Source organism: Lissotriton vulgaris, unplaced genomic scaffold (genome assembly GCF_964263255.1).
Source record: "Lissotriton vulgaris unplaced genomic scaffold, aLisVul1.2 SCAFFOLD_5314, whole genome shotgun sequence".
NCBI classification, from domain to species: domain Eukaryota; kingdom Metazoa; phylum Chordata; class Amphibia; order Caudata; family Salamandridae; genus Lissotriton; species Lissotriton vulgaris.
Genome location: NW_028253096.1, coordinates 53,383 through 125,471, shown reverse-complemented (window position 1 = coordinate 125,471; position 72,089 = coordinate 53,383). Strand labels below are relative to the sequence as shown.

At 46.3% G+C, this 72,089-nt stretch overlaps 1 protein-coding gene across 1 annotated transcript; it reads left to right on the top strand.

Moving 5' to 3' along the window:
- Positions 1 to 17,409: 17,409 nt before the first annotated feature.
- LOC147661166 (uncharacterized) lies at positions 17,410 to 54,868 on the top strand. The gene is made up of 4 exons (XM_086951269.1): positions 17,410 to 19,234; positions 25,790 to 25,839; positions 27,292 to 27,343; positions 51,684 to 54,868. The coding sequence occupies exons 1-4, from the start codon at positions 17,428 to 17,430 to the stop codon at positions 52,496 to 52,498; spliced, it is 2,724 nt and encodes a 907-aa protein (XP_086807395.1). The 5' UTR covers positions 17,410 to 17,427; the 3' UTR covers positions 52,499 to 54,868.
- The last annotated feature ends 17,221 nt before the right edge of the window (positions 54,869 to 72,089 follow it).

Sequence of the window (72,089 nt, the reverse complement as noted above, 5' to 3'; positions counted from 1 at the left end):
CCCGTGGTGCTTTGCGTTTGGTTCTCTCTGATGCTTCTCTTTCGGTTTCCCGGGGTGCTTCTCTTTCGGTTTCCCGGGGTGCTTCTCTTTCGGTTTCCCGGGGTGCTTCTCTTTCATTTCCACTGGGTGCTTCTCTTTCAGTTCCACTGGGTGCTTCTCTTTCAGTTCCCTTGGGTGCTTCTCTTTCGGTTCCCCTAGGTGCTTCTCTTTCAGTTTTCCTGGGTGCTTCTCTTTCGGTTCCCCTGGGTGCTTCTTTCTCGGGTCCCCTTGTCGTGTAGTTCCTGTAAACCTATATAGGGGTCTGCATGTTTAGGCAACATACTGCAGGATTGGTGTCAGACTGATTCTAGAAACCCCCACCGTGTATGTTAGCCTGTGTACCAGCTAGCTCACAGTGCCAATAGAAACTCCTCTTACTAAGGAGAGAATAGTTCTTGGAAACTATCGAACATGACAACCCTGATCCCTCAGGACCTTGGAAACAGTGTACTACTTTTTGCTCAGTCACTCGTGCTCACTCAGTCTCAGAGAGATACACAGAATAAACGGTATGGACGTTTTCCAATAAGCATTTATTGAACAGTCGTTATTCTACTGTAAAATAGGTGTGCTCAAACAACCACTAGACAGTAACAGATATAAATGATTAGAAGTACTATGAAAGTAAGGGGATGGTATATTTCTACCATTTTGCTATAACCATTAATACAGGCACGTATATAAAATGCATGACAATAAAATGCATACTCCTACGATGCCTCCCTAACTAGATGTACCTAAATGTACCTATCATGTATGTAGGTGTTAAACCAAGAATTCCTGTAGGATAAAGTCAGCCCCATTACCTGAAGTGAGAGACTGTGGGACCCCTTCTTGATCTCGAGCTGTACACCCCGCAAAGGATGTTAGACCACTGCAAGTTGGGGTATCTGCATGCAGGAACCTCAGCTTCTCGTGTCATTGTGTCGGCAGGGAAAGATGTTTATTTACCCAAAGCTCTCCCCGGGGGTTCTGCCTTGATGTTCCACTTGTCGGACTTAGGATGACGTCGGGAATGAACTTTATACATAGTTATTAGACAGGAGATGGTAGTCCTTCTGAGTTTCCAAGAATCCTCATGCATATTGTATGAGGCTTTTACCAGGGAAAATCCTGCGTTCTGTGTATTTATTTTAATTTTATTTTTGTTATTTGTAGAGTGCGGCACTCATCCCTCGGGATATCAAGGTGCTGGAACCAAATTAGCTAGTAATTCTGCGGGCCGTTGCTTAAAATTTAGGGAATAGGCGTGTTTTTAATTTTTTTCCAAACTGGAGGTAGTTAGAGGTGTGTCGCAGGTCTTGGGGGAGCTCATTCCACTTCTTAGCTGCTAAATAGGAGAACGAACGTCCTCCTGTCCTTACTCTGTAGATGCGTCTTGTTCTGGCAAGGGCTGATTGGAGCGATCGCAAGTTTCTTGTGGGAACATAGAATTCGATCTTCTCCTGAAGTAGTAGAGGGCCTGTTTTATAAAGAGCTTTGTGAGTATGGCTAAGAAGTTTGACTACTGCTCTTTGGCGCATCGGTAACCAATGCAATTTCTTCAGGCAGGTTGTGGCAGTCAAACTTCCCCATATTGCAGACGAGTTTTGCTGCTGCATTCTGCAGCACATGTAGTCGTGTAAATAGGTGCTCATTCATGCCTACAAATAGGGCGTTGCCATAGTCCATCAGGCTGACCAGCAAGGCTTGCGTTACCGATCGTCTGCAGCCTAATGGTATCCATGGGAAAAGTCTAGCTAGAAGTTTTAGGATAGCAAAACCTTTGCCACAAAGGGATCGCACATGTTCCTTCATGGTCAGGGCATCGTCCATGATGATGCCCAGGTTTTTTGCATGTTGTTTTGGAATGGGTGCATTGCTTAGAGTGGGAGGCCTCCAAGTGGCGTCCCATACCAGTTTGGCGCCGCCAAACAGTAGGATTTCAGATTTTCCTGCATTCAATTTCAAGCAATGTGTGTGCATCCATTGGGCCATTTTGGAGAGACAGTTGTGCAATATTGATTTAATAATATGGGGTTTTTCATCCAGGGCTACCATCAGTTGGTGTCATCCGCATAGGAGCAAATACCAATGCCCCACTTCCTACCAATTTTAGCTAGCGAAGAAATGTAGGCATTGAATAGGGTGGGACTTAGTGATGCCCCCTGTGGGACACCACAGCCGATGGAGCTAGGTTTGGAATGGAATTGACCGAGATGCACTGACTGTGTTTGGTTACTTAAGAATGAGTGAAGCCAGTTCAGGGCATTAGAATGGATACCTTTTTCGTAGAGGATATTCAACAGGTTACTATGGGAGACCGCGTTGAACGCTGCCGACAGGTCCAACAGTATCAGAGCAACTGCCTAACCCTGGTCAGTGCATGATCTGATACTGTCCGACACTGCCAACAGCGTTGCCTCTGTGCTGTTGTTAGCTCTGAATCCTGTCTGAGAGGAATCAAGGAGATGATTTGTTTCCAAGTACTTGGTCAGCTGCCCATTTACCAATTTCTCTAAGACCTTCGAGAGGTAGGGGAGCTGAGAGATTGGACGGTAATTTTCAGGATTGAGAGCATCCGTTCCTGCTTTTTTTAAGAGGGGGATCACTGAGGCATGTTTCCATAGCTCGGGAAAGATGGCGGTTCTTAGGGATTTGTTAAAAAGCTGGGTAATCAGTGGGCAGAGAGTGGGGGCAATCTGCGTGAAAATGAAGCGGGGACCGGGATCCAACGGGGATCCGGATTTTACTGTGCTCATTGCCTTCAATACCTCGTCGGCTGTGAAGGGGGTAAAACTACCCAGGGTTGATGTGGCTTCCGAGTATGGAATTGAGAAGACCGTGTTAATTGCATTAGTTTTACTATGGGAGCTGTGGGGGCTGAAAATGGTGTAGATCTTTCTTATTTGTTCCGTAAAGAAGACACTGATTCTGTCACAGGCCTCGACTGAGGGGGTTAGGCTTTGGGTCATACTAGACGGCTTGTTGAGTTCCTTCACAATTTTAAAAAGTTCTTTGGCTGAGTTACAGCTCTTATTGATGCGCTGGAAATAGTAGGATTTTTTTGTTATCCTTATGGTAAGGTTGTAGGATCTAAGTTTAAACTTGGATTTTAGTTTGTTTGCTTCATTTTTGGACAGCCTCCACTGTTGTTCAAGTTTCTGACATTCCCTCTTAAGGCTTTTTAGTTGTGGAGTATACCATTTTTCAGTATGGGGCCGTTTCTGGGATTTCCGAATGGGGACCAAATTATCCAGCGTTCGATAAATCTCAGTTTCAAGGATGGCTGCGTCTGAACATACTGTGGTATCATCTGAGATCTCTAGATTAGTGCCTGAGAAATGTGTTTCAAAGGTGGATTCATTGACTAGCCTCCAGGTTCGACTAGAAGTTTGATGATTTTCCCTGGATTTGGTAATCTTAACAGGTAGGCCTAGCGTAAAGACTATGAGCGAATGATCTGTCCAGAGTAGTGGCTTGATCTCATGAATGACTGTGGCATCGTTATTGGAGAAGAGTAGGTCAAGTGTATGACCAGCTCTATGGGTCAGTCCTTCTATCCACTGTTTAACACCTTGGCTGCTTGAGGTATTTATCTCCTGTGCTGGACCATAATAGAAACGGTGGGGTCATGACGAGCTGAGCTCGTCATGAGCACCGAAGGGGTTAAAATTGAGAATCCGCATGTCGCTCTCCAGTTGAGAGACAGCTAGATTGTCTTTTTTCTCATAATGTATATTAAAATCTCCAATTACCAGGTAGTTTTTGTGTTTTAGACAGGTTTGAAGAAGTTGAGTGAGTAGTTTAGTGCTAAGTTTGACTTGATGGCCTGGGGAGCGATAGATTACTGTTCCTGCTAAAATATTGAGACCTTCGTGGAGTAATTGGAAGGGGAGAATTTGAAGTTCGTTGTAAGGGGTTGCTTGCACCAGAAGGCAAGTTAAGTAGTCCTTAAATATTATGGCAACTCCCCCACCCCTGCTCCCGAATCGGTCTTGTTTAATAATTTTATAGTTACTGGGTAATGCATTGGCCAGATCTGGAGAGTTAGTATCATTCAGCCATGTTTCGGTTATGAAGACCAGTTCTGGCTTCTTATCATTTAATAGGTCCCATATGTCGATGGCATGCTTAGAGAGGGATCTAGCATAGAAATATAAACAGAGGAGTTTCGGGTGATCGCGGCTATCCCAGCTGTCTGACTGATATTGACCCATGCTTGACCATTTACAGGCGCGGCAGGAAATTGGGCCATGTGAAAGTCCGGGGCAGGCCAAAAAACACTGTGCAGAATTGTTGCATGGTTTGGGTGCATAGGCCAGCAGCTCATTCCGTGTGTAGCTGATGGTAGTGTGTAAGGATAGAGTGCCACCGGCAGGGGTTGTGGCCCCTGGCCCCGGCCTGCCGCGACGGGCGCAGACAGGCTTGCCTTAGGCGCGCCTTCAGCGCGCCAGCGGCTCGCCCACTGCGCGTCCGTTGGCACATTGGGTTAAGTAGCGGGAAGCGCGGGCTCCTGGCTCCGCCCTCCCGCTCAGACAAAATGCACACAGATTGGTCTGCCTACTTCTTGTTAGCTCTCCACTCAATCGGCACTCAGCCGTGGTGGACCGGAGCTCAGGAGTAGGCAGCCAAAGAAACACGATAGGAGGGAGCAGCCTAGCTCACCGCCTTCCTTTTCCTTATTTTAAAAGTACTGTGCAAAATAGGCAAGTTAAAAATACAGCAGCCAAAGAGACACGGTAGGAGGGAGCAGCCTAACTCGCTGCCTTCCTTACCTCTATTAAAAATATTGTGCAAGATAAGCAAAGTTAAAAATACAACCGAGTGATGTGCTAGATAGGCAACATTAAAATAACAGGATAAGCGTTCAGCAGCAGCAGCTTACTAGTGGTATGCTGCGCGTCCGCCAACTCACTGGATTAAGTAGTGGGAAGCGCGGGCTCCTGGCTCCGCCCTCCCGCTCAGACGAAATGCACACCGATTGGTCTGCCTACTTCCTGTTAGCTCTCCACTCAATCGGCACTCAGCCGTGGGGTCTTCCCGTCCCTCTACGGGGCGGGGCGTGCTTCGACCTACGAGTGACGCGGGAGCACTTATATTTTTGACAATAGGCTATGTGATGTGATGAGGATAGTGATATGTGTTAGGGAGTGTAGGGACCTATTTACGTGAATGGTGGTGTAAAAAAAGGTAAAAATTTCCCTGGCTAGTCGAAAAAACTAACTTTAATGGCTTCGCAAGCTGGGAACATTAAAAAGGGGGTTAGTAAGTAGAATTACAAGTGTAGTCTACTTAGTCGACATGACATGTTTCATAGGCAGACCCCCTCCTGCCTACTCATCAGGACCTCTGTTGATCTCTACAAAAAAACTCAATTCTAAACTAAATGTTAAATGCCTATGGTCCTAAAACTTCACAGCAAAAATCGGCATGTGCGTTGCAAGCATTTTACCCAAGACAAGCCCGTCTGCTCCCAGGCACACCTGGCCGCCTCCGCTGGGACCAGGAATCAGGTAGTATACTCAGTATTTCTCATCTTCAGTATACGATCTATTGTCTTTCAGGTACACAGATTTTAGTATGTCCCTCATGCTTACCTCGACTTCAGAAGGAAATGGCATGTATGCTAGCCACACTTATAGAGTAATCTGGTACTCAACAGCCCTCACTCCGGACCAACAAACAATAATCCTCTTCTACATCCTCAGATTGAGGAGTCGTTAAAAGGGGCTTTACTAAACCCACCCTCCCTAGGCAAAAATAAGGTGGGCATACTCAAATTATTAGAACCTCCTAAGCTGGATATACTGTTCTTAACTGAAACCTGGTTGTCAGAGGAATCTACTCCAGATCTCCAGAAGCCATACCCAAAGATAACCCAAGGAGGAAGAGCTCAGAGAAAGGAGATGGGATAGCAGCAATTATTCACTAGTGGATTCACACTTATCTTTTACAAATTACTCAAACTGAAAGTGTAGCTCTGCTTCCCTATCCAGTTTTGGAAATCATTACCTGAACTCAGCCCCTAAAGATAATGAATTTGCTGAGTTAATGATGAATTTACACCAGCACATTACCAACTCAGGTCACATAAAATGAAATCCCTTAGATCTGATCTGGCTGTATAATTTGACTTGACTGAATATAATCATCCCTTCTTGTATATGGTCCAATCAATATTTGATCAATGTTTGTATTCCGGTAGATTTTTCTAACTTGATCCACAAGCAGGGAATTAAAACCATATGCAAATGGCGAAAAGTTAATACAGAGCCATTGTTATCAACACTTTCAAACACCTCCCCCCCTCTTACCATAAATTGAAGACATTCTCTCCAAAGAAATATAATTCACTCTGTGGCTCAGACAGGCTAGTAACCCACACCCCAGAGAATCCAACGGCGTGTTATAACCCGCACCAATCAGTGCCCTGGTACAAGCCAGAGTTAAAGGAGGTGAAACCTGCATTACGTTGACACTGGCGGGAAAGGGATGATGAAGAGAGCAAAATCCAATTTAAAACGGAACTTGCAGGATATAAAGGAAAAACCTTTCATGCAAAGCCATTTTGCTAGACGAATAAATCTTTGGAGCACATAATAAACAGAATTTTTTTGATATCCTGAATCATTTGTCATCACCAAATATAATCAGAACTACCCTGTTTCCTACTGAGGAATTGTCTGATAATCTAAATACTTTTTTAGTAACGAAAAAGTTGATTAAAGATAGTATACATTACAGCAGAAGTAATTCTGAAGTTGAGTCTGAAAATAACTCTACTCTCCTTATCCTTTTTTGAAGAAATAAACAAGCTCCATGAATTTATGTTCAAGGTCAAATCCGGGTCACCAACTGACCCTTGCCGTCCAATAGTCATGGAATCTCGGACCTCATCAATCAATCAATCAATCAGCATTTATAAAGCGTACCCCAAGGGTATCTGGGCGCTGAGGGTGCTGTGTCTCCGTCGAAAAGCCAGGTCTTGAGCAATCCTCTGCAGACCGTTTTCAACAATTCAGTAGCTCGAGCGATCGTTCCAACTGCATTTTAAAATGCTGTAATGCTTGTGTTAGTGAAAGAGTAGGGAGATTACCCCAATATACTCAAGAATTATAGGCTAATATTTCAACTCCTTTGACCTGAAAAAAACATACAATCTCATGTTGCTTTAGAGGACCATGATCACTTTCAATCACAAACTTTTTCCACCCCCTCCGAGTCAGTCATCCTATTTGTGTTTGATACCTTAAGATGGGATGATACTCTAGGACAGATCTCTGCTCTAGTGCTTTAAAATTTTGTGGTCACCTTTTGAGAAGGTCTACCATCGCATGTTGGTCGACCATTTAGAAGAAGCTGGCTCTCAGGACTCTGCCCTGGAATGAATTAATTCCTTCCTACTGATTGTTGTTAGGGTACACCAGAGATTATCATTCTTCCCGCACCTCTGTCATTTGAGTTGAGCTATTGGTGAAAGAACTGTCCTCAAGACGTTACAGGTTTTACAACTACACCGACTCTCAGTTGTTAATTTGTGTTGGCAGAATGTCCGTCTCACAACTCCAGTTCCAAAATATGATGCAATTTGATAATTACTTGACGAGGTTGAATCAACTGAAGCTGAATATTACCAAAACTGAGATTTTAAGTCTAAAGAATAAGACCAATCTTTGGAACCAACTTTACTCTCCAACAAAAATGAGATTGTTACCGGAGCCTAAACCCACAGCTAAAGGCCTCGAGTGATAATCAATAGCATACTTAGCAAGAACCAGCAGACTGGAGCAGTAGGATCTAAATGCAGGTTTGTGCTGAAACTGCTTCAGAAACTAGCCCCCCTACTCGCACTTTATGCAAGAAAAGCAATAGCGGTGGCCGCAGTCCTATCTAGATCGCATTATGCCAACCGAGTATATGTAAGGATACCCAATAACACCATTCATAGATTACAAGTAATTCACAGCAACGCAGCTTGTTTACTAGATCATCTTCTGAGGTGGACACACGCCACACCTATATTGAAATAACAAATCTCCTCTAAGACCCTCTGCCTCAGCCCTAAAGGTTTGAGAGGTCTAGCCCCTCACTTCATTGCAAACCAGGTGGAAATCCATACACCCATACAAAACCAGAGATCAGCTCACTTGAAATTTACTGTCTATTCCGAAATTACAGAAGGCCAGATCAGGTGGACGCAGCTTTGTGGTACAAGCACCTTCCATAGGGATCTCTCTCTCGGCTAAATCAATTTTGAATCTAACTTCAAGTTTTTTCCCAGATATCTGACAATCTACAAGCCTACTTATACAACATCCTTCCTGGTCCGATTTGTTGTCTCCTCTTTTGTGTATTTCTGATTTAGTGCTAAGAAACCTCAGATTGAACATGCTCTCTACATATGCAATGACATATCCATTTTGTAGATTCTGTAGAGGTTTGGCATGTTGGGGCTTGCTTCAGTCACTGAAACGAATATTGCAAAAGAGGGGTGTACAGTGCAAGTGAGGATGATAGCACAGTCTTGTCTGCTGGGGTATTTTAAACCTTCAATTGCTGCAATTCTGTTTTTTTGTTGACACAGTGTGCGGTTTGAGCAGAGCAAGGACCAGACACACGGCCTGATTTCGATCTTGGCGGTACCTCCCGCAGTCCCTCTGTGGCGGTGGTTTTAAGTACTCCGTCAAGTTGATGGTGTCCCGCCCGCTGTATTTAGATGTGTGCAGTTTGAACCGCCGCCTACATCGACAGACTGTTTTCCGTCACGGAAGTGGTAAGGGAAGAGTTGTGGTGCAGCAGCCAGGGCGGCCGACTCCGGAACACGAGGGCTCACGGTTCGATCCCCGGCTCTGGCGGCAGGTTAGCCCAGCACCTTGTGACTCTGGGCAAAAGCTTGCCTAGTCTCCCCGGTGGCCCCCAGCACCGGGACACCTCTCCGGAGGTTGCTGTGCGCTTTACAAATGCTGATATTTTCATTTCAGTTCACCTCCTCCGATGCAGTGGTCTTGTCTGCTGGCTGACAGTAATCTGTCGCAGTCAGGCCTGATCTTTTGACTGGGTGTGAGTGTTTGATTGATTCAGATGCTCCGTCCATCACCGCCCCCTTTTGTACCGCTTTTGGCTGCCATAAGTGTGGCAGGGTATGCTCAGACGTGAGCCCCTTGCTCACTTTGCCACTGGATTCAAGCAAGCCGGTCTGAAGACAGCTGGAATGCCAGAAACCGGTCCTCGGAAGCTTGTTTCCGGTCCAGGGAAGACATGGCTTGGCAGTTCGGGCTGGACTGTACCCATGAGGCACAGGGTCAGACTGATTTGCATATAGCCATGCCTGAACTGGGGTGGCAGAGTGGGCTAAAGAACAGTGATGGATTAAACCCAGATCTTTTGACTGGGTGTGAGTGTTTGATTGATTCAGATGCTCCGTTCATCACCACCCCCTTTTGTACCGCTTTTGGCTGCCATAAGTGTGGCAGGGTATGCTCAGACGTGAGTCCCTTGCTCACTTTGCCACTGGATTCAAGCAAGCCGGGCTGAAGACGGCTGGAATGCCAGAAACCGGTCCTCGGAAGCTTGTTTCCGGTCCAGGGAAGACATGGCTTGGCAGTTCGGGCTGGACTGTTCCCATGAGGCACAGGGTCTGACTGATTTGCATATAGCCATGTCTTAACTGGGGTGGCAGAGTGGGCTAAAGAACGGTGATGGATTAAACCCAGATCTTTTGACTGGGTGTGAGTGTTTGATTGATTCAGATGCTCCGTCCATCACCACCCCGTTTTGTACCGCTTTTGGCCGCCATAAGTGTGGCAGGGTATGTTCAGACGTGAGTCCCTTGCTCACTTTGCCACTGGATTCAAGCAAGCCGGGCTGAAGACGGCTGGAATGCCAGAAACCGGTCCTCGGAAGCTTGTTTCCGGTCCAGGGAAGACATGGCTTGGCAGTTCGGGCTGGACTGTTCCCATGAGGCACAGGGGCAGACTGATTTGCATATAGCCATGTCTTAACTGGGGTGGCAGAGTGGGCTAAAGAACGGTGATGGATTAAACCCAGATCTTTTGACTGGGTGTGAGTGTTTGATTGATTCAGATGCTCCGTCCATCACCACCCCCTTTTGTACCGCTTTTGGCTGCCATAAGTGTGGCAGGGTATGCTCAGACGTGAGTCCCTTGCTCACTTTGCCACTGGATTCAAGCAAGCCGGGATGAAGACGACTGGAATGCCAGGAACCGGTCCTCGGAAGCTTCTTTCCGGTCCAGGGAAGACATGGCTTGGCAGTTCGGGCTGGACTGTTCCCATGAGGCACAGGGACAGACTGATTTGCATATAGCCATGACTTAACCCCTTCAAGGCTAATGACGAGCTGGGCTTGTCATGGCGTAGCCTCCTCGCACGCTGATGACGAGCCCAGCTCGTCACGTAAAGTGAGATTTAAAAAATCTCAGCGCAGGAGCGGAATTCCGCTAGCGCATGAGGTTAACTGGGGTGGAAGAGTGGGCTAAAGAACGGGGATGGATTAAACCCAGATCTTTTGACTGGGTGTGAGTGTTTGATTGATTTAGATGCTCCGTCCATCACCACCCCCTTTGTACCGCTTTTGGCCGCCATTAAGTGTGGCAGGGTATGCTCAGACGTGAGTCCCTTGCTCACTTTGCCACTGGATTCAAGCAAGCCGGGCTGAAGACGGCTGGAATGCCAGAAACCGGTCCTCAGAAGCTTGTTTCGGTCCAGGGAAGACATGGCTTGGCAGTTCGGTCTGGACTGTTCCCATGAGGCACAGGGTCAGACTGATTTGCATATAGCCATGTCTTAACTAGGGTGGCAGAGTGGGCTAAAGAACGGTGATGGATTAAACCCAGATCTTTTGACTGGGTGTGAGTGTTTGATTGATTCAGATGCTCCGTACATCACCACCCCCTTTTATACCGCTTTTGGCCGCCATAAGTGTGGCAGGGTATGCTCAGACGTGAGTCCCTTGCTCGCTTTGCCACTGGATTCAAGCAAGCCGGGCTGAAGACGGCTGGAATGCCAGAAACCGGTCCTCGAAGCTTGTTTCCGGTCCAGGGACCGGTCCTCGGAAGCTTGTTTCCGGTCCAGGGAAGACATGGCTTGGCAGTTCGGGCTGGACTGTTCCCATGAGGCACAGGGTCAGACTGATCTGCATATAGCCATGTCTTAACTGGGGTGGCAGAGTGGGCTAAAGAACGGTGATGGATTAAACCCAGATCTTTTGACTGGGTGTGAGTGTTTGATTGATTCAGATGCTCCATCCATCACCACCCCCTTTTGTACCCCTGCGGTATTGCGGCAAGCCTATTTAGATGTCCCTGTTGTGCTGGTGTTGTCCTAGCAGTGGTTTGCTGATGGAGTAAGTTCCTGGTGGATTGTTGACTTGTAAGTACTACTTATTAATGTGTCAATACACATTTTTGTTGTGACCTTCTAAATATATATGTAGGGAATGTGTCATGCCCCTTTTTGTTACTTATTACATGCCACATAAACAACATTCTCACACTGTATAATCCACACCCACGAGCACCACAAGTGCAACACCTACAACCACCACAACAATATTTTGTTTTTAAGTGTAAAAAGACCTTGTTAAGTTTAAAAGAAACATTGCTGCATTACACATTAGAATAAATTGAATGTAAGTGTGAGGCAACAATACATGAGGCTACAGCAATTGTTAACACACTAAGACAATTGTGAAAGTAGCTTGCCTCAGATCCTGGCGACAATGGAGTTGTTTGGCGTTCTTGTACAGTCGAAGCAGCAAAGGGGGACATGGACGAAGGGGTTAAAGACAGAAATAGAAACCAGTAAAAACAAGCATTTACAATGCAACGGTTTCGCCCTTGGAAAAGTTTGAGCTATTGGCATTGTGAATGACAAACTTTTTATTTATGTGTTGGTTTTGAAAACAGATAAATAAATGGCATTGTCATTTACAATGGCAATAGCTTAATCTCTCGCAAATGCGATTTCAACGTTCCAAGCACATCAGCCAGCGTAGTGAGGCCAAGCTGTGATTGAAGTCTGTCCCGGGAAATATGGACCCCTCAGGACTAAAGGCCTGCAATATTAACTGGACTCTTCCCAGGAGCGACTCGGAAAATAGTTGTTCTTGTTGAAAGAGATAACAACTACACCACTAATACTCTGAAAAGTGGTCACCATGGAGAGAAAGCAGACAGAAAAAGTGGTAAACAGAGATTAAGCACCGCACCGAGTCTTGTCCAAAGACACCGCTTGTTTTTTTCCTTTCATTTTTAAAAAAAAAGTGAATTTATTATCCATGCTTTCTTTTACAAAGTAGAAAAAAGAGCGATGCAAGAAGGGTCTGGAGAAATTTGGAGCAAATATACTGGCATCTGACCAATAATATATTGTATACATAAAACTGTCAGCTAGCCAGAGATATTTCCTCAAGCCTTATGAAGCATACTCGACTTTCTTTGGAAATCAAGGACCTGCCTGCAAATGAACAACTGGTCTGGCAACACTGATCAACCAAACCAGACCACCTTCCAAGTAGATAAACGCTTTTGGGTGAGGCACAGAGAACAGAAAATGGGAAACTGCTTGAGGACATAAGGCTGGTCCAGACCCTATACTCTTAAATGAGCTGTGTGACAGAGATGCTGCGGATTCCTTCTAAGTCGCAAAAATCCAGATGATTGTTATAGATGTGAATATTAGCTCCTGAAAGGCTACGTAGACGATGATGTAAACTCATAAACCATTAAATGAAAATGCTGTCAGGCTCTCTAACCCCTCCTTCATGCTGATATGAGATATTAACAGAATATACATATTTAGTTCTGTAATATTTCTCTATTGCAAGTAAAAGTGAGCAGTAGAAATAGAAAGCTTGTGGAAAGGTTAATATAGAAAAAAGGGATATGGGGATATGAAAATCAGTAAATAGGACAAAGTGATATAAATGTGACTTTAGAAATAGATGAAAGAGAGAGGGCGAAAGAAAGGGGTAGTGTGCTGGGGAGCATACATTTAGGAGTAGCAAAAGATAATGAGTTTGAGGAAATTAGAGACAAGAAATAGATGTAATAGTGATATAAAGAACAGAGGGAGTGTTGCAAAGGATTAATAGGAAAAGTGATGGAAGATAAACAGACGAGAGGGTGCAGGGAAAAGTGCAAAGGAGTGAGTGGCAGAAAGAGGGATCTAACAAGAAAGACAGGAAGAGGATTTGTGAAGAGGCTGATAGCCGGAGTGGGATGTGAGGACTGCAGTACGCCTTTGCCCTTGATGAATGAAGCTTACTTACTTGAGTTTTACATTTAAAATATACATTTATTTTCTCTTATTGATTTTGAATAAATTCTCCTGACGGAAACAAGGAAGTGGATCTATTATTCTGCAAGTAGATGGTATAAATAAGACATAGATCAAGGGCAAGTTCTAATCTCCAAGCGCTACTCAGGTCCACCAACAGCAGGCAAACAGAAACTGCAAATGTCACACAATTAACATCACGTTGACTCGTGGCAACACTGTCAAACACACACATGAAGCTACACACCCATTCGTCACACATGCAACCATACACACACATTGCTGCATGTTAACTCTCACACATACACATACAGCAAACACCAGCAATCTCATGCCCACCTGCATTAAACTATCAATCACACACACATGGTCACACGTCCATTCATTAGACACCTGTCCCTCACACACAGTCACATATTCACTCTCAGACATACAGATTTCCATATAGGGTGACCTAAAGTCGTCTATGGAGGCATGGTACTTTCAGATGGATACATTTTAGGGAAATGAGTGTAACTCGATTCGTATGTTAGTTATTCCTGTCACTTTTTCTGAAGGAATCCATACTTTTTTGCACACTGTAAACCATTTATTTTAACATACCGAACTTGTCTTTCCTTAATGTACGAGGCCCATAATTTCCCACCCATACACTTTGTATTAGTCAGCGACTGCCAGGCAGGGTGTCCCCTCGTGCGATGCGCTCGCCGCAGGCCTTGCAGACGGAGATCGAAAAGCCTTTAAAGTCTGGGTAATAAAAAAGGTCAACACTTAAAGGAAAACCATAAAAGCACGCATGTCAGAGCATAAAAATAGAAATTTGGGAAACGAGAGCAGGTCATGGGATGAACAGGAGCGAAATGCAGCTGGAGGAGAGCAAGGGAAGGAGGGACGAAAGGAGGATGAGAGGGTGAAAGGAGAAGGAGGAGAGGGTGAAAGAAGGAGGGGAAGAGAGGGTGAAAGGAGGAGTGGAAGAGAGGGTGAAAGGAAGAAGGAAGGTGGGACGAAAGGAAGAGGGGAGGGACGAAAGGAGGAGAGGGCTAAAGGAAGAGAGAAGGAGCGGGCAAAAGGAGGAGGGAAAGTGGGCGAAAGGAGGGGAGGAGAGGGCGCAAGAAAGAGGGTGAAAGGAGGAGGGGAAGAGGGCGAAAGGAAGAGGGGCGGGGAGGGACGAAAGGAGGAGGAGAGGGCAAAAGGAAGAGGGAAAATGAGGACGAAAGGAAGAGGGAAAGTAGAAGGATAGGTGCAGGCCTGTTTGACATCTGAGCTGCCAAAATCCAGATGTAGAAATGACCCGTCCAAGGGCTTACGTCAGAGGGCAGCTAGGATTTGAATTTACGAAGTGCCTTTCCAGTACCTAGGGTCTGACACATGCCTCTAGCCTGCTTCTGCTTAGAAGCGGGTAGCAGATTGGTTGTATTGGAGGTGAAGGGGGGGCGGGTGAGGCCCCCGTGTGTACACTGTACACGGAAAGCAGTAAAGCGCCGGCAGGGTGTCCCCTCGTGCGATGCGCTCGCCGCAGGCCTTGCAGACGGAGATCCAAAAGCCTTTAAAGTCTGGGTAATAAAAAAGGTCAACACTTAAAGGAAAACCATTAAAGCACGCATGTCAGAGCATAAAAATAGAAATTTGGGAAACGAGAGCAGGACAGGAGCGAAATGCAGCTGGAGGAGAGCAAGGGAAGGAGGGACGAAAGGAGGAGGAGAGGGTGAAAGGAGAAGGAGGAGAGGGTGAAAGGAGGAGGGGAAGAGAGGGTGAAAGGAGGAGTGGAAGAGAGGGTGAAAGGAAGAAGGAAGGTGGGACGAAATGAAGAGGGGAGGAGAGGACGAAAGGAAGAGGGGAGGGACGAAAGGAGGAGAGGGCCAAAGGAAGAGAGAAGGAGCGGGCAAAAGGAGGAGGGAAAGTGGGCGAAAGGAGGGGAGGAGAGGGCGCAAGAAAGAGGGTGAAAGGAGGAGGGGAAGAGGGCGAAAGGAAGAGGGGCGGGGAGGGACGAAAGGAGGAGGAGAGGGCAAAAGGAAGAGGGAAAATGAGGACGAAAGGAAGAGGGAAAGAGGGCGAAAGGAGGAGGGTGAAAGGAGGAGGGGAGGAGAGGGCAAAAGGAGGAGGGAAGGAGAGGAAAAGAGAAGAGGGCGAAAGGAGGGGGAGGGTGAGAGGAAGCGAGAGGAGAGGAGAAGAAGGGACACAGCGTCCAGCAGCGGGGTGTGTTTAGTCCGAGCAGAGAAGACCCTGGATTGTCCCGAAGCTTATTCTCCGCTTCCACAACCAGCCTGAGGAGTTTGCTGGGTACAGTTGGCGGTTTGATGTGGCACCGTCAGGGAGAAGCTGGCACTGGCGGGCAGTGTGGAAAGAGTGGGGCTGGCAGGCAGAGGCACTCTGAGGAAGGAGAGCCGCTGAGGGCAGAGGGAGAAGCCCGCAGCGCTTTGTTTGTGAAATAACAAGTGCTGGGGACTAAAGCGCTGCTCAGACACCTGTGTTTGGCGCTATAAAATGTCAGCCTGTCGAATACCAAGGGTGCGGAGCCTTAAATCCACCGCTGCCCTCTTTAATTCGCTGCCAGTCACTCCCTGCCCCCTTATCTCAGTTTTACAGGTTCCTGCTTTCTCCGTTTATGGCGGGGTTTCCGTCTTTCTCTTCTCCCGTCTTTCTGTTTTGTGTTCTTTTCCTTCTCTTGCTCTCGGAAAAAGTCTAATGAGGAGAATTAATTGTTGGTGCCCACACAGGCTCAAATTAAGCACTAGAAGCATGTACCAGTGATCAGTGCTTTAAGTGGCACCAGCGGACAGTGTAAGAAGCATCTACTAGTGAACAAGCGCATAACTACCGAGCGGGGGGGAGGAGGGGGAGGCTTCCTCCGTTGGCGGTGGGGGGGGACAGCGGGAGGGGGGTCGGGAAGGCTTCCTCCGTTGGCGGTGGAGGGGGGGGGGGCGGGAGCGGGATGTAAACAAAAGCAGACAGAAAAAATACATGAAGAGCGAAAACGTGCGGGAGCGGGATGTAAATTCCTCCGTTACCTTCTTCATGTTCTGTGCCATGTCATCGTATCTCTCGGCCTGTTCTGCCAGTTTGGCTTTCTGCACCAGCTCGTTTTTAGCCATGACTGCACTAGCTAAGTAAGACAAGCACTCACCTGGGCTCGTGGTCGGCATGAAATGACACAAAAACAACCCCCCTCCACAGAGGAAAACATTAGATTTTGCTGGTGCATTCGTACTTCGTACGCATTGCCGAGGCAAAACCTAACAAGTCAGGTCCCGGGCCGCGCTGTGATTGGCTGACGTCACGGGGGTGTCCTGGCCGGCAGCCAATCACAGCGCGGCCCGGGAATGACGTCAAGGGGGTGTCCCGGGCCGGCAGCCAATCGCAGCGCGGCCCGGGACAAAGGGTCGGGGTTTAAAAAAGCACCAGAAACGCCCCCGAATCGCGTTTTCAAGAGAAAGCGCGATTGACAGCCTCTGTCTCCCAATGGCTAGTCTCCATTTATGGAGCTAGCCAATTGGAAACAGAGGCGGTCCGAACATCCCTACTGTAGACAATAGTTTTCAATCTGGGAGGGGCTTTGCCCCTCGCCAGGTCGAAACCTAAAAAGGTACATGTATACCTCATTTCCTTCGATTCCGCCAACTCATAGTAGGATGGATTCCCCCACAGTTGTCTTGATGGAAAGCCACATCTTAATCGTCCAGTCAGCAGCCGCTTCTGCCTATGACGCTGTTGACGCAGTTGAAAATTCCTTACTGAGTCGGCCTGACTCTGGCCTTTTATCATCTATAGGCCTGCCAACATCTAAATAGAGCAGGTGAACCGCCAAGTAGGCAGGCAGTGAATCCGTCTAATAAGTGACTGCGAGACCATTACCACCAAGATTTTTATCAGGCCCATAGTGTTGGAAACGCATTTCAAATCAGTGCCTTTTTTAATACATGAACTATGTTATGGATTTCGTTAAATTTTAATGATTTAATTTTTTTCTGGTTTTAGAAATTCGCAATTTTCTCTGATCACAACGGGCTTGGTGAGACAGGAAGGAGTATTTTGACCTAACTGTCCTGTGATAACGTGTTATCTTTTCTGTTTTCCTGCCCTCTGCAGACACTTGAAAATCAAAATACTGTTATGGGGAGAAGACGGGCTCCAGCAAATAAAGTGACAGCGCAGTGTTCACGTGAATCCGTAAGAGCCACAGTCCCATCTTTACCTCTTCATGACGTCTCAGCTTCAAGATCCCGAAATGATGCTCAGAGAAACCAGGAGCTGGAACCGCCTTTGGAGAACCTGCCGCACATTATCCTTCTATCCCTGCTGGAGGAGTTGGAAGCCAAACTGGATAACTTGCTGAACACTGTGGAGGACGTACCTTCTAGAGTCGCTGGCCTTATTAAGAAAATCTGGATAGAAAAGGATCAAGGTTCCCTACAAAATGGTGGAGTGTCTGTGGAGATGGTCTGTCCGGCGAGCATTAGAGATTGTGCTGTTAGCCGGTCTCCTGCGACACCTCAACTGGACAGGCCAGGTGGACCAAGCTTGTTTCTTCAGCCGGTGTTCTCTCACGGGCATGCACCAAAGCACAACTGTATGCTCTCTTCTCCGACCGATGTTCAAGTGCGTCCAGAGGAGCCAAGCCTTTGTTTACAGCCAATGTTTCCAGATCGACGTCACCCACAGCAGGACCAGTGCTTGCAACCTGGGTTTCCAGATGGAAATGTACTACAGCAGGGTTGTACTGTATCCAGGTGCCCTCAGACAGATCCTCCAGGCAGATTACTAGGAGCAAAGCTGTATCTTCAGCCGGAATTTGTTGAGTGCCAGACACCACAGCAATGCCACAGCATACAATCAGCGTTCCAAGAGGAGAGGGAACCAGATGTGCACCTGAAGCAAGAACCATCCCCATTGTCTGCTAATAGCTGGGACCAGCAACAGAACATCTGCCCACACCCGCTATTTCCTGATGGACAGGAACCACAGAAAAACCACTGTATACAACCCACGTCACCAGATGGGAAGGAACCTGATGATCCCTTAGAGGAAGAATTGATGTGTTTTGATTGCCGAGATCCCCAGGAGAACCGCAGCCTACAACCTGTGTCACCTGATGGGATGTCATCAGACGAACACATAGAGTTTGTGCTATTGTCCTTTGATGAGTTGGGGTCACAACAAACCCAGTGCCTCCAGCAACACCTATGCTTGCAGCAGGAACTTTCTTATGCACAGGATCCAAATGTGAATTACGAGCTAGAATCTATGCGCCCTGAAGCACAGGAACCAGATCAAAATGACAATCTAGAACCGGCCTGTACTGATGCACACGGTTCAGATCAGAATTACAAGCTAAGATCACTGCACACTGCGGCACAGGACCGAGAGCTAGAGTTAGTGCTTCCTGAAGCACAGGAACCAGATCAGAACTACACGGTGGGACCACTGCACCCTGAGGAGCAGGATTCAAATCAGAACTACAAGCTAGAAACTCACTGTACTGATGCACAGGGCTCAAATCAGAACAACAAGCTAGAACCACTGCACACTGCGGCACAGGATCAAGAGCTGGAATCAAAGCGTCCTGAAGCACATGAACCAGATGAGAGCTACACAGTGGAACCACTGCACCAAGAGGAGCAGAATTCAAATCAGAACTACAAGCTAGAAACTCTCTGTACTGATGCACAGGGTTCAGATCAGAACAACAAGCTAGAACCACTGCACCATGAGGAGCAGGATTCAGATCAGAACTACAAGCTACTGCACCCTGAATCACAGCATCAACATCAGAACTGCAAGCCAGAACTGCTCTGTCCTGATGAGTGGGGTCGGTCTGTGCCTCCATCCTTCCTAGGACTGGATATAAATACTGCAGATGAAGACTCAATGGAGAGAGGAAATGCAAAATCACATTTATTGTCGTCCAAAGCCACCCCAGGTATGTGTTTCGCTATAAATGGACACGTGGAGTGCACACTAACACATGTAACCTCTTTAGAATGCATATGGGCAGATTTTAGAAAGTCTCCGAGGGGATAATTTTGGTTTGGATGGAAGCCCCTGAGCGATACTGACCCCCAGAGTACGAGTACACTGGGTGCATATGTGTCCCTGCATTCTCCTCCTCTGTTTCCACGCAGGACTGCATCCTTCCTGTGCAGAAACAGGCCTGGTTATGGTACTCTGCATGAGTAGGCCTTTAGCTCTCATCCTTCCTTATTCGTCCCCATTCCAGGCTGAGGAACTGGAAATAGCGCTGTTCATGGGAGGAATTACTGGGCGGAATCACACTCAATAGTCTGATGCATGTGATGTGGTGTTCATTGAGAATAGCAGACATGCGCAGTTTAGAGAGGGAACTGTTTCCTGTTACACAGTTACAGTGGGTAAGACGCAGACGACTCCAGTTCCTGATATAAAAATCCAAGTATGTATTCAGCCTCAACAGCAGGGATGACCAGGGATGTTCTTGCCACTGCGGTGTTCTACAGGAGTACACACCACCCCATGATAGACAGATACACAAAGTGATTGGTTATGTGTCACTTGTGAGTTCACCCTCCCGACTTCTAGCTCAGTCTCAAGTGTGTTGTGAAAGTTTTTAAGGAAGATAAAAGTAGCCATGATCTCCCTACAGCAGCATCCTGCCTTTAGCAAACTCTTTACTATGAAAATGTCATCACATCATCACACGTAACATGCTGAGTTATGGTTTGCACACCCGTAGTGTGAGTTACGGATTGTGGTTCTAACCATAACTTACAAATTTCAGGAGTTTATTCGGTTTTGAGTCTTAACCAAAAATACATTTTATCCTTCTTTTTAAGGTAATTTCTGATGTGTTTTTTAAAGACCCATTACGGTTTTATAACAAAGTAACTATAACTTCACAGTAACGTTTTTCAGGTAAAATATATTAGGGATAAAGTACCCCCTGCTATACATTCTAAGGATATTGCAAGTCGACGAGGAATTCCATAACCGTAGAGAGGAACCATGCTGAAGGCAGACTTCCTTTATAAGGTTATAGGGCTCCAAGGTGACTGGCAATACTCTCATAATGTGCGCCAGGTGGTACTTTATCCCATATAATACATGTTCACCCCATCACCTTTCCCACAAATCACTTAAAACCTTGGTGTGTAGCTGTTTCATATGAAAGGGCAAACATGTTTGCAACATGAATATTAAAAATAAAATCTCCAGTGCAAAATTAAACACACCATAAACCTGTTAAATATTTGTTGCACACAAATATTAGAAACAGTTCAATACAAGTCATAAAAAAAAAAAGCTGCAGTAGCTCGGAATGTGTAGAAACATGGAGGAAGGGTCTAGCTTTCCTCTAAGAAGTTAAATAAATAAATATATTCTCTCTGCTTGTCACAGTAAGCTCGTAAAATAGAGCAGAAGAAACAAAAGCGACGTTACGTTTGTTCCTTTAAACAGCTGCTCCAATTATGCTCTGTGACCTGACCTGAAATATAAATATATGATCATATAATTACTTTGGCACAGTTTATTGACTCTGCACACAGCTATTTGGGTGTGGCTTGGCTAGTTTCATGCATGTCTTTAAAGTGAACTGTCAAAAAAGTACAGAAAAAAGGTTGAATGAAATTACAACTGTTACTAATGATATTGCCTTTGATTCATTTATTATAAATCCATTCAGTTATTTTTGTGAAATGTAGCGTTTTGAAAGTGTTTTTGTGAACTTCAAATTAAGCCACTAGTCAATTAAGATAGAGAAAGCTGGATCTTTAGCCCATGAATGGTCAGTGAATCTGGACTTGCGGACCCAATTGTAAAAATATATTGGATCCGATTGGATGAGGGAGCTTTTTCTTCTGTCGTCCATTTCGGATACATAAACCCAAATTTAGGCCTGTAGACCTGAAGCTCCCTGATTGGCTGGCTACAACTCAAATCATTACATGATGAAGGAACTTGTTCCCCCGCAACCTGTCAAAAAGAATAAAGAAGCCAGAAGGAGCTGAGGTACCATCCTGGCACGGGGGTAGCCCGATGGTGAAGTGTAAAAACAAGTTGCTGATTTTGACATGGGGCTGGGTTCCACATCTTGGCCCCTGAGGTCTGCAAACCGCGGGCTACTGACTGAAAACTACAGCAATTGGTCTTGTCCTCCGGTGGACATTTCTGATGTTTGGAGACCTGTTGCTTGGTCTGAAACCCTATCAATGTCCAATAAGGATGCACAAGTTTGCAAGGGTCCACTAACCGCAAGAGAGTGTCCACAAACCCTTAAAAATGTTGAAAAAGTTAAAATAAGGCCGACCCTGCAAAAACCCACTGAAAACAAGCATTGCTAAGCCAATTGGTCTCTCCAATCACAGAACTATTTGCTTGGGCAATAAATGTTAGCCATTATGTACACCAGTGTGGCTGCTACTTCGCAAGGCTAACATTTAGTTGATTGGGGTGGGGTAGGTTGGGGAAGAGTGGAGTGGAGTGGAGTGGAGTGGATTGAGGTAGATTGGGGTCGAATGTCGTAGACTGGAGTGGAGTAGATTGGGGTAGAGTATATTGGGATAGATTGGAGTGGAGTGGAGTTGGGTAGACTGGGGTATATTGGAGCAGAGTTGGGTGGATTTAAGTGGAGTGTGGTAGATTGTGGTGGAATGGGGTAGATCCGGGGAGGTGGGGTTGATTGGGTTAGATTGAGTGGAGTGGGGTAGAGTGGAGTAGATTGGAATGGGGTGGGTTATAGTGCAGTGGGGTAGATTCAAGTGGGGTGGGGTAGATTGGGGTATATTAGAGTAGAGGGGATAGAGTGGACTGGGGTATGTGGTGTGGAGTGTAAGGGCGATGGGTGTTGTGTCATGGAGTGTTTTGTCATGGAGTGAGTCACGCAGATTGAAGCAGTGTGGAGTCGAGTGACATGCCGTAGAGTGTCTTAAAAGGGAGTGGTGTAGAATGGAGTGGCATGGCATAGATTGAAGTGGAGTGGTGTGGAGTTGAGGAGCGTTGTGTTGAGTATACATGGTGTGGTAGCGCACTGCTATTATAGACAACACATTTTCAGTTGCAAAGACCATTACATTTGCACTGAAATACAGTTTTACTGCACATAAACGATAATGTGGGTAAATGTCATCACCTAGTGTGTTGATGTGTTTTTATGCTGCTCAAAATTTTTCTCCTTACTTCAGAATTACAAAACAATATGCTTCATTAGTACTAATTCTGATATATTCTGAAACATCACCTCAGTTAATATTTTAGGTCTCGTCTGGCCTTAGCAGTGCGCATACGCTGCTCTCGCAATGACGAGGACCTTCTGGAATCGATACGAATTCCAAAATATCCTTACATTCTAAGAAGTGTAAAGCCCTCCAATACTGTCGGGTCGAGTTTGTGCTAAATAAAATCTGCAAAAAAAAACGCTCGCTTCAACGAAGTCTGAGCACATTTCTATTTCCGGGGACTTTGTGAGGAAAGAGAAGTACCAGTGTTTCCTCAGTACTCCTAGTCAGAACGCTACCCTAGGTTCTGCCCATCCTCTAATGTGGCACCTCTGCTGTAAATACTCATCCGGAATGTAAACAAGCATCGCCATTTTGGTTTTCCATCTCTGTGGCCCAACTTCCACGTCTTACCTGCTTGACATTCGAGTAGTTGTGAGGAGGCTGGTACTCTCAGATGCAGTTCAATAATCCACGCGTGCCTGCGGCCAGGCGGACGTTGACTCCACCGACCCGACTTCTGTTTTCAGCAGGTGCACCAGAGAAATGAAGAATGCAGGCTTTCTTTTCCAAGAAAGCTTTGGAAGGCAAGATACAGAACCTGCAATTGTTATCACTTGCTCCTCCCCCTGTACCCCCCAACTATTGAGCTAGCTGGAGGATCTGTGTTTAGTTTCACATTGCGCTGAGCTCTGCAGGGGCCCAGCCCAGCCCTGGAATGGAGTTTCGGGTAGCACTGCGTCTGCCTGCATTAGTGTACTGGGGTTCCGAGATACCACCTTTTTTTGGTGACAACTGACAACTGCTAATAACGCCCCCCCCTACACATCCTGACGCACTCTCACCTAGCTCTTTAAAAAGCAGTCTTCTTCACAGCTAGTCAGCCGATCAACAGTGCAGCTTGAGGTTATAATCGATTGTATTGATGGGGTCGATCGATTGAAAAATGATTTACTACATGCAGTCTTCTGGTGGTCCTTGTGTTCGTGACGTGGCCTGCTTGTCCAAGGGTGCTTTTTGCATCCAGTGTGTGCACCTGTAGGCACACCCTCATCTGTACGCTTGCACAACATGACGTTGTGTTTATCACACATTCGTCTTATTACTGGTATTTGACAGCCGACGTTCATGGATGTCCAACTCAATGGTCATCATTTTATCACCTAGAAAGGATAACAAGCATTGAAAATGCGATAGGTCTTGCCTTTTATTAAGTTAAAGCCATTTGCTTGCTATACAGTACAATTAGCAAAGCAAATGGCTTTAACTTAATCAAAGGCGAGACCTATTGCATTTTCAATGCGTGTAAGGTCTTGTCGAGACAGCGCTGTCTCTTCGAGACATGTCATATATACTTTGTGGGCTTACAGCCCGCCCATTGCTATTCATTTGTTTCTTCGGCTGTCCTTTAAAAAGCCTTACTTCCGAGTGGGTAATCTTTCCTATTCGTCCCTACTTTTCTTGGGATGTTCCCTTCCACAGAGTACCGCCCCATTATGTGTAGTCTCACACGTGTCCCAGCAACTGCTTTAGGAACTTCTTTTTCTTTGTCTAATAGCATTTCCCATGAGTTCTCGTCTTTTCACTCGCTCCAAGCTTGTCTGTAAACTTGTTCTTATCTCATCACATTTGCTTTTCATTCAAAGACCGAGATCGAGTGTCAAACACTGGTTTCTTGACGGCTTCTGTTCTTTCTCTGTCTTCAAAGTGAGAGAACCTGTTCCCCCACCCCCTCACTCATTGCTGCTTGCCACGTTTGCTATTTATTGAAGCAAATCGCTTCATTTTCTTGCTTTTCACTATGTCCCTATTGCATAATGGTAGCAGCCATTTCAACTAAAGTGCTCATGTGTGGGGCTGCCGACCAGAAGCTTCACTGTTGGATGCAAGGTGAGGCATTTGCACCTAAGGACATGGAAGGACATCTTGGGTGAGGGGATGGGGGGGGACATTGGCAGGTACAGAGGGCCGTATCATTGAAGCCTTTTTCGGCAGTGCTCATTAGCAGCATCATGATCTGCCCCTGCTGCCTATGTACAACTTTGCCAGCTCTTCCCAGCGCTAAGACCCGGGAGCAATGTAAGATCATATCGTGCCTAAGTGAGAGTGCTGGAAGACCCCTCATCTGGTGCCTGCTGTGAAGCAGGCATTTGAGGACTTTAAAGTTACCTTCACGCCCTACAAGACCAACACACTCCATGCTGCCTGCACAGTGGCCATATTGAAGCACAAAACTATCAGGACATCACAGGCATTTATACCCATAAACAGGAAAGGTGGCAAGTCTAGAGGCTGATTTGGAAATCATTTCTAATAGGGTGCAGGATATTTTCTTTTCAACTGATTCTGTGGAGCTCTGCTAAAAAACATTGGCAAAGGTAGTAGGTTCCTAAATTGGGACCTATTGGCTTTGCCATTGCTTATTTTTTGTTATATGATTGGAAAAAAATCTTACACCCTGTCCTCTTACATGGTTCCTCATCAGGATTATCACATAAATCCTCACACTTTGAAATCATAGAAAGAAAAGTAAACACCAAGAGCTTGACATTTGACATCTGTCTGTAAATGCACAGCAAATGTGGCAAGATAAGAACAAGATTTAAAGGCCTGTTTACAGAAAACGAGTTTGTGAAAGAATACAGTGAACAATGTTTGGGTAGTGGGAGGGACGAATGTGAGTTACAGACCCCAAAGCCAATCGTAAGTAATGGGTGGAATGCATCCCAAGGAAATTTTCTGAATGTCCCCAAGATGTCTTTAGCGCTGTCTGGTAGTCTTCGATCTAAAAAACAAATGTTACAGTGAAGTTATGATTAGGATTACTTTTAACATCTTAATTTATGTTAAAAAATAACATTTGAAACCCACTTAATAAACCATAGTGTCTCTCTCCCTCTCCCCCTCTCTCCCTCTCCCCTGCTCTCCTCTTTCTCTCTCTCCCTCTCTCCCTCCTTCCTTCCTATGCAGTTTTGATTATGGTTGAGTCAGAGTTTCTATAAAAAATCTTTTTTTTAAAAAAAGCAATTATTTATTTTCCTGATAACTTTAGAATCTTTGACTAATCTGCATAAACTTTTCAACAAGATGTTTTTATGGATTCTCTTTACTATACTGTAGAAGGGAGGGGCAGATATATGGACACGGAGGCTGGGTGGATTTACTAATTGTGAGACTTTAGGTTATCAGCATGAAAGCAATATATGACTGCTGTGTCACGTTGTTTATCCTGAGTGGTCAATGGGTATCGTCCTTCCTGATGCACTGTGTCTGTTTCTCCTTTTTAGGTTCTTCCAGGAGGTGGTCGACGCCGGTACCCTCGACGAAAGAAAGTGTGGTAAGTATCCACTAACTGTACTAAATATGTTCACTCTTCACCAACACCCATGAGAAAGAACCTTACGAGGTGAGGTTCTTTTCTTAGTAATGAAGGTAGGAAGAAGGTACACGTGGGCTCTCCCCCACTATAGCCAAAGGACTCCCCTTCTTGGTGTATATGGCCCAACGGGAGGTCTTCCCTTTGTGGAAAACATTCCTTATATATAGGCCTTCGCTTTGGAAGATAAGGGAACCACTACTAGAAAACGTAGGGAAAGGTGGCACTGCCACTGTCCACCCATGTGTTGTGTAGTTCCTATAAACCTATATAGGATCTGCGCGTTTAGACAACATAGACTGTGATTGGTGTCCAGACTGATTCCAGACACCCCCACCGGGTATGATCGCCTGTATACCAGCTAGCTCACAGTGCCACTGTAAACTCCTCTTTCCAAAGAGAGAATAGTTCTTGGCAACTATCGAACATGACAACTCTGTCCCATCGGGGATTGTGGAAACAGTACAGTACTTTTTGCTCAGTCACTCGTGCTCACTTTGTCTCAGAGAAATACACAGAATAAACAGTGGGGTTGTTTTTCAATAAGCCTTTATTGACCCAGCATCATTCTAGTGTAAAATAGGTGTGCTGAAACAACCATAAGACAGAAACAGATATAAATGATTATAAACACCAACAGAGTAAAAGGATGGTAGATTCCCACCATCGTGCTAAAACAAGGAATACAGGCAGGTATACAAATACATGACAGTAATAATGTGTACTCCTACAATGCAACCCTAACTAGATATACCTAAGTGTACCTAGCATGTATGTAGTCGTAGACTAGAGACACTGTCCACCTGTGTGATTAAAACAAAAAAGAAAGGTGCACACACCATGTCCTTAAATGCAAACATACTGATGCTGGACGAAAGCAAATGTATTTCAGGAGCAAACACAGGTACCCTCACTGTCTGTTAAACAGTGCAATAAACATGAATATAGTGCTGTAAACAGTAAAAGGCCTCGTCCTTAAATGCCCGCATTATCCAACCTCCCCTCCTTCCCCAGTCTCACCTCCCCCCCCCCCCAAATCACTCACTGCAATGCCAAAACTCTTCTGAGTTGTGAAAAGCAAATCCACGCTCTCCAGCGGCATCCACAACTCCTTGCACCACCTCTCTGGAGTGTCTTCAGGGCTGCCGACGTTGCTCTTCTGGGCTCCCGATTCGCCCTCTCTGGTCTATTGTGATTCATGCTCCACTCTCCTCTGATCCTCCTGGCTCTCCTCTCCTCGTGCTGTTCTTGCTTCCGCGTTCTCCTGCTGCTTCTTAGTCTCGTCCTTTACTCTGCCTTTTTACCTTGGTGACTCCACCCTCCTGAGAAGGAGAGAAGTCCTTCTCCAATACCAAGGGTTTGTGGTGCCGCCTCCACCCTTCCTGATAGTCTTTCTTTTGTTTTTCCTTACAGGTCGTTCCGCTACACGGGAAACTGAAGGATCGGCCTCCAAGACGCTCCGACGGTAGGTCAAGGGGGAGGAGGGTGGAAGGGGTCGGGTGGGGGTCAATTCTCCACATCTACCAAATGTGTTTATTTAATTTGGTGGATTCATATAGTACAGTCTTGGCCCAAGGGCATTGAAGCACTTTTGTAGGTATCATAAAATTACAGAAAAGCAACAAAGAAAAGAGATGAATCCACGGATCATATTTGCGGGGACAGTTCAAATGTAGATAAATTGGAAAACTGGATGCAGAAAAGTGATCATAGCTTTATCTATAGAGTCTCTCAAATAGGAGGATTTTGAGTTCCTTTTTAACTGTGGCAAGACATGTGGTTGTGGGAGGGAGTTCCAGATCCTTGTAGCGCTGGCAGAAAAGGTGAGCTTTATAAAGTGTTCCTTCCTGAATGTCGCTTGTTCCAGCAGGAGGACTTTACAATTTCTTGATTCTTGTTGAGATCCAGAGATTTTTAGTTTTTAAATAAAGGAGGAGGGTGTGAAGTTTTGGAGGGCTTAGTGGGTCATGCATTCAGTGTTACATTGGTCTGATGCTTCAATTGGAAGCCATTGTAGGATGCGAAGTATAGAAGAAATGTGATAAAAAAAATTGTGGCCTGTCACAAAGTGGAAAACTGTATGAAGCATTTCTCTCTGTGATGCTAATTTGCTCCGGGATACCAGACAGGAGAGAGTTCCTATAGTCGAGTCTGGAAAGTACTAGCGCATGGACTACTAAGTTGGCGTCAGGCACTCTTGAGCGTAGACTTGCTTCGGAAGGTAAATGTGGATGAAACCCAGCGATTTAGCATTCTCTGAAATGGCCAGTTTGAAGTTCAGTCAAGATAAGGAATCAAGACACCCCTGGGCATGGAGGTTGGATTTTGTTTTGGTCAGATTACAAATAAAATCATCTTTCTGGATTCGTTTAGGTGGTGCTTGGAGATTCTCTCTTGAATCCTTTCAGTAGTGTTGCAGAGTAGGAGGATGTCACTCATTCAAGATATTTACTGGTAGATCTGGGTATCATCTGGATAGGTGTGATAAAGAATTCCAGAGTTACTCGGAGTCTCTCCACGTGGTTTGAGATAAAGCTGGAACAAGATTGGCCATAGGATTGAAGCCCATGTAACCCCTTGTTTTAGGTCTGTATTTGTTCTAGAATCAGCGCTCCCCATTTTAACTATTTGCTGTTGGTTAAACAAATACAAATCGAATCATTTTAGAACTGTTCCATCAGTTCCCATCCCTTCCTTCAGGATGTTCATCAGAGCACGGTGGTTGATTGTATCGAAGGCCGCCGGGTGGTCCAGAAGCACAAGTAGGCTGCAAATACTCGAGTCTAAGAAGCAGAGAGTGTCATCCACAATTTACAGCGTGGCTGTGCCTGTGCTATAGCCTTGTCTGAAGCCAGATTTAAATGAATCAAGAAGGATGTTTATTGCATGCGGAGGTATAGCTGTAAAGCCAAAGACAATACTAACATCTTCCCCAAGAAGTGTTGAGATTGGGTGGTAGTGGTTCGCATCATGGTCATCAGTGAGCTTCTTAAGGATGGGGGAGACCTAGCTAATTTACAAACATTTGGGAAAAATAACTTGCTCCGGTGAGTGATTCTCCAGAGAGGTCCAGTGCAGTAGTCCAGTGCAGTAGCAGCCGCCTGGGCATTTCCTTGTCCAAGGTCTCAGCAGATGCATGAGAGAGGAGGTTGGAAGGATTGACCTTAGTTAGACTTTCAAGTAGCTCCACCTCGGAGACTGTGGCCAAAGGCAACCAGCTCCATTGGGGTTTGTGGTTCAGTACTCCGTAATCAGGGTTGTCAGATCTTTGAGGAAGGGAAAGGTCAATAGAGTCCACTTTCTCCCCATATAAGTGTGGACAATCTTCACATGGGCGTGTTATGGCTGTGTTATTTAGGACTGGCTGTTGGATTGTTTAATGATTGAAAAGATATTTAGGATAATTTTTGAAAGTGTTAAGCAGAGATCCGGTGTAGCTAGATTTTGCTTTGAAGGTGTTCGATTTGTAGTTTCTGGCAGGCCTGTGGCTAACTAGATGAGAAAGAGAGTGTGCTTGTAGTTTTTCTCAAGATGTCTCAAGCGCTTTCTTTAGGCACATGGATCCTTTTGTTCCTCAGTGGAGCATATTCATTAATCAGACTTTCCACGCACTTCTTGTACTTGTTGGTTGTGGCATTATTGTCGCCTGGGAGTGAGGCGCTATAAGGTTACTGTTAGCTTTGTTTTAACAAGGGAGCTGTAAGAAATTGGGGTACTGGTTGAGGGGAGTGAACCCCTACTCAAGCAGCGACTACAGTCCATGTCAGGGTTAAGTCACAAGCAAACCCCAAATTGAACTGTGCTCACCCTCTGATAGGTTTGCACAAGCAGTCAGGCTCAAATTAGAGGCAGTGTGTAAAGTATTTATGCAGCACTTCCAACTGTAATAAAGTGAAACACAGCTCAAGACAAATCCCACACCAAGAATAACATACAATTAAATAAATACTTTAAGACCAAACTGACAAAAGTAGAACTGGAGATATTAAATGTTAAAGATGTATGTGAAAATAGAGCCACAAAGTGCCAACAGTGATTCTGGTCATGCTGCTCTGGGACAAAGTTTCAAATGCAGGCTAACTGTGAAGGAGCGCTGGCAGAATGCAGGGACCAGGTTAGGCCCGCTAAACAAGAGTACCATAATTCCTGGCTGCGAAGCATTGCGAAAGCCCGCATCGAAGATGCGTCATGCAGCCGAGGTGATGCGAGGTCCTGGTGGGGAGATGTATCGTGCAGCTGTGGTTCTGGGAGGCTGTGAGACAGGAATGGAGGTCCAGTGTCGTGTCTGACTGCCGTCAACGTGGAGCCTGCGATGCGAAGTCCTGCTTCGAGGGTGCATCACATACTGGCTGGGCCCGAAGAAGTTGCGGCCTGATGTCAAATATTTATACCTGCGGCCCACTTTGTAGGAGAGGTTTCTAGAGGCTTCCACCACTCTTGGGTGCAGGCATCCCTTTCCCTCCTGTCCTAAACCCAGCTTATCTGGGTTCACAAAGGACCCGTGAAAACCCCTTTTTGACAGTGCTAAGGCAGAGATTTTGTGACGTGCAACTATGGTAAGTGACAGCTCCTCCCCCTCGTTAAGTCAGAGTGGTCCATCCTGCCAGCACCTAGCTTCCCTTTGTCTCAGTGTCTGGGGGTCAATACACAAAGACCAACTGACAGCTACACTTGTTCATGGGACCCAGCATCAGGATGCAAGCAAATGATTAGGACAAGAAAATTACCACTTTCTAAAAGTAGTATTTTCAGAATTGTGACAAAAAAATCAAACTTTACCGTTAAAGAGGGCTTTTAATTGCAATTCTTTAGAGAACAAAGTAATCTGTTTACCCACTCCCAACTGAAAAGTATCACTTATTAAATGTACTAGGGCAATTTCAATGTCTGACTGCTACCATGTCTGGGGTATGTCTCTACTTGAACATGTAGCCTGACACGTGTCATGCAGCTGATGACCCTAGTGGCATGATGGGAGTCAGTCTTTGATTTTGGCTTAGGCCTGGCATTGGAAACTCTGCCTCTCTAATGAAACTGGTAGAGAAAGTGAGGTTTATAATATGTTGCCAAATGTATTACCCTCTATCCGATTCCATATAAGTCTCTGCAAAGGTACACTGAAAGAAGGCTGTAGATAGTGAGGTGTGCGCTTTAAACTGAAAGCGTGCTCTGTTCAGTTTGAATGTCTGACTCCTACCATATCTCGGGTATTTTTCTACTTGTACATGTAGCCTGAAACGTGTACTGCAGCTAATGACCCTAACTCGAAAACTATGCAGTCTGTCATACCCCTACACAAATCTTGTCAGAGCTATTTAGCCTTCACTCCCAGAACACAAATCTCTTGGAAGCACTTAAACACACAGCTTCAATCCCCGCTGCCCTGTATAATGAGCAGAAAGTGACCCATGAAGTTTCTTCTACACACATTTACAGAGCAAGTGGTGTGAATCAAAAGTAGTCTAGTACCTATACCCTACTTTACATATGTCCTCTTACCCATCAGACAAACACAAGTAGATGATGGACGGAACTCCAAAACATTTCAGACACTCACCTCAGTCACAGATCTGGGTTCAAAGCATCATTGGTCTTTAGCTCACTTCGCCACCCCACTTCAGACCCAGATATAAGGAAATCAGTCTTGACCCTGTGTCTCATGGACACAGTTCAGCCCGAACTACCGAGCCAGGACTTCCCAGTACCAGAAACAAGCAGCTTGGGACTGGTTTCGGGGTAACACCCCTCTTCAGCCAGGCTGGCTTGAATCCAGTGGCAAAGTGAGCAAGGGATCCACGTCTGGGCATACCCTTCCAACTTAGGGCGAACAAAGCAAACACAAGGAGATGATGGACGGAATGCTGAAACGTTTGACACTCACCCCCATTCACAGATCTGGTTTGAATCCATCATCATTCTTTAGCTCACTACGCCACCTCAGTTCAGACCCAGCAGTATTCAAATAAGTCTTGACCCTTTGCCTCATGGGAACAGTCCAGCCTGAACTTCTAGGCCACGTCTTCACTGGACCGGAAACAAGCATCCTGGAACCGGTTTCCAGGAAAGAATACCATCCTCCACATGAACAATCACTAATGGCAATTTGTTGTTTCTTTGTAGACTGCAAAAGGCAGCACACATAGAAACAGCAAAAACAAGAAGAAATGAATCACTTCTCCTTATTGCACCTATTTAACACCTGTGGTCGTGGGGCGTCCGCGTGCCGGTAAATCAGGCAAGGAGGCCGGAGATAGTGTGCTATAGTTAAGGTAGTTTATTCGCAGTACAACAGTCATGTAAGGTGAATGCAGGGGACTCCTGATGTTCGGATCCGGCGTCTCTGGGATGTAGCTCTCCTCGGATGGTCCTTGCCGGGTAGTAGGTCGTCGTGGGGCGTGGAGAGACCTCGGAGGGCAAGAAGAGAGAAAGGGACCGTTAGTCCGAACCGCGATTTGGCAAGTATGCCACTACCAACACCGGGAGGTGAAAGGGCGGAGCGGAAGCTGGTGAGGGAAGGAGGGAACGGGGAAGAGGGACGATAGGCAAGGATAAAGATAGTGAATCAGCAAGGGTGTTCAGGACGTGATGGGGGGGATCGGGCTGTGCACGGTGATAATGCTTTACAATAAGTTACAGTGCTTACTTTAAGTGATTAGTGCCTACAAGGATAGAGATTATTTACACTATGTACAGAGAGCACCTAGCGCGCTCCAGGGGCGGTTAAAGGTACTCACGCGGTCTGCCGTAGCTCTCCAGGTGAGCTACGGCCGCTCTTCAGCTTCCTCCTTAAGGGTTCCACCACTCCTCCGACCACTCGTCTGCTTCGGTTGGCTCCTCTCCTCTGTCTCCAGCCTGAGTATCCTGCCACGATTCTCCGACCCTGCTTCCAATATCCGGGATGCTTTTCACTGGTTCTGACGCTCTTTCCGTCGCGGGACTTCCGGGTTCCCAGCGTAGTGCTTCCGGTATTTGCAGGTCCGTGATTGGCTCCTGTATTGAAGAGAGAGGCGGGGAACTGTGGGTCAATGTTATTTTTCCGGCTCGGGGGCGGACCCGAGGGATTGGCTGGCCAGAGTTCGTGTGGACGTCCCCGGGATGAGGTAAAGACCCAGGGGGAAAGAATCCTGGGGGGGGGAAGACGCCGGGACTCCGTCACATTCCCTTCCCCTAGCTGTCCTTCTTGTATGGGCAGGAGAGGGCGAGAGGGGGTACCGGGACAGAAAATCAGCGTTTCCTTGTTCCGACCCTTTTCGATGTTGGGTACGGAAGTGAAAGGGCTGGAGAGAAAGGAACCAGCGGAGGACCCGGTCGTTGTGTCCTTTGTTCCGGGCCATCCACTCCAAGGGGGCATGGTCGGTATAGATTGTGAAGTCACGGCCCTCCAGGTAATATCTTAAGGTTTCGATAGCCCACTTGATGGCAAGGGCCTCTTTCTCAACCACAGCATAGTTAAGTTCCCTGGGGAACAGTTTTCGGCTAAGATAAAGAATGGGTTTCTCATTCCCTTGCTCGTCCTTTTGTGACAGAACAGCCCCTAATCCTTGGTCGGAGGCGTCTGTCTGAAGAATGAAGGGCCGGGTGTAGTCAGGGCTCACCAGAACAGGCCTGGAGGTTAGGGCTCCCTTCAGGTCAGAGAACGCCTGCCACATGAGGGGGTTAGGATGTTTCAGGGCGTGCTCGGTGTGGGTAGCCTTTTTAAGAAGATCTGTAAGAGGGGCAGCTCTCTGAGAGAAGTTGGGCACGAACCTCCTGTAATAACCGAGGAGCCCGAGAAATGCACGGAGATCCTTTTTCGTTCTCGGAAAGGGAAGGTTCTCTATGGCTTCGGTTTTGGATTTCTGGGGTCTGATCATACCTTCGCCCAACAGGAACCCCAGGTACTGGACGGTTTGGGCAGCCAGGGTGGTTTTGGCGGGGTTAATGGAAAAGCCAAAGGAGCCCAAGGAAGAGACAACGTCATGTAAGTGGACCAGGTGTTGTTCCCAGCTGTCGCTGTATATGACGATGTCATTGAGATAGGCTCCTGCATACTCCATGTGTGGCCGCAGGACCTGGTTCATCGCACGCTGGAAGGTGGCTGGGGCCCCGTGGAGTCCAAAAGGCATGACAATGAATTGGAACAGCCCCTCCGGGGTGGAGAAGGCTGTCTTTTTCTTATCTTGGTCTCGGAGGGGAATCTGCCAATAACCCTTGCAGAGGTCGAGGGTGGAGATAAATTTGTCTTTCCCTATCCGTTCGACCATTTCGTCGACTCTCGGCAAGGGGTATGTGTCGAATCTGGATACTTTGTTCACTTCGCGGAAGTCTATACAGAACCTGACAGACCCGTCAGGTTTCGGCACCAGAACTATCGGGGAGTTCCACTCACTGATCGATGGTTCGATGATTCCCATTTTTAACATGTCCTCGATTTCTCTTCTTATGACAGCCCTTCGTGCTTCAGGGACACGGTAAGGACGCAACCGTACCACTTTCCCTGGTTCAGTGTCTATTGCGTGTTTGGTGACGGTGGTTCTTCCGGGGTATGAAGAGAACACATTCTGTACGGGGGACAGGGCTTTGTGGAGTGCATGGATTTGCCCCGGGGTCAGGGCAGGGTCTAGACAGGGAGCAAAGGAAAAGGGAACCGGGAGACTGTGTCCCACCAGGACAGGACGGGGTCCCTCCCATTTCTTCAGATGGTTCACGTGGTAGATCTGGGCCGTGTCTTTAGTGGGGTCGAGCTCGATCTCATAAGTGACCGGGGTCACCTGCCGCAGGACGGTGTAGGGTCCTTGCCACTGTCCCAGGAGTTTGTGATCGGAAGAGGGCATCATTAGGAGGACCAGGTCTCCAACAGAAAACGTCCTATTCCTGGTGCCCTTATCGTACTGCCTTTTCTGATTGTCTTGGGCTTTTTCCATGTTTTGTTTGACTATGTCTCGGATCTGGGCTAGATGGGTCTTTAAGTTGTTGACATACTCAGGTAAAGGGTGTGTGCGGTCCGGGTCAGCCTCCCAGGCTTCCTGTGCCATCTCCAGCAGGGTACGAGGGGGTCTTCCATACAGCAACTCGTATGAGGAGTAGCCAGTACTGCTCTGGGGTTTACACCGGATGGCAAAAAGGGCTAGCGGGAGGAGCTCCTCCCACCGCTTAGCCTCCAGTCCCAACATCTTCTTTAGGGTCTGCTTTAAGGTGGCATTGTAGCGTTCGACTAAGCCATCCGTTTGGGGGTGGTAGGCTGAGGTCCTGATTTGTTGATCCCTAGCCTGGAGCAGACCTGCTTCATCAGGGCGGAAACGAAGGGGGTGCCTTGATCCGTAAGGATCTCACGGGGGAAGCCTACACGGGAAAATAGAGTGATAAGCGCCTTTGCGATGTTTTGGGCTGTGGGCTGGCGTAGCGGAAAGGCTTCCGGGAAGCGCGTGGCATAGTCCACGATGACAAGAGCATATCGGCAACCGCTTCGGGAGGGCAAGAGGGGCCCTATAATGTCCATTCCCACCCGGCTGAACGGTATGTCGATGAGAGGCAAGGAACACAGGGGTACCCTAGGAGGTCTGTACCGACTGTTCTTTTGACAAATAGCGCACTCACGGCAATAGGTTTTTATGTGCTGATGAATCCCCGGCCAGTAAAAACGGTCAAGGACCGTTTGGCTAGTCTTTTCATCCCCGAAATGTCCACCCAATAGGTGACTGTGGGCCAGGAAAAGGACTTTGTCTCTGAAGGGGCTAGGAATCAACAATTGAGGAGGTTGTTGTGGGCCCCCCTTTCTGTACAGCAAACCCCTTTTCTTAAAGAAATATGGACCTACTTGTGTAGGGTCTTTGTTTTCTAGGGCCCTTCCCCAGGCTTCCTGTAGGAGCGGATCCTCCTGTTGAGCCCCGCGGAACTCCTGGTCCGTCTGCCATGGGTGTTCCTCCACCTCAACTGGATACGCAGAGGCGTATGACATCTTCTCCTGTCTTTTCTGTCTCTTGCTTTTGTGGGGTTTCGGTTCCGCAGGGGTTCCGGTCGGTGTCTGAGGGTAGGGGGCCTCCGTCCACCACTGGGCCAGGGAGTCCGTTGTGTCCTGGAGTAACGTTGGTAGACCTGGGTAATCGCTCCCCAGGATTGCCTGTTCCGGTAAAGCTGGTATGAGTCCAACCGTGAGGTCGGTTCCTGTATCACCGGGATGCTGCACCCGAACCCGCGTGGTGGGGTAACGTTTCGTGTCGCCGTGCACGCACTGGATGGCCACTGCTCCTGTTGGGGTCTTCTGGTGGAGACCAAAGTCCTGTGGACGGAGGACGCTTTGTCGGCACCCGGAGTCTGCGAGGGCCAGAACCTCTTGTCCGTCTAAGTCCACGGGACAATGAAACGGAGGGGGAGCAGCCCCGGGGTTGTTGCAGACGTAATTCCGTACCATTCCGATTTCCATTGGTACCTCCTTTTGGGGACACATGCGGGCTATGTGTCCGTAGTTCCCACAATGATAGCATTGTGGTCCAGGGTTGGGAGGACGGTATAGGATCGGGGAGGGCAAGAGAGGAGCCGGTTCCTGTCTTCGGGGTTGCGGAGGCCTGGGGAATCGGTTGGTGTTGGAGGGGTGTGGCCTGTGGGTGGTTTCATCCTTACCACGTTGTAGGTCTTGAGCCCGTCCATACGCACAGGCGATTTCCACAGCCGTCTCCAGGGTGAGCCGGGTATGTTGCCGTACCCATCTCTGCGTGGCGGGATGAAGGGAGTTTAGGAACTGTTCAAGACAGATCTTTTCAATGATGTCCTCTTTTGTGGAAGCCTCCGGTTTGAGCCACCGGTTGACAAGATCCCTGATCCGGAAGGACAGAGCTCGAGGATTTTCTTGGGGTCCTTCCTTGGTCTGCCTGAGCTTCATCCTATACGTATCATCGTCTACGCCCAGACGTTCAAGGATGCACTTCTTTATGTCAGGATACGGGGTGGTGCCTTGGATGTTGGCCTGCTGGTATGCGGCCTGTAGGTCTCCTGTACGCAGGGGACCCAGATACTGGCCCCATCGATCCACAGGCCAGTTCGCTGCTTGGGACAGTCTCTCAAAATTGGTAAAGAAATAATCGGGGTCTTCACCGGGGACATATTTCTGTAACACCACGGAAGGGAGAGAGGTCATGGGTCTGGGTTGTCCCAGGACATCAGTCAATTTCCCCAATGCTTGTTCCTGCACTGTTCCATGTCCTTTCAGGACGTCATGGAGCTGACTCCTGTCGTCTTCGGCAGTTTTCAAGAATTGTTCCATGAGTTTACCCAGCTGCTCCTGGGATTCAGCCATCCTTTTCATAACGGCCTCCATGCTACCGGCTAATCCCACTTCTGACACCAGATGTGGTCGTGGGGCGTCCGCGGGCCGGTAAATCAGGCAAGGAGGCCGGAGATAGTGTGCTATAGTTAAGGTAGTTTATTCGCAGTACAACAGTCATGTAAGGTGAATACAGGGGACTCCTGATGTTCGGATCCGGCGTCTCTGGGATGTAGCTCTCCTCGGATGGTCCTTGCCGGGTAGTAGGTCGTCGTGGGGCGTGGAGAGACCTCGGAGGGCAAGAAGAGAGAAAGGGACCGTTAGTCCGAACCGCGATTTGGCAAGTATGCCACTACCAACACCGGGAGGTGAAAGGGCGGAGCGGAAGCTGGTGAGGGAAGGAGGGAACGGGGAAGAGGGACGATAGGCAAGGATAAAGATAGTGAATCAGCAAGGGTGTTCAGGACGTGATGGGGGGGATCGGGCCGTGCACGGTGATAATGCTTTACAATAAGTTACAGTGCTTACTTTAAGTGATTAGTGCCTACAAGGATAGAGATTATTTACACTATGTACAGAGAGCACCTAGCGCGCTCCAGGGGCGGTTAAAGGTACTCACGCGGTCTGCCGTAGCTCTCCAGGTGAGCTAATGCCGCTCTTCAGCTTCCTCCTTAAGGGTTCCACCACTCCTCCGACCACTCGTCTGCTTCGGTTGGCTCCTCTCCTCTGTCTCCAGCTCCAGCCTGAGTATCCTGCCACGATTCTCCGACCCTGCTTCCACTGTTCGGGTTGCTTTTCACCGGTTCCGACGCTATCTCCGAGGCGGGACTTCCGGGTTCACGGCGTAGTGCTTCCGGTGCTTGCAGGTCCGTGATTGGCTCCTGTATTGAAGAGAGAGGCGGGGAACTGTGGGTCAATGTTATTTTTCCGGCTTGGGGCGGACCCGAGGGATTGGCCGGCCAGAGTTCGTGTGGACGTCCCCGGGAGGAGGTAAAGGCACAGGGGGAAAGAATCCTGGAGGGGGGGACGCCGGGACTCCGTCACAACACCAAAGGTCTCATTTATGAGATTTTGACATAGGGCAGCACCACAAGGAATCTTGCTGGGCTGCCGTACATTAAAACAAAAGAGCAGGAATACACTATATCTAGGAGATACTGTGCATTCCTGGTCGACATAGGGCTGCGCCTCAGGGAATCTTGCTGGACTGCCCCGCGTCCTCGACAAAGGACTGCACCGCAGGGAATCTTGCTGAGCTTCCCTGCGTCAAAACAAAAGAACACGGTGCATTCCTGGTTGACATATCGCTGCGCCGCAGGGAATCTTGAAGGCTGCACTGCGACAAAACAAAAGAGCAGGAATAGACTATATCTATGAGATACGTTGCATTCCTGGTGACAAAGGGCTGCAACATAAGGAATTGTAATGGGCTGAGTCAAAACAAAAGAACAGTAATAAACTATGCCTGTGAGATACAGTGCATTCCTGGTCGACCTAGGGTTGCACCACAGGGAATCTTGCTGGGCTGCCCCACGTCGTCGACATAGGGCTGCACCGCAAGAAATCTTGATGGCCTGCCATGCGTCAAAACAAAAGAACAAGAATACACTATATCTATGATAAAAGGTGCACCACCTAAAACCGTCTTCCCCTCTCCTCTTGTTAGCTTTCTTTCGGTTGCCCCTTCAACTCCACCTTCACATGACTTTTATCTTTCCATAGCACTTTGACCACTCAGTGCTTCCTATCACCCATCTTCTCGCATCTCTCCCTCTCACAGTTGTTTTAAGTGTCATTTTTGCCACATATCCTACTCTCCCGAGTCTTCCACGTGTTTTCATTTTTCCACCTACTTCTTCCTGCTATATCCTGACTCTTTTCTCACCATTCTGTCTTCTGAGCTGTCCCTGCTACCCTCATACCCCGGCCTTTCTTACTGCCTTTGCCACATCCCTACTGTACATCTGGCTTCAAATGCTCATGCCTGTTTTTAATTATATGTCCAGCTGTTGTTGAGGTGTAAACACGATGATATTGAGAGGGCATTGCTTAAGTAGTGTATTTTCAGAGCTACAATCCCAGATATTTCAGCAAGAGAAGAAACTTTGGGGCTTTAAAAGGGGCATTGGAGAAGGTTATCTCTGCTGGAGATTCTTGCAGCATATTTAGTGTGAGAAATGATTTGCAGAAACACATTTTTGTGCAAAACCTCCAAAGAAGTTTACCTGTACTTAGTGCATTCTCTTGAAACACTACAGCAAAATGTTGATGTAGGAGACCCAATTGAACATTTTGAAAGCAGTCAGATTGTATTATTGTTTTTATTTGGTTTAGCCACCCCATCATTGTGTACTTTTGTACACCTATCCATTGAGCCGTCCGCTCAGTTGCACATTCCTGCATCCATCTGTATTTATGCCTGTGTGCATGTTGTCTATGTGTTAGTATATGTGAGATATATTTCTGTGCTTAGCATATATCTGTGCCAGAAATCTATAATAATGGGCGACACCCTGCCTTGACCTTCCGGGCTCTACCTTTTTGTTGATAGATAATTTGTTTCTAAACATAGATGTTAGATTAGTGAGGGGACAGACATATGGGTGAGGTGATATATTTGTTTCTGTAAGAACAGTAAAGGCTGGAGTCCAATAATGGGTATTTATTTTAGAGAAAAAAGGGCGCAGGAAGGATAGTGTACTAAGTACAAGTTAATATTGCAAACATGCAAGTTAGCTGTAGGATTATTTTGGGATGCAGTTGATTGCCAGCAGGACTCATTTTGTCAAAAACCATCGGTGCTTTAGTACAGGGTCTAATGCAGTGTGTCTGCAGTGTGGCATACAGTCTCTGGTTTATACTGAATGAGCAGCTACCTATGTAATTATCATATGAAATCACTTTATTGATGTCATAACTACAGTTGCTTTATTAACCTTGCGTTCTTGAAAATGCACTATTTGCCCACGCTTTTCAAACTTTTTCTGGGAGGAGAATCCCCTCTCTACCCCTCCCTCCCTTAGGATGGTCGGGCTCACTTGCTACGCCTGCTTGCCACAGGGCACTTATCCTGAACATTTACGCCCACCACTTTCAAAAGTCACCAGCCACCACTGCCTCATGCCTCTTTCTGCACCTCTGTTCCTTCTTTCTGCTCTTTTTTAGTTTCTTTCTGCACCTCTCTTGCTTATTTCTGTACCCATCTTGCCACTTTCTCCCCCTTTTTACATCTCTGTTGCTTCTTTCTGCACTTCTCTTGTCTCTTTCTCCACCTCTCATCCCTCTTTATGAACCTCGGTTTCTTCTTTTTGCAGCCCTTGTACCTCTTTCTGCAGCCCTGTTCCCTCTTTCTGCTCCCCTCTTGCCTCTTTCTGAACCTCTGTTCCTTCTTTCTGCACTTCTTGTGTTTCTTTCTCTAACTCGTTCTTTTTTCTGTATCCCACTTTCTCCACCCCTGTTCCCCCTTTTTTCATCTGTTGCTTTTTTCTGCACTGCGCTTGCCTCTTTCTCCGCCCCTCATCTGTCTTTCTACACCCCTTGTGCCTCTTTCTGAACCCCTCTTCCCTCTTTCTGCACCCCTCTTGCCTCTTTCAGCACCTCTGTTCCTTCTTTCTGCACTTCTTTTTTCTTTTTATAGCTCTCTTGCCTCTTTCCGCAGCCCCTTGCCTCTTTTTTCACCCTTCTTCCCTCTTTCTGCACCACTGTTGCCTCTTTCTACACCTCTGTTCCTTCTTTATGCACTTCTTTTGTTTCTTACTGTACATTTCGTGCTTCTTTCTGTACTTCTCTCGCCTCTTTTTGTACTCCAATGCGAAGTGCAAGATGTCAAGTTTAAAGGTCTGCGTGCTCTTGCGACTGAGTTATATGTCTTCTCGTATATGTATTCTCACATGTGGTATACATCTGAATATGGTAGCTCAAACAGTGGGTAGCTTCTTCTATAGGTGGTTAAATGTTCTCAGTTCCGCTCTGTCATTCAGTTGCACATGCAGAAATGTCTTATGTATATAGGCGTTATAGAGCCCCTCAAATATACTATTGAATACCCATGTGCCCTGTATTATGAGCAGAAAGAAAAACATACACTTTTTTGTATACCCATTTACAGAGTACGCTGTTTGAAACACAGGTATTCAAACATTTCTATGTTTGTTTTTATGTAACATGTCACTTGGTAAAAGCAGAGACACGTATGCATACCTTCGCAAACTTGGTCAGACTTACAACAGTGATATGCTTCGGAATGCTGTTTTATATTTGGTAGGTAGGCCTCACATTCTGAGCAGTCGATTACTAGTGAACCTTCAAGAGAAAAGTGAGGTTTAAGACATCTTTGGAGAAGTGTTAGTGATTAGGCTACTTTGTAGGAGTCGGTTATAAGGTACAGTGAAAGTAGGCCTCTTTCTGCACCTCTGTTGCTTCTTTCTGCACTGTTATTCCTCTTTCTGGGCGTCTGTTGCCTCTTTCTGCACTTTCTTGCTTTTTTCTGCGTCTTTCTTCCTCTTTCTGCACATGCCATATGTAGGCATATTTAGAAATTAGCATTTAAAAAAACTTTTGAAATTCACTGAAAAAAACATAGGTTTCAGGAACGTTATAGTTAGGAATTAGCAGTTAAAAAACCTTTGAAATTCACTGAAAAACCATATGTTTAAGGGGCCCCAGCAAGGCACTCTTTATGACCTCCCATATTCCATCACTCATGACCTGGCCAATTACATCACTGATGACATCATCCAATGACTGTGAGTGTTTTCAAACGTTTACGAGTGTTAAATATGTATACCGAGGCGTATTGGTGAATTAGTGAGTGTATGAGTATCTGATTGGATGAGTCAGTGGGTGCGTGACTAACTGTATAAGTGAGTGATTCAATGAATGTATGGATGAATGACTGGTTGTGTGAATGTTTGTATCTGTCTGTCAGTTGGTGTCTAAGTGACTGCGGGTATGTGAGTGGGTACGTGGGATTTTGCATGGGTCAATGATTGGTTGTCTGAGTACCTCTATGGGTTGAGTGTCTCTGTGGGTGGGTGAGGGTGTGTGACTGCTTATATGCATGAGTGACTGGGTGAGTCAGTGGCTGTATGGGTTAGTGAGTGTGTGTGTGTGTGTGTGTGCGTGGGTGTGTGTGTGTGTGAGGGGATGTATGGGTGAGTGAGTAAGTATGGCTGTTGGTGAGCAAGTGCATGTGTCAGTGGTATATGGGTGAGTAACTGGGTATGTGAAAGGCAGTGTAGTTGAGTAATGGGGTATGTGAGTGGCTGTATTGATGAGTGAATATGAAAGTGGCTAGATGGGTGAGTGTGTGCTTGTGTCAGGTGAGTGAATACATGTTAGTATCTGTATGAGTAAGTGAGCGAGTATGTGTGTAACTGCATGGATGAGTAAGCAGCTGTGTTCTTGACTGTATAGGTGAGTGTGTAGGTGTGTGAGTAGCTCTATGGGTGACTGACACAGTGGCTGAACCAGTGTATGAGTGAATATGTCAATGGATGTATTAGTGAGTGAGTGGGTATATGAGTGACTTTATGGGTGAGTGAGTAGATATGGGTGAGTGAGTAGATGTGTGTGTTGATCTATGAATCATGGAGCTGGTGTGTAAGTACTTGTGTGAGAGTGTCAATGGGTATGAGAATGCTAGTGTGGAAGTTGAAGTGGGTGTATGAAAGGTTATTTGGGGTGTGAGTGGGTGTGTTAGAGATTCTGTGGATGATGTCATCAGTGATGTCACTGATCATTTCATGAGTTATGTAGTATGTGAGTTCATAAGCAGAGCATTACAGGGGTGCAAGTTATAGTTAGCTCACTAACTATAACATCTGAATTTCTCTGGTTTTGTATGAGTGAAACGTCAGCCTAACTGTAAGTGAGTGGGTGTTAGTGGGTGTGTGAGTGACTGTATGGGTCTGTGAGTGGTTGTGGTTAGGTTTGTGAGTGCGTGAGTGGCTATATGGGTCTGACTGGGTGTGTGAGTGACTGTATGAGTTTGTACATAGCTGTGTCAGTGTGTGCATTTCTGACCTATATTTTGCCTCTTGCTGCTCATTTCAGACCTTTATTCTGCTTCTTTCTGCTTGTTTCTGACCTTTATTTTGCCTCTTTCTGCCCGTTTCTGACCTTTATGCTGCTTCTTTCTGCTCTTTTCAGACCTTTATTCTGCCTCTTTCTGCCCTTTATTTTGTAATTCTCCTCGTTTCTGATCTTCATTTAGCCTCTTTCTGCTAGTTTCTGACCTCTATTTTGTCTCTTTCTGCTATTTTCCTTTATTTGGGCTCTTTTTATTCTTTTTTGCTGACCTTTATTTTGCCTCTCTTTGCTCGCTGCTGACTTCTATTCTGGCTCTTGCTGCTTGTTTTTAATTTCTATTAGGCCTCTTTCTGCTTGTTGCTGACCTTTATTCTGCCTCTTTCTCCTAGTTTCTAACTTTTATTCTGCCTATTTCTGCTCATTTCTGTCCGTTATTCTGCCTCTTGCTGCTCATTTCTGCCCCTTATTCTGCTTCTTTCTGCTCGTTGCTGACCTTTATTTTTTAGGTCGAGCCTAAACAACGCTTGCGCTGTAGGCGATTTGTTATATCTACTTTGTGGGGTATGACTCCTCCTTTGCTTACCTTTGGCTTATCTGTGTGTCCTCTAAAAATGGGACTGTGTTACTGGCTGATGGGTGCTTTATGTCCCAGCTTTCCATTACTGGCTGATGGGTGCCTCATGTCCCACCTTTCCATAGAAGTTAACTCCCATGGAGTATTGCTGAGGGAGCATGAAGCAGCGTGCACGCAGTCCCGTGCAGCTGTGTGCACGTAGTCCCGAGCCGGGGCATGCACTCACGTCCGAGCAGCAGTGCACACGCAGTCCCGAGCAGCAGTGCACACGCAGTCCCGAGCAACGACGCGCACGGAGTCCCGAGCAGCGGCACGCATGGAGTCCCGAGCAGCGGCACGCATGGAGTCCCGAGCAGCAGTGCACACGCAGTCCCGAGCAGCGGCGCACGGAGCCCCGAGCAGCAGTTCACACGCAGTCCCGAGCAGCAGCGCGCACGGAGTCCCGAGCAGCGGCACGCATGGAGTCCCGAGCAGCTGTGCGCACACAGTCCCGAGCAGCTGTGCGCGCACAGTCCTGAGCAGCGGCGCGCGCACAGTCCCTACCTGCATTGCAGCTGATAAGTGTTTGTTAGGCTTTGTGGTGGCTGCCTCTTGCTAGAAATTGCTGGGAAATCCACCCGAAAAGATATTCCATTACTTGAGAAGAAAACAGCCGCAATGCTGAACCTGGAGGGACTTCGAGCTTGACCCGATAACGTGGACTAGCAGTACAAGAGCCTGCAGCCTGCACTGAAAGTACGGCCATCTGTGATAAACACTGGTGCGCGGTCAAAAAAAACACGGGTCCGTTTGTGCTCCAGCGCGAGCACCGCAGCAGGATAGGAACTGCCTGGTTTCATTAGTTCTAGTACAACGCAGGACAGAAATATTTTAATGGGGGGTCATTGGAGGGGCAAATCAAGCATGTATCTCAATCTTTCTTTATTTAAAGAAACCGTAACAGGTAAAGTAATCATTCTATTTGTAAAATGGGTAGTAACGACTGTTATAGGATACTAGCAGGAACGTAATGATGAAAAAATACTAAGGGAAATTATATTTTACCGTGATTTGAATAACTTACAATTTAGAGAGAGGGAAATTTAATTTATGGGAGGAATGAGCGCAAGTTTAGAGTGTAGCAGCAGCCAGAGCTGCCCTCTTTGGAGTTGGGGAACCAGGTTTGAGTCCCGGCGTCGGCTCAGATTTCTGTGATTATAGGGCGAATCATTCACTCTCCCAGTGCCTAAAACAATTAAATTGATACTTTTATAGCGCACTACTCACCCGCAAGGGTCTCAAGGCGCTTGTACGAATACCGCTGTGGAACCCATCCTGGCTTTCCCTGTGGAACCCATCCTGGCTTTCCCTGTGAGGCGTCCACTCCTAGGCACCCCCAAGGTGGAGGCCAGGCATCCTTAGCATTGTGGGGGCCATTGTGGAGATTAAGCAAGCTATTGCCCAGAGTTGCAGAGTGGGACTCCTTGATTGGAATAGGCACCGAGGCGAGAATTATCAGGTCCGTGGAATTTTGGGCCCAAGACCCACCGAGGCAGGGAATTGAACCCTGGTCCCGGGCCAGACCGCTGCATCAGGGTCTGCCACTCTAACCATTGAGCCACACTTCTCCACGTTCATTAAAAATGAATGTTTAATGAAGCTGGTGCTTGTGCATTCTAGTTGAGTTTGCGCTATATAAATCTGCAAAAATTCAATAACAAAAAAAGCAGGGCTAGTTCCCCACGCCTATCCTGATGACCATGCTCATAGCCTGGTCTCAAACGGAGGCCCGTACCAAGCTCATTCGCTCTCAAGGTTTGATTCCAAAATAGCACAGTTGGTCACTCCTGCCTCTAGTAGAGGCACCTGGTGAACTCTCAAACACATTTTCCAATCAGAGCGTGCTGTCTGCATCTGGTTGTGTTATGATAATTGAGACAGCTTGTGTATTATGGGCAACACACCCAATAAAACTGCCCATACAAGCGCAGTCTTCTCTGAGATGTCCCACGCGTGTTGTTTTCCATCAAGAACAAAGGCGGGATTCCACCAGATTTTCTCTTCCTGGCACATGCGTGTTGATTTTTGTAAACGTGAAGGCCTAGTACACCGTTGATGGTAGTAAAGAAAGGCGCATTATAAACCACTACTTTTGTACAATGTATCCAATTCCTGAGAACTGAAGCTTTCTGTTCAGCCTGGTTAGCTGTATGAACACATCCCTTCCATCAGAGAGGAGGCGGTCACATCCGTTCCCTATCGCATTGACCTGTAAGGCTCCATGACGCACCTTGTCTCAGACAGGACTGAATTGTTCATGAGATGGCACATGAACCAGAGATCAACAGCTTAGTCTGTTTTTAGATGACAAAAGACTCCCAACTTTAACAATAACTCATCTGGCAAACAGCAAGCACAGCCACTGCACGTGGGAGCGCGCAAATCAACCCTTACCAGGTAAAGGCTTCCATTTACCCAAGAGTCATCCAAAAACAGGAGATAAATAAGAACAGTGTTTATATCACAATACACTGTCATGCACTTCTCCTTCATTCACTCTCTGGAATCTCCACAATGGTGATTGATTGATGGTATTACAGCAAAAGCAATATTGCGTTTAGAGAAAGGAAATGAAAATGCCATTTGGGACAGAAGACTGTGGCACAGTGATGTCATATGAAGCAGTTTAAAAATAATTTTGTATTTTAAAAGGATACTCCTGACAGGACAAGTTAAAGAAAACAATCCCCCTTTAAATCAGTCTAGAACCTGAATGTATCATGGAGCTGCACTTTTATTAATAAGTTATAATTGACTGTATGGTTTGCAGCCAATTATAACTCATTCTTTTAAACCATGTGAAGAGGGAGGAGAGGAAAGTCAATTTTAGGTCTCACCTGTGACCGCGAATGTGCTGTTGCTTGCAAGACAATGTTTTAGCTTACAGTGGGCTTGGAGCCCGCCCATTGATTACCATTGGTTGGCTTCATTGCCACTGTTTGCTTTTGATTTGTTAAGAGTTTGTGCTCTTCTTATATTTGACCCTGAACCTGGAGCATGGCCAAAGTACTTGAATCTTTCCACTCCTACCATTGTGGGAGGTCTTTTTTTAGGTCTCGCTGCGATGCAGGGGCGGAGAAGGGGAGGGGGTTGTCCTTGGACACAGCTCCTAGAGGCCTCTCTGCCTGCTCTGGGTCACCCCGGCCCCCCTGCACCCCCACTGAAGCCTCGCGGGTCGGCGCTATCCTCCCCTGCATAGCTCCTCGTTGAGAATTCCAGATCCTTCCATCCCCAGGCGCTACACTCCGTAAACACGGGACCGGGGTGTTAGATTCACCGAAGACCCCCTGGCGCGCTCCTGTCACGCCCCCCCATAATACCAGGGTGCGGGGTGGGGCCGCACACGTAAACTCATACATGCCGCCCACTCAAGGCGCCCGACCCTTGCTGTCTGGGCCCCGCCCACGCGCAGTGTATAGCGGGGGAGGTTGAGAACTACAGGTTCCAGCATCCTTCACGCTTTGGGCTCCGAAGCCAGGAGTGGCCGAGACGTGACGTCCAGGGAGCAGCAAAGTAGGGGCCCCGGGCCTGAGACAGCTGGGGCTCCTGACTGCAGCCATCTCAGGTGAGACAGCCCCGGAAGGCTGCCCAGGTTCACAGGTGAGCCCGCCCGCTCTGCATAGGATTCCCCCCTCCATACTCACCGCCAGAGGGAGCCTCCACTCACAACCCCTGCTTTAATGTCAGGAGCATTGAGCGGAGACTGCAAGTCCCAGAATGCACTGCTTAATCTGAACCAGGAGTGGGGGGAAAGTTGTAACTTGGCCTCTCTTAACCCCAGGGCAAATGTCCTAAAGGTGGGGGCTCACAAAGGGGGGCAGAAGGCGCATGACATCACCGGGAGGAGGTCCAACACCTTGTAACCCCCACGCTTTTATGTACACTTCTTTTATTTTGATGCGCACACCTGATTTATTGTCCATGTATAACGTGTAGGTGCGATGTAAAGCGCTGACGCCCTGCACTGGGATGATAGTGCCACGAGGCACCCAAGGCAGGTTGTCAGAGCGCTTTACTTCGCACATACTCAAATAAAGTAAACACCACTCTTTTCTTATATTTCTTTCATAGCGCTTGAGCAATGTAGTGCCTTTGTGTAAATGCTGGGGACAAACACACCCCCGACCCTCATAACCCCTTCCCTGCCAGGTTTCCCCCTCTCCAATTCTGCGCGGAACAGGGACTGCGGGTGTCATCAGGAATGGTAGGGGCTAAGTGGGCTGCTGCAGTGCTGGCCGCGGATTGGTTGCGGTCATGTACCATGACTAGCCATGCGACACGGCCCAGTTTACACCAGAGTGGCAGGATGTACACTGCTGAATACGGACGCACGCCCAGGGTTCAAATCTTTGGTTGGCTGTGGGAGCACAACTGATCTTGGGCAAAATGTCGTGCCTTATTTTAAATACCAGCAAGGGCAAATTTGCCTTTTCAATATTTATATTAAACAATATGCTGAGTCCAGGGATGCCTATGTACAACTAAGGCATAGTCCACTACAATTGGAGTAAAAAGGCGCTTAATCTTGAGCATGTCTGGGCGCTGTGGCCCGATTCAGTGTGAGAATACAACATCCGTGACTCCTGGTAGTAGTATGCTTCTTATTATGGTTACATTGCAGTTGCTATATACCTATAACCAAACCACCCACGTTGTCGCCACGGTGTAGTGATACCCGTCTGAAAATGCAGCTGTCGCAGTTATTTTGCAATGCAATAGGTCTCGCAGTTGTTAGAGTTGGAGCCATTGCCATTGTAAATGGCAATGCCTTTTATTTATGTGTTAGTTTATAAAACGTAAATAAAAGGCATTGGCAATTACAATTCCAATGGCTCAAACTCTTAACAACTGCGAGACCTATTGCATTGCAAATGCTTGTTCATTTTGTCGGTGTTGCTCCTCCAAACGCTCTCCCTCCATCTTGCCCCATCGCTGCCCTCCATTCCTGCCTGCAATATAAAATAAAAAGAAAGTATGATGCGGCTTGCCCAAGCCACATCGCAGCTCTTTTTTGAAAAACTTTTTGTACCTGTTTTCCCTCCCCCCACAGGCCCTCTCTCCACCTTACCTCAGGATCTGCACTCACTCCCAGCCAGCTAATAAAGAAAAGCATTATGTCGCGCCCAGCAATGTCTGCGTCATAGTACTTTTATTTATTTTTCCCTTCAGGCATTATGCACTGCAGCTGTGTTCCTGTACAACTTGACTAAACAAGCATTTGCAATGCAATAGGTCTTGCATGTATGCGAGTTTGAGCTATTGACATTGCAAATGTCAATACCTTTTATTTATTTTTTTGAAACATAAATACAAGGCATTGTCATTTACAATGCCAATAGCTTTAACTTGCGTAAATGTGAGACCTATTGCATTGCAAATGTATGTCTTCTTTCCCCTCTTCCCTTGAGACTGTGGGTGATCCTCAAGGCCTCCACGGTCCCAGCCGACTCCAGACTCCCGACTCCTCCAAGAGCCAGCATTGATACCGCAAACAGGGAGATGCTTGAATTAGCAGCTCTCTGCATGGGGAGCAATATTTTCATCTCTTTCATCTGCGTGCAGGGAAGCAGTTGAAAACTCCACTTTCCGCAAGCCAGAGCCATTTTACAAAAATGGAGAAGGGGCAGGGTATGCATTATTAGGAATTATTAGTTGGAGGATGAAGTCCCCTTGAATGCTGAGGGTCCTTGGAGGCCAACAAGCCCTCATGTTACCTCCATTAAGTCCCACAGAGCGAGATTGATGAGAGGTCTTCGGAGGCCAAGTCCCTTTCTCCACCTTTCTTCAAACGCACCTTCTTGCGTACTGCTGGTTGGGAGATTAAGTCCCCTTGAATGCTGGGGCCAAAAAGCCCTCCTGTTACTTCCGGTAAGTCCAAAACAGCTGGATTGCTGAGAGTACTTACAAGGCCAAACACCCCTTCTCCACCACTCTCTAAAAGCACCTCCTGGTGCACTGCTGCTTGGAGGATGAAGTACTTTGGCTGCTGAGGGTCCTTGGGGGCCACCAACCCCTCCTGTTACCTCCAGAGAGTCTCAAAGAGCGGGATTGCTGAGAGGTTGTCAGAGCCAACACCCCCTTTCTCCATAGCTCTGCAAACGCGCCTCCTGGTGCTCTGCTGGTTGGGATAGGAAGTCCTCTTGGATGCTGAGGGTTCTTCGAAGCCAGGAGCCTCATCTGATACCTCCAGTAAGTCCTAGACAACAGGATTAATGAGAACTGGTTGAAGGTCCCGCCCCCTTTCCCCAACATGACTGCTAGTTAAAAAACATAAAAATTCACTGTAAAAAACAAACGTTACAGGCACCTTATAGTTGGGAATTAGCACTTAAAATCCCTAAGAAATTCACTGAAAAAAACCAGGGACGTTATAGTTAGGAAATGGAATTTAAAAAACGTAAAAATTCACTGAGAAAAACAAGTTATAGGAACGTTATAGTAAGGTTCAGGTTTCACTCGTACAAAACCAGTGAAATTGAGCAGTTATAGTTATAGCTGAGATAACTATAACTTTTCAATTTACTTCACTGATGACATCACTGAAGATATCATCTACAGAATCACTGACGGACCCACTCATACCCGTATCGAACCTTTCCTACACTCAATCCCACACAGCCATTCACAGACGACCTATACCGGCACTTACACTCACATCCACACACACACACTCACTGATTCATAGATCTACAGACAAATCCACTCACTGACCCATATAGCCACTCATACACCCACCCTCTCACTCACTAATACAGCCATTAACATATCTACTTATACACCCTTATAGCCACTCTCACACTGAGTCAGTCACCCATAGAGCTACTCACATACCTAGGCACTCACACATGTGGTCAGTCACACAGCCGCTTACCCATACAGATACACATACTTACTCATACAGATACTAAAACACGCTCATTCACCTAAACAGTCAATGACACAAGCCTGTAGTTCAAGCTCCTTGATATTAATTGTTGTAGCATAGGGGGCTAATTAAAATATCTTTACATAAGGCCAAGAGAATAACATGGTACCCCCCTCCAGATATTAAGTTTGAGAGTGCATCTGGGTGAGCTTAAGATGCAAACACAATTTATATGACCAACTATCCAGCCCGCAATGTTCATTTTTGTTTAGAGGATCAATTTATCATGAGCGACATCCAAGTTATATCATGGATAACAGCAGGGATGTCAGTGTGAACCTTGAAAACTCAATGTTGTTCTCGCAGCTTTAGTATGTAGTGTATTGTGGGTCAATCCTGTAATTTCTATAAAACACTCCTCTTAATGCCATTTGGAGTATGCTGTTTAGAAATGTAATGATTGGTAATTATTGTTGCTTTTCGTTGGTATCTAATTGTGCTGTGAAGTTCATTAATCCTTATCACTACCGATCTTGTGTTCACACCTACATAGAACCTTTTACACAGACATTGAATAAAGTATATGCAGTTGTTTGTATTAAAATTCATATGGCCCCGTAATTTCCTAAGTCATTCGCTATGGTCGTTTCTGTCGGGTGACAAACGTTACTATTGTCACAGGGGTAAAGCCCCCTCATTTTGGGAAAGCCCAATAACATTGTACATGACTGAGTTGGAGTAGACTTCAGCCTGTTTTTAGAATGTTCCGCTTCTTACTGATGATGTTTTTATGTCATTGGATCTTAGAGATTTTACTTATTGGTTAACTTAAACCTAAGGTGAGTGGTTCTTGTGAATCACTTGATTTTCCAGCTCCTCCTGCAGGACTAAATCACCGTACTCTGTTAGGGAGGACTAGCCACCATTTGTGTCTCGAAGGAAAGTGTGACACTTCTTCTTAGAATTTAAAAAACTCTCCACCTTTCTATATTTTGACAATGCTGTTTTTCAAGAAATACTTTTCACGTGTAATTATCTGTTTTCTTTCTATTCTGCAGCAAAACAATCACATCTAGAAAGTCTGAATGGGACAGAGAGCCTTAGAGAGTCCGGAGGCAAGATGAATTTTACTGAAAAGATCTACTTAGGAAAATGCTGCAGAATGCAAATGAGGGAAAGACACTTTGCTTGCAAAGTGTGTGAAAAAAGATTTATCAATAAGGCACTTCTTGTGAGTCACAAAAAAACACATGAATTACATGCCAGCCTCAGGCCATATCCCTGCAAAAAGTGTAAAAAGTGTTTTACTCAAAAGGCACATTTTTTACAGCATCTAAGAACACACATTGGAGAGAGGCCTTATCAGTGCACTGTGTGTGAAAAGAGCTTCAACCAAAAGAGATTTCTTCATCAGCATCAACGCATACACACAGGAGAAAAGCCTTATAGCTGCACTGTGTGTTCCAAGTGCTTTACTCATAAGGGAACCCTTGTACGGCATCAAATTGTACACACAGGAGAGAGGCCTTATCACTGCACTGTGTGTGAGAAGAGCTTCAATCAAAACTCAAGTCTCCTACAGCACCAAAAAATACACACCGGAGAGAAGCCTTATAGCTGCGCTGTGTGTTCAAAGTGCTTTTCACATAAGGGATCCCTTGCACGGCATCAAAGCATACACACAGGAGAGCGACCTCATCACTGCACTGTGTGTTCCAAGTGCTTCTATGATAAGGGAAGCCTCGTACGACATCAAAGTGTACACTCAGGAGAGAAGCCTTACTGCTGCACTGAGTGTGAAAAGAGCTTTCCTCGAAAGCCAGCTCTTCTACTGCATCAAAGAACACACACAGAAGAGCGGCTTTACCATTGAGCGAAATGTAAGTAGAGATTTACTCAAAGGCTCTTTTTTATCACCAAAGATTACACACAGAAGAGAGGCCGTATCACTGCACTGGCTGCGAGAAGAGCTTTACTTGAAAGGCACATCTTGAATGGCAGCAAAAAATACACACTAACGAGTGCCTTATCACTGCACAGTCTATGCCAAGAACTTCACTCAAAAGGAAATTTTGTACAACACCAAGTAATGCAAACAAGATAGATCTATTTTCACTATAACAATCTTTTTTCCTGTTCACCTCAATCACTGCAACTCTGTATTTTGTCCTGTTGACCTGATAATTCACTGTTATTCTATATTTTGAAACGATTGCCCCTTATACCAAAATAACTCTAGGTTTTATACTGTAGATCCTGTAGAGCACAGTTTTGCTGGAATGTTGTTACTTAGCGAGGGCTCATAGTGACAAATGCATAATAGCTTGTTCAGTTGTTGGATAAATATTCAAAGTCGCACATTTTTTTCTATGTACCACAGCAGGTTGCATGCTCCACTCATCTTCCGCTGTTCTACAAGCAGGTAGTTTGGAGCTTTCATTTATTTAAGGCAATTCCTTAAATATCAGAAATGGCTGTATAGTCCAGAAACATATTTCACACTCTCAGGAGATTCCTTTCTTTTCCTGCAGCACTCTCTCCCTGCTGTTCCTTTCCTAACCCTCCCCGCCCCTTTCCTGGCTCTGTTGCTACTCTACTGCTGCAGTCGGAGGTGCCGGGAGGTGGGCTGTGTTGAGCATCTCCCACTCCTGAGGACTGCGACTTGTCCTGATCAATAACAACCGTACGTATTGAACCCTCATGAGTGGCACAAAACTCTTGAGAGGATGTGGTGAAGGTCTTACCATGGTTTAACAAGACCTTGCTGTGGCTTGGTTAGTGGCAGCAGCTTTTGCTCAGAGGGTCACTCAAATGCAACACAGGAACCCAGTCCGATCATGAATCTCTCATTTCTCCGGTACAGAGATGCAGGTTTTCCAAGTCCCCCTGTACAACCTCCAGTTGTGGCTCCTGATAAATCTGTATTAGTGCCTCAGGAAGTCCAGCTGTCTGCTCTGAAGAGATTTATTGGAGACACAAAAGCCCACACCTGCTTAACCTAGGTGCAGTTGCAACCTGTGAGTTTCCCAGTCTGGGGCAGCAGGTGTAATCTCTTGTTTGGGAGGAGACACTGCTTTATGGACAGTGCTGTTAGTGAGAGAGGATAAACCCCTCATGTGAACTGGAATAACTCTAGATCTGAATTTGAGAAGACTGTGGATCGATGATCAACCATGTTGTCAGCCAACAGCGTACCGCTAGGCTTACAACAAGGAAATCAAGACTATTCAGCATATCTCACCTAATTCAGTTGGCTGGAGGCAGAGACCGTGTGAATGGAAGAATACAGGGCAGATATTTTATTTTATCAGGGTCTTGAGGAAGTACTGAAAGATGTCTTCCAGATTGTGCCATAGCTAACCAAATTCACAAATCTTATAAATCTCATTTTATGGTTAGGCCAGAGGCCTCATAAGAGAAAAGGAGACTGAAGAACGTTTTAGAGGAATTCAGGGTACAGAGAAAGAGATCTCGCTTGTAAGAGAGAGCAGCTCTGAACCCATCGAAATCTGAAGCTTTCAAGTTACTTTTTCTATAGAAGAAAAATATGCAAATAGTTGAAATACTCAGTGCCTACATTGTGGTCGGAAACAATAGTTTGTAAAAGAGTGTCTGTTAACCCAAAAGGTGAAATCATTGGAAGTGAAAGAAAGACAGTCGTCATAGGAAATCTAAGCACCTTGCTGCAGGATGACGGGCCCCCTCTGGGAAGTCCCTTCTCTTTGTCCAGGTATAGCACAGGACATCGAGACACACTCGTTTATCTCTCGATGCTTCGGTCCCCTGTCCTGATTTGTAATATGACAGATTCAGGGGCTACTGGTCATTTCTTTGATTTACAGACATTGAAGCATCCGTCCATAGCAGCAGTGACCGAAGAAACTTCGAACCAATAAATGCTGTTGATGGTATGGAAATTCCTTCAGGATCGGAGGCTGCACATACTGTCACAGAGAACCTTTAGTACAAGGCTTAAGGTGAAAAACACAATCCGTGCACCCGCTCCAATGTCACTGCTTCCCCTCAGTGTGGGGTTATTTTAGGAATTCTACTGCTAATCACTCCCAACCCTAGTATAGATTGGCAGTCCAGAACAACAACCCATTGTAAATTGGCAATCTAGAACAACAACCCTAGTATGGATTGAAAGTATAGAACAACAACCCTGGTATAGATAGGCATTCTAGGACAACAACCCATTGTAAATTGCAAATCTAGAACAACAATCCTAGCTTAGATTGGCAGTCTAAAACAACAACCTTAGTATAGATTGGCAGTCTAGAACAACAATCCTAGCATAGATTGGCAGTCTAAAACAACAACCTTAGTATAGATTGGCAGTCTAGAACAACAACCTTAGTATAGTTTGGCAGTCTAGAACAACAGCCCTGGTATAGATTGGCAATCTAGAACCGTTTCTTTTCATCTAGACTTTTCTGTAAACCCTCTGTTGTATGCTTTGGTGCAGTCATGCTGTGTCCACTCAAAGACCTTGTATCTATGCGCAGCTTTCAGATATATTTGATGAAGAAATGGATGAGCTGTTTCCGGTCCACCAACAGCCTGACCGTCAGGTAGACCCATTCTTAGAAGTGTTATTCCAAACGATCGGGTCTGTGCATTGACTGACACTGGCCACGAACACCTCCAGCCTACTTAAATCAATACTTGGTCACTGGGTTTATTAGGCCCACTGGATCTCCTGCACCTTTGTGCTGTTGTCTTTGTTTACAAGTGGTTTCCAGGACTCCATTGTCCTGCAAGGGACAACAGATGCCACGTGTTGATTGAGAGAGAGCCTGAACAAGGCAGGAAGGCCCCGGATATCTGATAAGCGAACCTTCCTCTCTGTGTGCTTACCTTTCCTTCTTTCTTTTAACACTCACATACATCTCAAGCCACTACAGGACGAGAATACTGTGTTCTAAGCAATATTTTTTTTGACCAGCCTGCTGTGCTACCAATTATGTATATAGGCAGTGGACCTTCTTTGTTATGAGGGTCTCTTGGTTCCTTGTATCAAAAGGTCCTCCTAGCATCGTATGTTTAGTAATAAAAACTCTTTGTCACTTGGAGATTCTAATTGTACGATGGGGCTTTTAATGCACATAGAATAATGTGCATTAAACTCCTGCCTTTGATTCGTTATATGCGAGATCAGATTACCAACACTAAGATTTGTACTAAACTTGATATAAGTGGGATGTATTCACTGGTCAGGAGAGATGGGAGACCAATGTACTGCAGAGTTTAAATGTGTTACTTTTGTTTGAATACCGCATATTGCTGTTTTCGTTATGTAATGCCCTGCAGGTTTTCGATTATTGTTTTAATTATGTTATTACTTGACTTCTGTGGACACTTTAACATTGTCTAAATTGATTATATTATAATTTATTCATCTGATGCACGTAATTGCATTAACACCTATTAGCAGTTTTGTCTCCCTTACAAAAAACATGTGTTTTACAAGCTCATAAAGTGTGGTTTCCATGTGACCGAAGTAGAGTTCCTTGAGGGGATTCTGACACCATCTGGCATTAAAATGATGCTGGAAAGGTGCACATTGGCCAGACCTAATAACTGTTTTTTGGGATTCACCGACATCTACAGATGATTTATTGACCATGTCTTACGTCATTGCACCAATTACAAGCATTCTTAGAGCACCTTTATTTTGGTCTGCAGAAGCAGAAAAGGTATTTTGCCATTTAAGGCCAGCCTTGACTTGATCTTGTGTTAACCCATCCTAACCCAGCTCTCCCTTTCATAGCTGACACTTCAGATATAGCTGTAGAAGTGATAATGACACATGGTCAGTTGCACCCTGTTGCTTATATATCTCGAACACTAAATTCTGCTGAAGTAAGTTATCCCATGGCTGACAAAGAATCATTGGGCATCAGACAGGCTTTTTGTGGAAGGCGACATTATCTTCTTGGCACAAACACAAATGACCATCTTCACTGGCCATCATAATTTGCAGTTCATTCACTCTGCCCGAATAGTTACTCCATGGCACTTGTTATGGTTATTATTTTTTTGCTAAATTTCATTGTGTTGTCATGACACAAAGAACAGAATGTTGGACTCTTTGATAGATGAGGAGGATCCATGTCTCTTGTCTTTGCTGAATCCGCCACCTCTTCAGCTCCATCAGCCATGAAAAATAGGGTTCTGTACAATCAAAAGAGACTTAAGAAAACATGTACTGAACTCCAAAGAAAAATACAAACAAGCAGACAAGAAACAACAAGCTGGACTCTTGTACAAATACAGGTTTCATCCTCCATGTAAAGGACCATATTTAGTGGAGAAACAAGTGGGCCCAGTACCTTACAAATGAGGCGGTGCTTGACGCGGCACTACTGAAACACACTCCGTTTAGTCATCGGAATCGACGAGTGCCCAGAATAATTCAAGGACAACCGGAGTATGGGGTAAAAAAAAGGTTTTGGACTGTCAGAAAGGATATGAACCGAAGAATGATGAAGAGGAAACAGCCTCAGCTTTATTTGCTTCAAGACTGGGAAAAAGTTTCAAAGTCAACACCCGAGCAAACCTAATACAAGAAAGATGTAGAGGCGGAGTAGCGTCATGATGTCCTATTGGAGGACACCTGACTTATGCACCAAAGGACAAAATCACACAGTAACTCATCAAGTGGCTCTGATCTCCTCCGTCAGATGCAATCTACTGCAAAATATCAGGAACACAGTTTCACACTGCAATGCACTATTAGGACTTCAAGTCCCAGAATCCTTAGTAGATTGACCATTGTGGGCAGCTCTCTGGGTAAAAGACACACCCGGTTTTTCATTCTTGTTATTGTGAATCTGAAAAGAGAAGGCAGGGTCTTCAGTGCGACCTCTGCTCCCAACAACTCAACAAGTACTACTGATTTTCAGTGCGGCAGGCAGGTTTGAGGGTACACTTTGGGTTTTGATCCTGCTCTTGGTGGCTGCTTCACCAGAGTGTCAATTGTTGCCAAGTTGTTTTCTATGTCTATATGTTAACAATAAGTTGCAGCTGGGCTGCATTCTGACAACTGTTTTTGGAAAAATATATGAAAAGTCAAGAAATGTTCATTAATGTTGTGCTTATGGACGAATAAGTGTTGATCCATATGTGATATGACCTGCCTAAGGAAAGGCTTCATTGTTGTGAAAAAAATAGTTGATCTCAGAGAGTTCATCTGAATTTCAGCGAGAAGCTGTGACATTTTCACCAAATAAAAACTGAGGCAGAATGTTTCATGGTAATTAAATGTGTTAGAGTATCTGCAGGATGAAGTTAACATCTGCCTAATGTTGTGCCTTTCCAGGAGTTTGTGGAAAGCAGTCTCACACAGTTTTCCTGGTACGTTGTAAGTTAGCAGGGTCACGCAGTGAACCCTACTTAATAACTTGTCCAATTGCTACAATTGTTGTGCAATATTTCTGTTTCGTAACACAAGCGTTCCTGCAAAGGGGTTGCCCACGTGCACATCATGTATCAAATTGATTATGATCAGTTTATAATTAACAGCACTCTACATCAGCGAGGCAGGGACATACTTCTTCCATTTTCTAAATATGAATATATCTCCTGTCAATTAGCCGCGTCTTTCATCTGAGTCCACCTCGAGCTGGCTGGCCTCGGGTTCCAGAACACAAGTTCCTTTGATGAAACTCCGCCTCCATGACTGCATCTTCCAGGTCTGCTGACCAGGCCCCTCTGCTCCCAGCACCATTGGTCCAGGGCCTTTCAGAATCCCTATCCTGGTTACAGCTCCAAAGTCACTCTTCCTGCCTCAGCTCGGTCCCTGCGTGTGCACAGTTTGCTCTCCATTCTCACTGCAAGCGTCTCATTCATCCCTGCAAAGAGCGCTATCATGCCCAGCATTTGTGTAGCAAAATAATAATTTCCTAAGAGAAAGAATACAAAAGCAATAGAGAATTTAAAAACATTATAAATTTTACTTGCACAACTCCATTAATGATGACAATTTTTTATCCCTTAGCAGATTAAACCCATAAATGACCGTCACTCTGTCAGTTGTCCGGTTAATCTCATAAATTAGTGGAACGCTGATCTTTAGGTCATTTGACTCCATTTGTCACTGTAACAATCTGTTTAAGGCATATATGCTGTAGATATGTATATTTTGCATACTCCTGCCATCTAGTGTTGGGTCCGAATGTTTGCAATTTGTTTTTCTTTGAAGAAGTCTTTTCCAGTCATGAGGTAAGGTGACTCCTCAGCTCTTGGGCATCAACTCCATTGTTAGATTGTTTCCTTTCCGCCATCGGTTTCGGCCGTGGTTTGCTGGGGAAACATCCTTTACCACGCAGATTTTACTTCGCGTGGCCTTTACAACGCGTCCCTTACAACGCAAGTCGTTACCACGACTTGCGCTGGAGGGCGCTAAAGGATTAAAAATAGTAAATTTACTATCCCAAAACCTTCCCTAGTGTCCACGGGGACTGGTGTTAGAGTAGTAAATTATACTATTCGAAATCCGCGCCCCCAACGGAAGTCGTGGTAACGACTTGCGTTGTAAGGAACGCGGTGTAAAGGGATGCGTTGTGACGGTACGCATCGTACCGTCATACATACGGTTTGCTGTGCTCCGGTTCTAAACCGTTCTTCTGGATTCGCACGTTGCACGACACACTATACCCTTGTCGGTATTGTGTAGTACACGTTTTACCATTCTCTGCATGTCGAAAAAATAGGAAACTTTCTGTCTTCGGTTGGTAACAATTTCAAAGGCATAGGTAAATGCACACCTTGACGTTCCTCTCCATTTCCCAATAAACAGTGACTTGCCTACAATTCCCCCAGATCATACACCTGTTGGGAAGGCTACAACACTTGTTTCCCATTTGGCAATCAATTACATTAGACAAATGGGAATTCAACATTATCCAACATCATTATTGCCTGGAGCTTACCAGCAATCCCCCCAGTATTCCACCTCACACTCACAAACGTTTGGTACAATACCAGCAACTCCTCAATCAAGAAGTGCAAGGTCTTATAACAGAAGGAGCTATAGAACCAGTTCCATTACAACACCAGGGGTCAGGAGTTTACTCGCTGTACTTCCTAATACTCAAAAAGGATGGGTCCCTACGACCCATGTTAAATTTCAGAACGTTAAACCTATACATATTATCGGAAAACTTCCATATGGTTATGCTTTAGCAAGTGGCTTCTTCTTCTACAACAAGGCGACTTTATATCCACACTAGACTTAAAGGATGCATACTTCCACATTCCTGTTCACCCAGCACATCAAAAATATCCCACATTTGTGATAGCAGGAAATCACTATCAGTTCAAAGTTCTCCTCTCGCAGTTACTACTGCACCCAGAGTGTTCACAAACTGTATAGCAGTAGTAGCAGATCATCTAAGAAGGCAACACATTAATGTCTTCCCATATCTAGATGATTGACTCATCAAAGCCAACACACAGCATAAGTGCTTATCACACACTCTAGACTACAATAGATCTCCTCCATCAATTGGGATTTACAGGCAATGGGCAAACGTCCCATCTTCAACCCTCACAACTGCAGTCCTATCTGGGAGCGACACTAAACACTCACACAGCTCTTGAGGTTCCGTGACAATTGTAAGTGGAATTCTCGACTCATACGAATATGGTCGAGTCTGGTATCTATGAACCGCAAATGACGAGTCTAGTAAGTGTGCGCAGTTTCGCTGTGCTAACCTAAACCGTTCGTTTGTTATATGGGTTTTTCATCTGTACCCACGGGTTCCATTTTAGATACGGCATCCATTTTGTCTCTTGCCCTCAAGTAGTCAGCGAACGGACGATGTCCGCTTCGCGACCCTGGGACTCTCAAGATATTTGCGGAAGACACATGTTCTTTGTAAGTGTCTTTATGACGAGGGGGATGCTACTGTAAGGCAGATGGTGCCGCTCAAGGCTCATCTTGCCGCACGGACTTATTGTCTCAGCCGTGCATCTCATTAGGCGCGTCCCTTTGATGCCTGTATCTCGTGTTTCCCGATACCTCCCCTTTTACACCCTTTCCGATCTCCCCACTGTCTCCGTCTTCCTCTGCACCTGTCTTTGTTCCTATTTCGATCTGTTTTACTGCTGATTGGAATTCGCTAATGTTGGGAAGATGGGTTTTTACAGTTGGGAACCGCCAAATGCTTCCGCACTTATGTTCCGGACCTGATGTGTTTCAAAGTGACCAAAGCGACCCCTCTGGGGGATAATGGTGGGAACCGGGTTGTAAACTTTTGTGTGCCATGTTGTCCTATGGGTAAAAACTGTATAAAAGGAGCGATCCACAGAACCAATTTGAAGCAGTCTCCCCGAACTACACTCGATGTACTTCCTGTGATATCTGAGTTCCCTGCAGCAAATAAACCTTGAATCTTTGACGCCGAAGGAAGTGTCCCGTGTCTCTGTGATTCGTACGCAGGAGCAGGTTACCCACGAAGGTTTCAGGTGTTGTGCCCTGGCACCGCTGGGTCTTAAAGAACCCAGTCCTTCAGTTGGCGCCCAACGTGGGGCTGCATCAGTGGTACCGGTCCAAGCCCGACGATCGTGAGGAACTTCGTGTGAAATCTCCGAGGGAAGGTGCACTCCGCTTCATCGATCCTGTTGTCGAAATAAGTGGCCCGAAGACTTTTCCCGCGAAGATTCCCGCCTCCTGACGGCTGCGACGGACTGCTGCCCTGACTGTAGACCTGTTTTGGCGCCTGGCGTAGACCTTGGTATAGCGAGACGATTGACGGGCCTTCCTGGAGACGCCATCGATCTTTGAGTTAAGTATTTGTGGGTCGCTCCCAGAGTTCTTAGTAGTTGACACTTTGCTGGTGCTTTTGTCGTATGCACCTTTGCGAGTGTTTTTGTTGTTGACGCTGTGTGAGTGTTTTTGTCGGTGACACTTTGCTAGCGTACTTTGTTGTGTTGTTTGACGACTGCAGCCGCCAAAAACCGAGGGTTTTGTTCTTTGCTGGGACTTGGTAAATCCCGTAACCCTTGAAGTTTGTGAAACTCGGCTAGTGTGCAAGATGCCTGGCCGCAGTACTTTGTTTAGTTGTTTCAGACCTTGTGGAACGGATTCCCGACTGGAGGACTCGTGTCCGATACCTCCGGTTGGAACTCCCACTTATGAGCTTTATAGTAAACATGGGCTAGGCCCAATTACCTTTAACGATTATTGGATTAAATACACGAAAAAGGATGGTGACCTTCGTTGGCCACCTCATGGTAGCTTCGAGGCCCCGATCTTAGATAATCTAGAGATTAAATTGTTTGAAAGAAAGTCAAGGCCGGCCATGTTTGATGCCTTTCGGTTGTGGCGTAAAGAAGCCCGACAGAAAGAAATCAGACAGAATAAACGTACTCAGCGAGATAATGTTGCTACCATAGTGAAGAAAGCAGAGCAGTTTCAGCATGATAAGGAGGTTAAGGATAAGGAAGTGTTTGACCGATTACAGCGTATGACCGTAGATAAATGTTATCCCGCTTTGCCTATGGAGCCGGAAAAGAAGGAAGAGCCAGTTGAGGATCCTTTAATGTCTTATCTTATGAAGTCGCCACCTCCGTACGTACAGGGTACCACAGCCCCTGTGATTCCCCCTGTACCTGTTCCTGCGCCTATTCTTCCTCCGCCTGTTCCTCAACCTGCACCTGCCCTTCCGACTGTTCCTGCTCCTTTGCCTGTTGCTATCCCTACTGCTCCTGTTTTGTTAACTCCTGCTGTTGCTACTGTTTCTACTCCTTCTCTTGTTAGTCCTGTGTCTTATTCTTCTCCCTCTACTCGTAGTCGCAATTCTCCTCTTGCGGCTAGCTTCTTTCATTCACTCGGACCTGTTCTTGGGTCCGCTGGTTCAGATGGTCCTCAGAGACGTAGTCAGCTTCCTGGAAACAGAGAACGCGTTGCGCTATATAATATGGCGATGGGTTGGATGGTAAATCCTCTTAGAAGTCCACCCCGTGTCGTACTCGATACATTTTGTCAATTTAATATACCAACCCAGAGATATGTGTTTAATGAAATGTGTAAGTTCCTTTATGATCAAATAGCGACCGATGCGCCTGACGAGGTGCTCGCCGCTCTGTCTGATCTTCAGCTTCAGTTCGCAAATGGGCTGATAGTGGATACCAACGTTCGACGTGCTGTCGAGCGGTTGCTATCTTTTCGTCCCACTCCTATACCTCAAGCCTTGTTTGTCGAGGATGTCGAAAGACAGACAGATGAGTCTGGTCAATTCCCTATGCGTGAAGTTCCACCGGTTTGGATACCAGCTAATCCAAATGCTGCTCCTCCGGTATTGGCGCACTTCCAGAGAGTATGGATACATCTCCCGTGGAAACGCTCGGAAGTGTTACAGGTGAAGCAATCTTTGCCTGACCCTCGCAAGAACCCTACAGGGTATTACAAGGAATTATCGCAGCTCGTAGATGCTACGGTAATGAATCTTGCCGATATCGATATGTTGTTCGGCAATGTCGTACCGCAACCGGTATGGGCTAAGATTCGCCATGAAAACCATCCGAATGAATTAGGTGGTGCTTGGGCTGCCATTGTAGCGGCAGATGCCGGACAAGCGGCTGCTACTAAACCCGATCAGTTGATTATTGACCTTCCTCAAAGAATTATTACGCTAATGAAAACTCTTATGCCAGCTATGAAGGTGAACTGGGACAAATTGTCAGCCTGTAAGCAGAAGAAAGATGAGAGTGTTTCCGACTTCTTTACGAGGTTCGAGGAGGCATTCATTGACCATAGTGGACAGGATATGGGTACTGAGGGTGGTCAAAGGTTGTTCGTGGATAAATTTGTTTCAAACTTACTGCCCGATTTGAGTAATAAATTGAGGAATTCAGAAAGTGCATGGGCCGTTTCTACTTCAGCTCAGATATTGGCTACGGCACAATATTATGAGAACAGAGAGAAAGAAGAGAATGACCGTGCTGATAAAAAGACGAAAGAGCTAAAAACTAAAGTGCTGCTTCAGCAAGCGTATCCCCCACGTTCAAATCAGAATAATTCGCAACAAAACAGATCGCAGCCGCAATCGAACCGATCTCAAACTCGTAATGACTCCTCTTCCCAAATATCTTCGTTAGGGTACAATCAATGTGCTTATTGTAGACAGGAGGGACACATTAAATTCAATTGTCCTGTTTTGAATGAACGTAATAGTGGTAACTCATCTAGAGGAGGTCGTGGTGGTTCACAGCAGGCATCACGTGGTAGAGGTCGTGGTTCTCAGAACGATCGTTCTGATAACTCATCCGATTCTAATAATTGTTTCGATCAACGTGGATCATCGCAAGGACGATCTGCGCAGTACAATGTAGACGATTACTACGTCGATCAGGGAACTGACGACAGTAATTACTAGGACAGCCGAAGACAAGGAGAGGGAGTGGTATCAGTTCCGGTTGATCAGAGAGGGCCTTACGTCGCAGTTGCTACATCGGGCGTCGTTGAGCCTTTTCTGTTGGACACTGGTGCAGCGAAAAGTTCTATCATGCATTCGAAACTCCCTGGCGCACCTTTGTCTGGCTTAACAAATATTTCCGTTGGATTCTCTGGCGCCCCTGTTAGCAATCCAGTTTCGCGCCCTTTGCCCCTTCAAATTGGGCCACGTGAGCTAGAAGCTCCGTTGATTCTAACCACGGGTTGTGGCGAAAATCTTTTGGGCCTGGATTTGCTTAAACGTTTGTATGCGACTTTGTATTGTTCTCCTGCGGGTGTGAAGCTTACGTTAGGAGAGAGGGTTGTCTCTCCCATGTACTTGTCCCTCGATATGCTCCCACCGGAATTGAGTTCTCTTCCTGCGTCTTTGTGGGCAACGGGTCCAAATGATGTGGGCCTACTTGATATCTCACCATATGTTGTTCAGTTGAAATCTAATGTGCGTTTGCCACGTATTCCCCAATATCGTATCTCCCTTGATGGTGAACGAGCACTGTTAGCGATCATCTATGATTTGATCGAGAAAGATGTTATTGAAGAGACTCGGGGAAACGTGTGCAATAGTCCTGTACTGCCCATTCTCAAACGTACAGATCCTTCAAAACCGCCTGTTTATCGCTTTGTTATCGATTTACGGGAGGTGAATAAAATTGTGGTTCCTCAATTCCCCGTTGTGCCTGACATCACGGCGCTACTGACTCTGATTCCAGCTTCTGCATCGTGGTTTTCGGTGATTGACTTGAAAAATGCGTTTTTCAGCATCCCGATTGCTGAGGAGAGTAGAGACCTTTTCGGTTTCTCTCTTGGTGGACGCAGCTTCCGGTTCAAACGCGCTCCTCAGGGCTACTGTGAAAGTCCATCTATTTACAGCCAAGCCTTGAAGGGTCAACTGGATGCGTTTAGGTTGCCGGTTGGTGCGGCCTTGATCCAATATGTCGATGACCTATTGGTAGCTGCTGATACTCAGGACATTTGCAAAATTGCTACGGTATCGTTGCTGCAACATCTCTGTGAGTTAAATCACAAGGTGTCACCTACTAAACTCCAATATTGTTGTCAAGAAGTAACCTATTTAGGTCACTTATTGTCAAAGGAGGGAAGGAGGTTGACCCCAGAGAGAATTGCGGCAATTGCGCGAATGGCTGTGCCAAAAACCCAAAGAGATGTGCGGGCCTTTCTAGGTATCACGTCGTACTGCAGGCAATGGATTCCAAATTTTTCATTGCTAGCGAAACCATTGGTGGCTCTTACGTGCAAGGATGTTTCGACTCCTTTACCATGGACGGAAGAATGTCAGAAAAGTTTTTCTGAATTGCGTGATTCATTGTGTTCGGCTCCTGTGTTAGGTACTCCTGACTACAGTAAGCCGTTTACGTTATATGTTCACGAGAGGGAAGGTTGTGCGTTGAGTGTCTTAACGCAACCTTTTGGTGGTAAGCAACGTCCATGCGCATATTTTTCCTCGACTTTGGACCCGGTAGCTAGAGCATTGCCGAGTTGTTTACGAGCAACAGCGGCAGCCGCGGTCTCCATCCGACAATCAGCAGGATTGGTCATGGATAATATGCTTACGGTGATGGTTCCGCATGCAGTCGATACTCTTTTGAATCGAACGAAAACTCAGCACTTGACGAGTGCGAGGTTGTCTGGGTACGAGTTGACATTATTGGCAAGCCACATTCAAATAAAACGTTGTAATGTTCTAAACCCGGCAACTTTGTTACCAATTAGCACAGAGTCAGATGAAGTAGCAGAACATGATTGCTACTTGAGGACTGAAGAGGAAACAAAAGGTCGAGTTGACCTTAAAAACACCCCATTGGAAGATCCGGATGGTACCTTGTATGTGGATGGGTCTTGTTTTAAGTTGCCGAATGGCGATGTGACTACTGCTTATGCTGTTGTAACATTGAATACTGTGGTTGAGACTGCAAGGTTGAATCAGAATTCTGCCCAGGCTGCAGAGCTGATCGCTCTTACTAGAGCGTGTGTGTTAGCGAAAGGGAAACGTGTGAATGTGTTTACCGACAGCCAATACGCGTTTGGCGTCGCACATAGTTTTGGACGATTGTGGAGAGAGAGAGGTTTCTTGACGTCGCACGGTACGAAGATACAGCATGGCCAGCTTGTGAATGATCTTTTGGATGCATTGACTTTGCCTACGCAAGTTGCGATTGTTAAATGTAGTGCGCATCGTAAGGTGACGGATGATGTTGGTCGTGGTAATGCGTTTGCGGACGAGACTGCTAAGGAGACTGCCCGGAACCTTAGCACTCGAATGTATGTGACGAGTTCGGTTAGGTGGCCTACAGAATCGAGTATGTGTGAGAACACTATCGAGAGTGTGAAAGCAATTCAGAATGAGGCCACCGAGACTGAAAAGATGAAGTGGAAAGAAAGTACGGGAAAGTTGGATGTGAATGGTTGTTGGATTGATTTGACTGATCAGAGAAGATGGATGTTGCCTGATGCGTATGTGCTGGCCGTTGTGACAATGGCGCATGGGTTAGCACATATTAGCGCTAAAGGTATTTGTAAATTGTTGTCCCCTGTATGGAAGAATGATGGCATTACGAAATGTGCTGAACGTTTGGTGAAGAATTGTATGGTGTGCATGATGTATAATCCTGGCAAAGGAACCCCAACTCCTCCTGGCAGTTTTGCTCCCCCTTCGTATCCCTTTGAGGTGATTCAATTGGACTTCATCCATATGGAGCGATGCAATAACCTGAAATACGTTTTAGTTGTGGTTTGCGCATTCTCCCGATGGATTGAGGCCTATCCTCTCAAAGACAATACTGCTTTGTCTACTGCGAAAATCCTACTGAAGGAATATTTTCCTCGGTATGGAATGCCTAGAGTCGTGTGGTCAGATAATGGAAGTGAGTTTGTGGGTAGCGTGATGAAGAGTGTGTGTAAGGGCCTTGGAATTAATCAGAAATTCCACAGCGCCAATCATCCCCAGTCAGCTGGATTGGTTGAAGGGTACAACGGCACCCTTAAACTAAAGTTAGCAAAGATTCAGGCTACGACTGGTCTTTCGTGGCCTGACGCTTTACCTTTGGCATTACTGTCAACTAGGGCGACTGTACACTCCCGAGTAGGGCTTAGTCCCTATGAAATAGTGTTCGGCTGTCCTGCGAATGTGTGGGGGGTTCCTAGGCCAGGAATGTTCTCTGATCTTGAGTACCCAATGTTGATCGATTATCTACATGACTTGACTGCTAAACTGAGGTTAATTCACCAACAGGTTTACGACGCATTGCCGACGCAGACGGAGGGTCCAGGCCACCAGCTCCAGCCCGGAGACTGGGTGGTGACGAGAAATTTTTCACGCAAGAATAACCTGGACCCGAGGTTTACTGGACCCTACCAGGTGCTCCTTGCCACGAGGACTGCCGTCCGTCTCGAGGGACGTAAGAATTGGGTGCATGCCACCCACACCAAAAGAGTCCCCATTCCTTTGCCGGCAGACCCGTGGGTAAGGAGAGGCATTGCGTCATCTGAAACAGAAACATTGCCGGCGTTTGTGCCTTTTAGCGACGCACAGCCTGTTGGAGAATCCTCAGCGCAGCAGAAAGACACTGTTGAACAATTAGCATCAAAAGACTCAAGACCAGAACACTCAACTGATCAGCAGGACGCTGTCTCTTCAACGGATCCTTTGTTTGACGAGCAGACACGTCCTGGGAGAACCCGATACTTTTTGCGATCTCGCACTAAGGACAAATAAAAAGATCTTGCCTTGCTGTATTGACAACTGCATTATCCCGTTTTCCGTGATCAGTTTTGAACATTCATATTACTGTGATTATTTTGTGTATATATATATATTGAGCTTCATTCCTTGTACTTTTGCTTTTACAGCTGAGAGACTTTGTTTTTGCATATATACATACTGTGCATTAAAGGCCGTAGGGCCGCGCGCGTACTTCCTTCTGGATAGTAGGTCTTGACGCTAGGTTAAAGGCCGTCGGTTCCTGGGAACTCCTGGGGATTGACTATTGCTACACAGAACGAAGTGCGTCAAGAAACGTTGCGGACGGTCGTAGGGAATGGCATTCTCGAAGCTGAATGATTTGGAGGGAGCTCAGATTCACAGGTTCAAGCTGCAGCAACTCAGTCGTACCAAATGTTTTATATTCCAACTGTTTGTATTGTTCTTGACTGCTTCTGCATTATTGGCGGGTGGGGTGTATTATACGATGTCTTACTTCTTGCCTTCTGCTACACCTACTCCTACTCCTGATCCTAAACTTACCTCCACTGTTTCTCCCCATTCCTTCCACATGTTACCCGAACACGAACAGGCTAGACGTGTAGAATTTCGCAACAATTCCTTTATTCAGCTCCTTCATCAGCATCAGTTAGTGGTTAATACTACTAACTGTTGGGTGTGTGGGTTGATGCCACATACTACGGATAAGGGAATTCCATATTTGGTGTTACCGTATAGTTCCCAAGGGTCAGCTCGAGCATTTCAAACAATGTTTCGAAGCGCACTGGGTTTCCACCCCATTCGAGAACCACGTTCCCCCTACTCTGGTCCTGCCTCGTATCAAAAACCTTTGTCGATAGCAATAGAGGATTTAGATAGTGATATCTATGATCCCTCGCTTATTCCCGAAGAAGAGGTACAGGCCTATAGGGTCCTAAGTAGAGGTGAATATAGTGCGTTCACTAGCGAAAAGCAGCTTAAAAGCTCGCCCCCGATATGGGTCGTACCCCACACTGGTAATTTTTGTCTCATGGGTCGTGGCCGAAGATCGCAAGCCCGACTTGGAGCAAGTGCTTGCACTGAAAATTACATACTGCCGATGGTCTCGTCCCCTGTGTTTCTGGCTGCCAAGGGTACATACTTTATCTGCTATGATCGTGCATATGCATGGTTGCCCGCTGACTTCATGGGCTCATGTTTCATTGCAAATCTGTTGCCTCCGACGTTCACTGTAGATGCCGATTATCATAAGACTAGAGTTGTACGAGGCGTAATTAGCGAAGAGGATACTGCCGGTCAAGAGGCAGGAGACTTTTTCAAGGGTTTCCTCCCGTTTTGGGGACCTATGGTTAATAGTAGGAACCTGAGACAGTTGACTCGAGTGGTAGAATCGACAGCTAATATTACTGCTAGTGCCCTTGGTAATATCACCACTGAACTTCAGGCGGAGAGACTTATGACGTTACAAAACCGTATGGTTTTAGATGTCATCTTAGCAGATCGAGGTGGGGTATGTAAGGTGATCCATTCGAGCTGCTGCATTTTTATTCCAGATAATGCTCCTACTGTCTATCAAGCCATCTCGAGGTTGCATAAGATCTCCGAATCCATACACGTGGATGTAGGGGATTGGACGCTACTTGGGTGGTTTTGGGGCCTGATGTCGACTTGGGGTTGGAAGATTCTGATGATCATCGGAGTCGTTGTAGTGTTCCTGTTCACGTGTTGCCTTTGTGTGCAGTGTGGTCCTGCCTTATGTGGCCTCTGTGCTACAACGTGTATGAGACAACCATCTGTTACCAAGGGGACTCAGTTGGACAGAGTTATGCTACAGCAACATCTTGATGGTCTGATGAATATCGAATATGATTCCGACTAGTGCTTGCCTACATGAGGGCAAAAGGAGCGTCTGAGGTTCCGTGACAATTGTAAGTGGAATTCTCGACTCATACGAATATGGTCGAGTCTGGTATCTATGAACCGCAAATGACGAGTCTAGTAAGTGTGCGCAGTTTCGCTGTGCTAACCTAAACCGTTCGTTTGTTCTATGGGTTTTTCATCTGTACCCACGGGTTCCATTTTAGATACGGCATCCATTTTGTCTCTTGCCCTCAAGTAGTCAGCGAACGGACGATGTCCGCTTCGCGACCCTGGGACTCTCAAGATATTTGCGGAAGACACATGTTCTTTGTAAGTGTCTTTATGACGAGGGGGATGCTACTGTAAGGCAGATGGTGCCGCTCAAGGCTCATTTTGCCGCACGGACTTATTGTCTCAGCCGTGCATCTCATTAGGCGCGTCCCTTTGATGCCTGTATCTCGTGTTTCCCGATACCTCCCCTTTTACACCCTTTCCGATCTCCCCACTGTCTCCGTCTTCCTCTGCACCTGTCTTTGTTCCTATTTCGATCTGTTTTACTGCTGATTGGAATTCGCTAATGTTGGGAAGATGGGTTTTTACAGTTGGGAACCGCCAAATGCTTCCGCACTTATGTTCCGGACCTGATGTGTTTCAAAGTGACCAAAGCGACCCCTCTGGGGGATAATGGTGGGAACCGGGTTGTAAACTTTTGTGTGCCATGTTGTCCTATGGGTAAAAACTGTATAAAAGGAGCGATCCACAGAACCAATTTGAAGCAGTCTCCCCGAACTACACTCGATGTACTTCCTGTGATATCTGAGTTCCCTGCAGCAAATAAACCTTGAATCTTTGACGCCGAAGGAAGTGTCCCGTGTCTCTGTGATTCGTACGCCGGAGCAGGTTACCCACGAAGGTTTCAGGTGTTGTGCCCTGGCACCGCTGGGTCTTAAAGAACCCAGTCCTTCACTCTTGCCTCTCCCAATGCAGCCAGGATAAAGCAAATCAAACTCTTTTACTACAATTTCAAAACAACCAATACCTAACTGTCAGGACTTTCATGCAACTGCTAGGAATGATAGAATTATGCATCGCAATAGTGCCTCATGCAAGATTACACATGTGTCCTCTACTGGAATGTTTAGTATGTTAGTCGAATCAAGCACAGGATCAATTAACAGATCTAGTGTTGGTGGTCAAAAGAGTGGCCTTTCATCGACCCTATTGATACCAGCATTTGTAAAGCACACAGTTACCTCCGGAGAGGTGTCCCTGCACTGGGGGCTGTCGGGAAGATTAAGAGAGCTATTATCCAGAGTCACATGGTACTGGGCTAACCTGCCACTGGCGCTGGGGATCGAACCGTGAACCCCGTGGTCCGGAGTCAGGCACCCTGGCTGCTCCGTCACACCTCTTCCACATATAACTAATGGCTCGACTAATGATCTGATTTGGTCTGTCTATTTGATATATGTTTTCTGGAGGTGGTCGGTCACGGGTGGGGAGGGGGCTATGGTTTGTGTGTGGTAAGCTGTTTTTTTAATGAATATATATTTTTTTAGATTAAACTGGAGTTATCTTATTATACAGTAAATGTATATTTTGCATACTCCTGCCATCTAGTGTTGGGTCCGGATGTTTGCAATTTGTTTTTCTTTGAAGAAGTCTTTTCCAGTCATGAGGTAAGGTGACTCCTCAGCTCTTGGGCATCAATTCCATTGTTAGATTGTTTCCTTTCCTCCATCGGTTTCGGCCGTGGTTTGCTGGGGAAACATCCTTTACCACGCAGATTTTACTCCGCGTGGCCTTTACAACGCGTCCCTTACAACGCAAGTCGTTACCACGACTTGCGCTGGAGGGCGCTAAAGGATTAAAAATAGTAAATTTACTATCCCAAAACCTTCCCTAGTGTCCACGGGGACTGGTGTTAGAGTAGTAAATTATACGATTCGAAATCCACGCCCCCAACGGAAGTCGTGGTAACGACTTGCGTTGTAAGGAACGCGGTGTAAAGGGATGCGTTGTGACGGTACGCGTCGTACCGTCATACATCCGGTTTGCTGTGCTCCGGTTCTAAACCGTTCTTCTGGATTCGCACGTTGCACGACACACTATACCCTTGTCGGTATTGTGTAGTACACGTTTTACCATTCTCTGCATGTCGAAAAAATAGGAAACTTTCTGTCTTCGGTTGGTAACAATTTCAAAGGCATAGGTAAATGCACACCTTGACGTTCCTCTCCATTTCCCAATAAACAGTGACTTGCCTACAATTCCCCCAGATCATACACCTGTCGGGAAGGCTACAACACTTGTTTCCCATTTGGCAATCAATTACATTAGACAAATGGGAATTCAACATTATCCAACATCATTATTGCCTGGAGCTTACCAGCAATCCCCCCAGTATTCCACCTCACACTCACA

Excerpts from the sequence above, each read along its gene's own strand:
- LOC147661166 (XM_086951269.1), top strand. The coding sequence starts at position 17,428 with ATGGGGAGAAGACGGGCTCCAGCAAATAAAGTGACAGCGCAGTGTTCA. Across the intron at positions 19,235-25,789 it reads GTCGTCCAAAGCCACCCCAG|GTTCTTCCAGGAGGTGGTCG; the intron begins GTATGTGTTTCG and ends TCTCCTTTTTAG. Across the intron at positions 25,840-27,291 it reads CCTCGACGAAAGAAAGTGTG|GTCGTTCCGCTACACGGGAA; the intron begins GTAAGTATCCAC and ends TTTTCCTTACAG.